Raw genomic sequence first — 70817 nt, forward strand, 5'->3', positions numbered from 1 at the left:
AGAGAGTTAAAGAAGTAGGACGTTTCTCAGTGTTTGATGCTTCAGGAAGCAAGAGTAACTCTATGATTGGGTACCTTAAAATCTTATTAGAAAGGGGAATGACTAAAGAAAAGCCAAAGCCACAGTTGGCAAGGAAGCAGCAGTCACACATATTATCCAGGACAGAAAGACGTTTGGTCATTTTTTTGACTTGGACTATATTCATGGTTTGTCTGTGTTCAGATATGATTACAGAATGGTCTTGTTTTTATCTTGACCCATCATGGTTACAGAGGGTCTTGTCTGATGTTGATGTCCTATGAAATTGTTTATGTGCAACAGAACTCCATGCCCTTGTCTGTGACTGTCAGATCAACTCCTATAACACCAAGGTCTAGCTGATAGTCCCAGGCCAACTTCCAGATGTCAGGGGCTGCTTTCTCTTTCGCAGAAGAGAAGAAGAGGCAAGCAAAGAAGTGAGTGGATGGGATTTCTTTCAGGGAATTTAGGCAGAGAGTTTCTATAGTCTATGCAAGAGAAATAAGGGGGAGGAGAAGAGGATTATCAAGAATGACTGTGGATGCTGTGTCCACTTCATAGTTGTCAAGAAATATACTTTCTTAAAAAATATATAAATTAACAACTTCCCTGATGGCCCAGTGGTTAAGCCTCCATGCTCTCAATCCAGAGGGCCTGGGTTCAATCCCTGCTTAGGGAACTAGAGCTCACATGCTGCAGCTATTAATAAAAAGATCCTGCATGTCACAATGAAGATCAAAGGTCACAACTAAGACTTGGTGCAGCCAAATAAATAAAAATAAATTAAATATATAAATATATATATATACACATATACATGTATTTTAAAATATATAGACTGTAGCCCTCCAGGCTCCTCTGTCCATGGGATTTCTCAGGCAAGAATACTGGAGTGGGTTGCCATTTCCTCCTCCAGAGGATCTTCCTGACCCAGGGATCAAACCCATGTCACCTGCATCTCCTGCATTACAGGCAGATTCTTTACTGTCATATAGAAATTAAAATCTTGAACATTTTTGAACTGACTTTTGGTTGCTGGGTTTTGTTTCCTCTATTGTGATACTGCTCTGAGACCAACCATGTGGATCAGAGTTGGTGTTAAAAGGGCAGGTGTTCAAAACCAAGAAGTTCTGAGCCATTGTCTGAGTCCAGAGCTCCAGGTCCTGCTGATGCCTGGACCAGGATAGCATTTGAAGAAAAATCAGTGCCACGAATGTCCCAATCAGAAGCCAGGCTCAGGTGCCTGCTGCCTCCATCCCCTAGAAGACCCAAGCAGACCAAGTCCCCCAGGCTCTTATTCCCCCTAGAAAGTGGTAGCCTTGACCCCTGGTCTGAGTTCTGGCTTCTGGTTATTATCACCAACAAACCCTGTCAGTCAAGAATGCCAAGATAAGGGGATATGGTCTTTGCCCCCCAGGCATGCTGATTCTGTGGTACAGTGAGGGAAGCCACAACAATAACAGAAAGACCAAGCACTGACTGGGTTCAGCAAAAAGGCCCCCAGCCCCTTCCAGGGATGGAGCCTTTCTTGAGAGCTAGTATTCATAGGATACAGGTTTGAAAAGTGGGGGTTAGGGAAGGCTGAGGACAGAGCAGTGACCAGTGTACAATGGCTGATGAAGTCAGATCATTCTTTGGAGCCTTGAGATCCCCGAAGGTGAAAAGAGCCAGATTCTATGGCTGGAGTAAACCCTATCCAGGCCACAAGGGACATGCATAGTCCAGCACCTTAAAATGCTGAGCACCACTGAGAAGACCCAGAGTGAATACACAAGTCAGCAGCGCCCCAGCTTCCCTTCTCCCTTTTCAGGTGGCCAGCGGAGGGCCCAGACTATGCGAGATATGACAGAAATGAAAAGGGGCAAAGAGGGGAGAAAAAGAGCCCATAGTGGGAATCAGAGAGCTGCAAGAGTTCTGGAAATGGAAGTTCTGGAGGGAGAGTTGGTCAAGGGAGGATGCATTAGCATCCGCACTGTACTCAGAGCTGGACAGGGACAGTGGCGGGTCTGTTTACTTAGCCAAACTGGAATGAAGTTGCCTTCTGGAGCTCTTTGGACCTGGCCTGGGCTTCCCCACTGATGGGGTGGTTTGAATCCGTGGGACTCCGGCCGAGCGTTCTTGGCCTGTAGTGTAGTGAGAACACTACAGGCCGTGAGAACACACCAGGTGGAGGCGGGGGCGAGCGCCCTGGGAGCCCTACCCCTACTTTCTCGCTTGTCCAGCCGGAGCAAGAGGCCTGTGCCCGGCGGGGTAACGAGCGTCCAACCCCGACCCGGGTCTAAGCCTACAAGCGGACACTAGGAAGGGGCGGTCGGCTGCCTGGGCAGCGCGGCCGCTCCGCGCTCCCGCCCCCGGGAGTCGGATTTGGCGCCTCCCCCGCGGCGGCGGGAGCCTGGAGGTGGGGTCGGGAGCCAGAGCCCGGGGCTCTGATGTCACCGCGCGGCCGCAGTCCAGGAGCGCGGCTCGGGTTGGAGCTCAGGTACGCGGCGAGGCCAGGGGCTAGGCGGTGGAATCGCTGTTTCCCGGGGCGGTAGGGCGAGCCCCGCGGCTAGGTGCGGATGGGAGTGGCTGAGCCGCTGCGGAGCAGCCCGCGCGTCGTTGGTCTGGAGGTGTTGGGCTCCACACCACGTCTGGTCTGCGCGAGTCGGGTCGGGCTCCTGCGCCCTTGTCCCGCCTCCGGCAGAGGGGTGGTGGGCGCAGAACCGGTAGCGGCGGGAGCTGCTGGGGGAGCACGCTGGGGGCTGGCGAACACGCAGTGGGGTCTCACCGCACCCCCTAGCCACTCCCCGACCCCCGGCTCATGACCTTCGGCAACGGAGCCGCTAGGGACCCAGCCCCGCCCCCCACCACCCCCCTCTCCCGCGTCCAGGACCGCGTGGTCCCCTGCGCGCGTTTTGAGCCCTCCTTCCCCTACGGTGAATCCAACAGGAAAGGCCGAGAAATGCGCCGGCCGGGGGCCATCCACTCTGCCAGTGTCCGGGAGGCGTCGCTCTCCTGCTGCACCGCGTGACTTTGTCGCCCCCTGTGGCCACCAGGCCTGTGCTTCTTGCCTCCCTGCCGAACCTCAACTCAGCGTGAAGCCTCAGGTATGTAGTCCGACCTCGACCGCCGCCTCCTTTCCCCATGTGCCTCAGCATCCCTCGTTTCCTGCCCTTGGCTCGGAGCTAAAGCCTGTGGAGACTCTACGGGTGGGCGGCAGCAGTGGAGAGCAGATGCTTCGCAGGGTGCGTTGTGGGGCGGACAGGCTTGGAGCATGCGGAGCCATAGGGGGCTGGGAGAGCCATGGAACTTCCCCCTAATGCCTGCTCTTCCAGACTGTGTCTGGAGAGCTGGGATTCAAGACAGGCCCAGGACCCAGAAACTCAGTCTGGGTGACATGGAGGCAACACCCTACAGTGAGCCTACCACTGAGGAAGACCAACCCAGATATGATTTAATTCCTGATCCTTATTGATCATTTGAGGTTGTCTGTCTTTCTGGTCACTTTACCTGGATCTGTTTCTGTTGCCTTTGTGTGACTTTAGTCACTGGAAGCAATCTTCATCGGTTTCCAAAGAACCTCTAACTAAAAACCTGGGTCTGTCTGCTTGCCTGGTCCAACCTCTCTGCTGAGGTCCAGACCCACATCTCAACCTACCCAACTGTTCACCAGACTTGCCACAAACACTGCAAAGTCCACAGGCCCCAGACCAGGCCTGGAACCCTTGGCCAGTCCGCATCTCAGCTTCCTCATTCCTGACACCGGTACCTCCACCTCCTCAGCTCCTGGCTCTGAACATTGAAGTCATCCTTGTCTCCTTTTTCTCTCTTGCTCTTTGATTCAGGTGATGTTTATTGCAAATGATGCCAATACCATATGACCCTAATTAATCTAGCGGTTTTCCAGCAGGGATTCCATGCTGCTCCCCCTGGGCTGATGGGGCTTGAGAAAGCTTTAGTTCTGACTTATATTCAGTGCAGGCATTGGCTCTGCAGCCCAGCCCACAGCTGACCATTAGTGCTGATGCTAGGGCTTCTGGGGTGTGGCCACTCCCAGCCACAGAGGCTGGTTGGAGTGCAAGAGGCTCCCTGCAGCCAGACAAAAACTCTCTTCTCTTTGGGCTGAGGCCCCAAAACACACCAAAGGAGCTGGACTTTCCTACCCTATCTTGCATGGGTATCGGGTGCTCAGGTTACCACTGAAAAAGTATTCTCAACACAAGTTAAGGTCAATAAGAAAATATATAGACATTTTTATTTTCCATTTGAGCTGTTTTTATTGGGTGAACTCAGAACCCTTTGTCATTCAGTAACTCACAAATAAAAATTTTCAAGGCCTTTTTTAAGGAGGCATCTTTGTATTTGAACAGTTACCCATGCCTATAGATGCAGTGAAAGTCAACATGGGTAGGCCTGAGTGGCATGAGCCAGGATAAACAGTGCTCCCAAGTTGGGCTCAGAAGGATAACAGAAGAGGGGGCCAGTGTCTGGGTGGCTGGAGGGGTTCCCTAGAGGAGGTCAGTCTTCCCAGGGGCTGCTACTCAGAGTAGCTTCTTTTCTTTCTGAAATACAGAGTATAAACTACTTTGCAAAAGTGGTCCCCAAGGCTGAGTGTGAGGACCAGCCTTCAGGGCTGGCTTTAGTAAGCACAGTGATGCCTCCAGGTGGGTGATGTCAAGATGTTCTGGTACCAGATCAGCTGAGAGCCCCTCCTGGGAATGTTGAAGTACTGCTTCTCCCTTTAAGGAAACACCATGTCCTCCCACTACTAACCTCTCTACCTGCCCTAGCCAGCAATCTGTAGAACCTGGGCTCTCAGGGAATGGGGTAGAGGATGATCCTGAGCTCCAAAATGTGTCTAGGAGGCTCACCAAAGTCTCTTTTTTCAGTTTCCACCCAGCTATGGGCCACCCTCCTCTGCAGTCCCAACCAAGCAGCTCAGGGAAGGCAAACCTGCTTTCTCCCCACTATTCACACACACACACAAAATTCCCTATAGCCCACACTGAACCCTTAGTTCCCAAGACTCAAAGCTACTTTCACCCCTGATCCAGGTACACTCCCCCAGCTCCTCCCCTTGACCCCCCTCCTGGCACTGGGAAGGTATTGATTTCTGGCCATTCCTGTTCCAAGCTATGCTTGCCTGCTCTTTTGGTTCTTAGTAACCTGAAGGCAATGGCACCCCACTCCAGTATTCTTGCCTGGAAAATCCCATGGATGGAGGATTCTGGTAGGCTGTAGTCCATGGGGTTGCTAAGAGTCGGAGACGACTGAGCGACTTCACTTTCACTTTTCACTTTCCTGCATTGGAGAAGGAAATGGCACCCCGCTCCAGTGTTCTTGCCTGGAGAATCCCAGGGATGGGGGAGTCTGGTGGGCTGCCGTCTATGGGGTCGCACAGAGTCAGACACGATTGAAGTGACTTAGCAGTAGCAGTAACCTGGGTAACCTGGTCAGTGTCCATGAGTGGCAACTGTCTCACCCATTCTGTCCCCTTCTTCAAAGAGACTAATAGGGAGAGAAGAGTAGGTGGAAGCAAAGAAGCCCTCAACCTTCTCCACCAAAGCCACCCACCCCCCATCTAGTTCCTGCAATTCTGCTCCTTTCCTTGTCGTTCAACAAATACTTCACATCAACTACATGCCAGACATTGAGGGTACAGAGATGAGTCAGTGCAGGGCCTGTCCTCAGGAAGTTCATGGGTGGGAATGGGGAGAAGGAATCACAGGCAAACCAACAATCACCATGCAGGGTGTTGAGTGCTGTGATGGGGAAGCTAGGACGCTAGAGGGATCCCAAAGGGCCAGGAAACCTCTAAGCTGAGCCCTATAGGAGGAGCAAGAGTGGCACAAAGACGGGGTGAGCCTGTCACTCCTAGACAAAAGGCAGAGTCTCCCAAGCAGGGAACATATTATCCTGGGATCTGACAGTAATTTGAAGGGGGTAGGGGGCAGATTGTTTCCCACAGAGGAGTCTGAGCTTTGTTGGGGGGACTGGGGGTAAACTGGCTTTCAGCAGAGTTTGCTTCTAGGAAATTGATTCTGGCTTCAGTAAGCTTGGAGGCAAGCCCAGATTCCAGGCAGGGCTCTGCCTGTTACTAGCTGTGTGCCTTTGGGCAAATCATTCCCTGGTTCAGAACCTCACTGTCCTCATCTGTAAAACGCAGGCAACAGTTGTGAGGTTCAAGATAAATATTTATTCAGAGCACCTGGAACATAACTGGCCCAGAGGAAGGCTGTGAAGCTGCCCCTGCCACCTGACCTGGGTCTTTCCTCCCCTCCTTTCTTGGCTCCCCTCTGATCTCAGATCGTTGTTGACATTGTTTATGAGGAAAAGATCACCCGGAGAAGTTAACAAAGCAGCCAGGAAGCGGCCAGGGTGGGACAGGGTTGGGGAGGGAAGGAGCATGGGTACGTTCTCAGCGCTCCAGGAGGTGCCAGGCTAGAGGCTGGGCCAGAAGAGCCCCAGTAGAGAATGGACTAGGCGCCACTTCCTTCCCCTGAGCTAAGGCCCTCAACCTCCAGAGGTGCTCCCCTGGTGTTCCTGCCTTTGCCATCCCAGACGAGGGAGGTGCCGGATGTTAGGGCCATGGGTCCCGTGGCCAGGGAGGCGATGTGTAAGCACGTCGGTGTTGGAGGGACCAGCAGGCTGCCCTAACCCATACCCGGAGCGCCTCACCTCCCACGCCGCCTATGCTTTTCCAGGCCTCACAGAGCTGGCCAGCCTCCGCCCTCGTCCGAGCAGCCATGGAGGCCCTGGGTCCCGGAGGTGGCCGTACCTCCCCGGCCTCGTCCACTCGTAGCCTGGACTCGCGGCGGTTGTCCGCGCCCACCGACTCGGCCTACAGCTCTCTCTCCGCCGCCTCAGGAGGTCCTGAGCCGCCTGAAACTCCTGAGCCGTCGCCTTCGCCGGGGACCCAGCAACTTCCCTACCTGGACTGGGACTACGTGCGCGTGGTGTGGGGCGGCCCGGCCCCCGCCGCCAGGCTTCGCACTTCCCCGCAGCCCCGGCCCGCGGCCGCCGCACGCAGTGGGCCTCGTGCCCCCGAAAAGGGGACCCCGGGACCGCTCAGCCGCCAGACCACCCCGCTGCTGTACGCGCTGGCGGCCGAGGCTGAGGCCGCGGCGCGGGCAGCCGAGCCGCCCAGCCCGCCCGCTTCGCGGGCCGCCTACCGCCAGCGGCTGCAGGGCGCTCAGCGGCGAGTGCTCCGGGAGACGTCCTTCCAGCGCAAGGAGCTCCGCATGAGCCTGCCCTCCCGCCTGCGGCCCGCGGCCCCCGCGCGGCCCTCTGCCGAGCACCCGCGCTCCGCCTCGCTCAGCCACCCGGGCGGGGAACTAGAGCCGGCGCACTCAGGGGCTCCCACCCAGCAGCGGAAGTGGTGCTTCTCAGAGCCAGGGAAACTGGATCGCCTGGGTAGGGGCGCTGGGTTGGCGAGGCAATGCTCCGGAGAGGCCTGCTCCAGCTCTGGCTTCATTGGGCCGGAGCCTCGGGAAAGGCAGCAGAGAACACTGGCTGAGTTTGAAGGTCACCAGATCAGATGGCTGCCTGCGACCCAGCCCCCAAGCATAGAGGACCCAAAACCCCGGTCCTTGAAGCTTGGCAGTGCCTACAGGCCCGCCGCCAGTCGGAGTCGGAGTGCTTCCAGGGAAGTCTTGGCCCCCTGGGGAAGTCCAGAAGGTGTCATGCCCATTGCCCAGGTATGGAAGATAGGGAGGGGCTGCCACCCTGGGGTGGAGGAACCTAGAGGACTGAAAACTTGAGCAACATTTCACCCAACTGCTTGCCTTTCCAGGCTGTTCCCCAAGGAGCAGAAACCCCTAGACCACCGTTGCAGAACAAACTTAACAGGTGAGAGACATGGACCACTATGGGAACTGAAAGTTGGGGGAGGCAGTTTTCATGGCTCTTGCTCAAGAAAGAAGGCCTCCAACCACCCTCTGTTTGAGCCTTATGTCTCAAGGCAGAGTGCAAACCACACCCCCTAATCCCACTCCCAACACCCCACTGTGTCTCTGGTGCAGAACCAGAATCTTCCTTCCTGGTCACTGTGGTCAGTGTGGGGTCCTTGCCTCCAGGTTCCTGAATCAGAAGGAAGATTCAGAAGTGTGTCTTGCAGAGGGACCCCACAGCAGTCCCTCTGACTGTGAGCAGAGGGGCTCAGAGAACTGTGTTGTGTCTGTTCGGCTCCCATCCCTTCCTGATGATGAAGTTTTCCTGGAAGAAGCCCCCCTGGTCAGAGCAAGATCACCTGCAGACTCCCAGACTCCCCTGGGGCTCCCAACCTGGTGAGTTCCCTCAGACTTTCAAGCAGAGTGAGATACACCTTTCCTACACACATCTATAAAATGCTGGGGAAAAAAAAAAAATGCTGGAGAGGCAGGGAACTCTCTCTTGACCGAAGGCTGGGGGGGCGCAGGGGGGGGTGGGTTGGGAGGGGGGAGTCGTTGCAGGGGGAGAGGAGAGGGGGGCCCCTTGGCCAGAGCTTTTTCTGATTTAGTGTCTCTTCCACTTTCAGTGTCCATGTCTCTGACCAGGACTACGGAGCTGGCTTGAGTCAAAGGACTGACCAAGCTATAATCCCCACAGAGCAGCCCCTCCATGAGAACCCAGAAACTGCAGGGGTGGATGAGTGTTGGCAGGGGTTAAACAGCTCTGTGAATGTTTCCAGGCCTACATGCTGTAGACCCACTGAGGCTGCAAATGGTGACCTCCTTACATTTGACCCCACTGGACTGCTGACCACTGTTCCCCCCACAGCTGCAGAGACTGACCTGAAACCTTTCCCAGGTGATACCCTGGGACCTCCAGATAATGATACCCCAGGGCCCCCTGACCACAGTGCCCTGGCTTGGGGCCCTGGGGAGCCTGGTCCTCAGTCAACATGGGCCAGTCCACGCCTCGAGGAGCTGGTTCAGGAGCTGGCCAGATTGGATCCCTCTCAGAGTGACACTTTTACTTCCTATCCCAGCCCAGAGCCATCCCTGGGCCTGCTAGATGGACTGATTCCTTTAGCTGAGGTCTGGGCTGCAATGAGACCAGCCTGTAGGGAGGCTGGAGAGGAGGCTGCTGGTAATTCTGAGCCAGGGTGAGTGAGGGGCATCAGGGACTCAGAGGACTTTAAGCCCCTGATCTCTGGGGCAGGACAACCCAAGGAGCTCTGGTTTTGTCCCCAGGTCCTATCTACTTAACTCCACCCGGCACCTGCCAACTTCTCAGGAGGGGACAAGGCCTGAAAACCTTACCACCCACGTTGTGCCTGACCAACCATGTGACCAGGGTGCATTAAAGCCAAATAACAGCATCCAAGCCAAGAAAGTGAGTGTGGAAGGGGCCATTGGTGGCTGATGGGGCTAGAACCCAGAGTCTGGTCTGAGGAGTCAGGGGCCTGGCTCCAGACTTAAGTGCCTATGCACTCCTGGCAGGCAGAGCTGGCAGACCTCCTCCAAAAGATGCTAAGGGACCTTCAGGCCGAGCAGAAGCAGCTGCAGGGAGCGGCCCAGGCTTGGGCCAGGCGCGGAGCTGCTCTGGAGGCCGCTGTCGGCCAGGCCTGTGCACCCCACGAGCTGGAGCGGTTCAGCCGGTTCATGGCCGACCTAGAGCGCGTGCTTGGCCTCCTGCTGTTGCTGGGCAGTCGCCTGGCCCGCGTGCACCGCGCCCTGGCCCGGGCGGGTGCAGACAGCGACCCTGAAGAGCAGGTACTGGTTCGGGCTGAGGAGGGCGGGGAGACGGGAAGGGCGGTGAGGGGCCTGCATCGGGCCTGGCTCACAGCGCCCTCGCCCTACATCTCCAGGCCTCTCTGCTGCAGCGACTGGGGCTCCTGCAGCGGCAGGAGAAAGATGCTAAGGAGCTGAAGCAGCACGTGGCGCGGCGGGAGCGAGCCCTACGCGAGCTGCTGGCGCGCGCACTGCCCGCAGAGGAGCTGAGCGCCTACCGCACCCTGTTGGCCGGCAAGGCCGCCGTCCTGGCCCAGCAGCGTAGCTTGGACGAGCGGGTCCGCCTTATTCAGGACCAACTGGACGCAGTCAGGAACGACCTCGGCCGTCCCTCGCCTCCCAGGCCGGCTTTCCCCTCAGGGACCCATCCTCCGGATAAACCGCCCTTCCCTCCTCCCCTCATCTAGTTACAGGCGGTGAGGGTGGGGAGCATTGCCCTTGCCTCTCACTCACATGATTCCGGATGACGCTGGTTTATTCGGTGCTTTTCCCTTGGGGTGGGGAAGACCCAGGCCCGGCTTTGCCAGGGTACTTCTTCCAAGTGTTCTCATGTGGCCTTTCCCAAGTCTTGTGGATTGTCTGGTGGTTAACTGAGAAATTTAAAATCTGCAGTATTCTCTCCTGTGATTGAGAAAGAGTTCCGGTAAGGCTTGGTTAGAAGGAGATGAGACAAGTCAGAGAAGCACTTCAATTTAAGATTCAAAATGGCCATTTCTTTTCCCTCTCAATAAAAACATTGATGAGAAGTAATACCCGGAGTCTGGCTTGGAGGCAGGGTCTTGTTTGCAAATTTCAGACACCTCCCTGACTAGAGCAGATTAGCCATTTGTCAGAGGACATCAGTCAGGTCTGGGGATTGCTAGGAAGACTGAAGAAACAGGCTTGAAAACAAGAGGGGCCAGGCAGATGCTGTCACCAGTAGTCCCTAACTCTTCTGGTGACTGCATTTTTACCACAAAACCTGATTGGCTGAGGTTAGGTCCCTTTTGCTGGTTTTTACCCAAGCCCCTAACCTCAGTGGTATAGTGGAAGTGGGTAGGGCTGCCTCCCTTCAAGATTCAAGGCACAGGGAGCTTCCCCAAATGGAAAATGGATTCAGATGCTTTGCCTAAAAACCCTGATGAGTGTCAAATACACTTGGACATTTGGGGAAATTCATTCTGAGGCCCAAAAAGAACTGTCTTCCTCGTCTAGTTGTGTTATCGAAACTGAATTTGTCTACCTCTCCTTTGTAAGAACCTATGGGGTCAACCAGGCTTGAAGAGGGCAGTTGGGAGGATGGGAGCTGAATGGGGATGAGTCATGGGGCATCTGGAGACCTATTATGCTGGGTGGCTTATGTCCTGGAGATGCCCATTTGGGGTTGGGCTGGAGCTGAGAGTTGGGGGTTAAGGGCTAGAGTGAAATGAAACAAATGACACACACACCCTCTGTATCATCCCTGTGTACAGAGAATCAATGTTCTCCAATATACATGTGAAAATCTGCCTTAGTATTTGGAGCTGCAAAGGCTGGGGACCAGAGCATTGTTCATGCAAATACTGAGTGTATTTTTGTAAGCCGGGCACCTTAATAATAATGGTATCTAAAGCCAACTGACCTCTAAGTGAGAAATCTCTGCTTCTGAGCTCATTTTCGGATGCATATTGTCACTAAGTGCAACTGGTTGGGAATTTTAAATGGTCGTATTCATACTAAAAGCATTAGTTATAACAGTCGCGCTATTGAGGACAGAACAATGCTCACATTGTGCCTTTTTATAAAAAACATAAGGGGCTCCTGCTGAGGCGTTTGCGGGTTCTAACATTCTGCTCTACTTCTCCCCTTTGAACGCTGTGGGCGGGGCCTCCGCTCCAAGGTCCTCTGCCCCGTGGGGCACCTTGCTGCCAGATGCCTTCTGGAGGGATCTACTTATTTCTCCCTTTTGCCCTGTACAGTGCTCATTGCTTTCTCCTATTGTGATATTCTTCCCACTCCAGAAATCTTACCTGAAAAATCCTATGGACAGAGGAGCTTGGCGGCTACAGTCCATGGGCTCGCAGAGTGGACGCGACTCAGCGTACATTGTGATATTCTTAGAAATACATTCAACCTCGTCCATTTAGGCCAGTGGAAATTGTGTATTTCAGACAAAACACTCCCAGCCCTGAATGGGCATGGGAAGCAGCGTCTGCCCTTGTCCGGTTAAACTGCACTTTGGTTCTTGGCTGGTTTTGGCCATGGGGAAATATGAGGCTGCTGTACTTGTCTCTACCAGATCGAAAGCGCCCACCAAAGTGGGGCACCAACTGAGTAGGTCCTTCCATTTGTCTCCTTCTCCTTCCTGCCCCAGTTTATCTTTCTTCCACACCCCGTTGTTCTTTCAGAGGACAAGAACGATCTCAGCATAGGTGTTGGATATTGGCACCACAGGCTAAGACTTGGGAGTGGAGGGAGGCAGTGAATACGAGAAGCCGGGTGAATTCCACGCTCCTGGACGCTGCCAGCAGATGGCGCTGTTTTTTCTATAACCCTTCACCACCTCTCCAGCTACCAGGCCTTCCGGGCTCCCCCAGGGACGGCTGCCTTGTCCTGAGCAGTGTACTTGTTGGGCCTGAAGGAGGGGGCTAGAGGGGGCTAAGCCTTTGCTTCTGTTGGAAAGAAATTCTAGCCAGCTGGCTGTGGGAAGGTTGGCTCGCTTTCCTTTGCCACCTCCTTCGACATTTGTTGGTTAATGAGGAGTGGGGAGGGGAAAGCAGGGGGTGGGGGTCGGGGGTTGATCTTGAGGATCAATATCCAAAAGAGCCTTACTTAGTTTCCCACGGTGGAAAAGAGGGTTCCTTGGGTCTCTGCTGGGGTTTCTATCCGCACCTCCCCAAGCTTTTGCGCCCCAACCTGCTGGGCCCACCACCCCCAGCCTGGCGGCCTGAGGCGCCGCGCCCCACACAGCTTAGTGGAGTACCCTTGTTGCTGGGCAACAGGCAGCAGGAGGCCTCCTCTCCCACTTGCCTCATCCCGCCCCCGCGGTTCCTCCTAATATGGATTTAATTAGTATACTTTTTACCTTCTGACTGTAAATTGGAAACTGAGTAGGGAAGCAATGTTCCGCGGTGCCCTAAACCGGCGCTCAATCTGGCTGGAACAGTCTGCTCCACACACCACCTACCTCTGCAAGCGGCTGGAGTGAACCTCAGAAACCCTCAGGGAACAAACTACCTCGCTGTTCAGTCACGAGTAATTCAGAAGTTTTCAGACGACACTTAGGTCAAATGCGGTTGAGGACCACCGCAGAGAGAAGAGATAAAGGGGGATGTGGGGGGCGGGACGCGGGCAAAGGCTGTAAATCAATCCTCCCAACGAACCCATAACGTTACTTTCACTGCCTAGCTGCAGTTTAGAAAATCACCATGGGTGTTTACCTGCTGTCTTTGAAATTGAAGTCAGCGCTAAGTTCTCACTAGGAGAACTTTTTTCCCCCTTCTGGAGGAGAGGTCCAGAGATCTCTCTCTCTCAATCACTCCCTCCCCACCTCTCTTCCTCCCACTTCCTCTCTCACTATCTGGTCCTTCTTTCCACTTCCCTGCAGTAGTATCTGAGGCCACCTCTGCTCCACAGGTTCAAGTCCAGAGGTGGGGCAGTTCTGTGAAGCCAGCCATAGAGGTTCAAGGCAACAAGCTACCTGGAGAGTGACAGTCTACTTATTAAACCATTTTAAAAGGTCAGATAATTTCTTCCAGGATAAGGCAAAGAAAAGGGGAAGAATATAGGTCCTGAGTAGGCCCAGCCTTAAAGCCATGTGTGCAGAGGGGTGCTTTCAATCCAAAAGGCTGAATGACTGCTTGTTTAGGACTGGAAGGTGAGGCTGGGGATTCTAGAGGTATGTGCTATAAGAAAGGCATTGTGGAGACTTCCCTGATGGTCCAGTAATTAAGAATCTTGCCTGCCAACAAAGGGGACATTAGTTCAATCCCTGTGAGGGAAGATTCCACACACCTCAGAGCAATTAAGCCCCTGTGCCACAACTACTGAGCCCACATGAGCCCAGAGCCTGTGCTTTGTAGCAAGAGAAGCCATTGCAATGAGAAGCTCGAGCACTGCAACTAGAGAATAGTCTCCACTCATCCCAACTAGAGAAAGCCCACTTACAGCAATGAAGACCCAGCAAGCCAAAAATAAATTAAAAAAAAAAAAAAAGAATCCACCTGCCAATGCAGGAGACAAGAGCTAGATCCCTGACCAGAAAAGATTCCACATGCCACTGGGCAGCTAAGCCTGTGTGCCACAACTACTGAGCCAGCATGAGCCTAGAGCCTGTGCTTTGCAACAAGAGAAGCCATCACAATGAGAAGCCCGCTCGCCACAACTAGAGAAAGCCGACACACAGCAACAAAAACCCTGTGCAGCCAAAATAAATAAATAAAAGGCATTGTGATATTTGAGATAATGTGATATCACTTACAGAATATAGGATAGTTTCCCTTTTGTGGGAATATATTTTTCCTAGCAGTGTCAATGTTGTTGTTTATATATACAGGTACTAACATGGTAAAAGAATGGTGATCAGGTAGAGTAACACCACAAATCAGAGTTATTTGGTTTTGGAATGCATCCAGATATCCCTTTGGGACCAACTTCGCACTCCTAGTAATATTTCAGGATGGTGTTGCAGTTCACAGACAACTCTACCTACTCATTCCACGTGCTCCTCCCTCCCCACAGCCTGTAGGATAGGTACTGCCAATTCCACAGAGAGAGAGACGGAGCTTGGAGAACTGGGTGACTTGCTTAAGGTCACTAAATGAATAAAGAGCTGAAATGAGACCATCTTGCTTTTCTTTGACAGGATGCTTTACTGGAAAAGAGCACCAGGATGCCATCCTGACCGTGACAGTTACTAGCTTGAGGCCATACAGGTTACTTACAGTTTCTCTAGGCTTCCTAACTTTAAAAATCAAGATACTAACAGTACATACATTGTAAGGTGGTGGTGAATACCTACAAAGTGTTTAGAACCGTGCTTACCACTTAGTAAACACAGGTTATATATGTGTTACCCATAGCCTGGTCTGGGGAAGGCAATGGCACCCCACTCCAGTACTCTTGCCTGGAAAATCCCACGGATGGAGGAGCCTGGTGGGCCGCAGTCCATGGGGTCGCGAAGAGTTGGACACGACTCAGCGACTTCACTTTCACATTTCACTTTCAGGCATTGGAGAAGGCAATGGCAACCCACTCCAGTGTTCTTGCCTGGAGAATCCTGGGGATAGGGGAACCTGGTGGGCTGCCGTCTATGGGGTCGCACAGAGTTGGACACGACTGAAGTGACTTAGCAGCAGCAGCATAGCCTGGTCAAAATTGGGAAAGGAGTACATCAAGGCTGTATACTGTCACCCTGTTTATTTAACTTATATGCAGAGTACATAAGGCAAAATGCCGGGCTGGATGAAGCACAAACTGGAATCAAGATTGTGGGGAGAAATATCAATAACCTCAGATATGCAGATGACACCACCCTTATGGCAGAAAGTGAGGAGGAACCAAAAAGCTTCTTGATGAAGATGAAAAAGGAGAGTGAAAAAGCCATCTTAAAACACAACATTCAGAAAACTAAGATCATGGCATCTGGTCCCATCGCTTCATGCCAAATAGATGGGGAAACAGTGGAAACATGACAGACTTTATTTTCTTGGGCTCCAAAATCACTGTGGACGGTGACTGCAGCCATGAAATTAAAAGATGCTTGCTCCTTGGAAGAAAAACTGTGATAAACCTAGACAGCATATTAAAATGCTGTTAAATATGACAGCATATGAAAAAGCAGAGCCATTACTTTGCCTACAAAATCTGACTAGTCAAAGCTATGGTTTGTCCAGTAGTCATGTATGGATGTGACAGCTGGACCATAAAAAGGTTGAGTGCCAAAGAATTGATGCCTTTGAACTGTAGTGATGGAGAAGATTCTTGACAGTCCCTTTTATCACAAGGAGATCAAGCCAGTCATTCCTAAAGGAAATCAACCCTGAATATTCACTGGAAGGACTGATGCTGAAGCTGAAACTCCAATACTTTGGCCACCTGATGGGGTGAGCTGACTCACTCAAAAAGACCCTGATGCTGGGAAAGATTGAAGGCAGGAGGAGAAGGGGACAACAGAGGATAAGATGGTTGGATGGCATCACCAACTCAATGTACATGAGCTTGAGTAAACTCTGGGAGATTGTGAAGAACAGGGAAGCCTGGCTTGCTGCAGTCCATGGGGTCACAAAGAGTCGGACACAACTGAGTAACTGAACAACAACATAGCCTGGTCTCCATTAGGTATGTAACACATACTCAAGAATAGCCTCCATCCTCCTGAGAGGAAATGTACAATTGTATTAAAAAGCTTGCTGTGGATATGAGTCATACACATCTACATCAGCAATTAACTCTTTCCCCATTAAGAGGAGTGATTCTGTTTCCTGTGATAATTTTAACCAGATAAATTGCCTTAATCGATGAACAACTATTTTCTTGGGGGGTCGTTTGTTGGAAATACCCTTCCACAGGTATACCTCCCGTTAACCAGATATTCTTCTTGAAAACTTCCCATATGCATATCAAACCATAATTTCCTACTAACTTCCCTTATAGTTTCAGACAGTCTTAGCCTGCAAGGGAAAAGCAGTGGTTTCTTACACCTGCATGTTAAGCTTATTGACCCTAAACTCTTGCCAAATGTTTTTACTACTTGGAAGGTTTGCAGCACACCCTTGTGAAACACAAAGATTCTTCCGCTGTTTAAGAATCTTCCTCTGATTTAAATGTGCCATAAACATTAGTTATTGTTATCACTACTATGCTGGTTTACATTTTGTCTTTCTCAAAGCCAGTCATACCTCTGTGTGTGACCTTTGTTACCCTCAGTCAAGTTTCTCTTTCATTATGAAAAATTTCTAATATTTTATTCTTAGACCTTCAGCTACTCAGATTGCTTTAATTATTGCCTCTTGTCATTTATTTTTTCACAGAGGCAGACGATTTGATGTGCATTTTGAAATAATTTATGCAGCTTAGCTAGAGTTCCAGGCAAGGAAAATGGGAGAGGCCAGATCAGGGCCTACCTTTATCTACAGTTTTTGGCTATCATATCCATGTTTGGTTGATTCCTTTACTTTGCAGAGAAATCCAAATTCTTTCAATAGAATGCTTGAAAGAAGCAAAAGGATGGGGATAAAAGTAATGAAAAGAAAGGCAAATATAGTAGCAAGTGCTATAGAATGTTTAAGGGAAGTACAGCATTACACAGCAGGAACAAAATGGGAAAATGTTTATTTCATTGGTTAAATCAAAACATTCCAGGAAGGACTGCCTTAAATAATTTTCAGAGGCCTCACTGGTACATATATGGGAGGGGAGCCCCACTACCCTGGTCACAAAAACTATTTGGTATAACTAATCACATGCAAACCCAATTTGCAAAAGCAGAGCATTATTACAATATGATATTTTAAAAAAAGATTGGTTGAGCAAATAGACTCCATATCTTTAAAATGGGGAAAGAGCCATTTTAATCACGCTGGGTTGAACCTGAGAAATCCTGGCAATACTTAAAACCTTCTCAATTACAAATAGGAGCAAAGATACAGGTGAATTAAGCTACCCCTCTCTAAGGTCGCTGAGCAAGGAGACTTTGCATTTGGTATTTTGAAATAAGTTGTTTGCTTTCAGATGGCTTTTTAAAATGGCTACCACATAAGTTTTGCTTGTATAGAACTTTCTTATAAAATAGTTGCTCCTTAATTGTATCTGTTACTATTTAACCAGTTATTTTTCTGGCGTTAGGCTATGACATTTTTTTTCTTTGAATATTCACCTACTGCAGTGAAAGCCTCAGCCAGATTTGAAAGCCACAGATTCAGAAACATGGCACAATGGTACAATTCACAAATCAAATTTTAAAAAGTTAAATATTCACGCCATATCAAAGTAGCCAGCGACCAGTGACAAAGATACATTTCACCATAAAGACAACCACAAATTAAAAGTATTTGCCAAAAATGTCTCTTTTCTCTCACTGTTAAATCACTTTTACTCCCAAGATGCACTTGTTTTCTAATATTTAGCATTCACAGTATAACTGAAATTAATTACATTCACAATGGTCACTTTCTGTGTTCAAGATTGGCATCTTGATTGCTTAAAATGAGGTAGATAACCATTCAAGGGTTTTGTTGGTTGGGACTAAATTTCTTTATATCTGGATCGTTTTTTTCTTTTTAAATAGAATTGCAAAATATTTAGCAAAAGATTGAACATGTCTGAGCATTTTGGAAAAATATAATTTCAAGAGGTTATTTTATGAAAGTTGTTTTACCTCATTTCAACTTAAAAACAGAATAAAAGCATCAAATTACAAATGCACTGCATATCTTAAAGCTGACAAATAATCTATCATCACACAAAGCTGTAATTCTGCTTTGGAAGTATATAGATGCAGAGGCATTGGGTTAAATCATTCAGGGGCCAGACCAGCTGCTGCCCCTGAACCTTTGATCCTAATTGCAAATCTCCTCCAAGGTTCAAGCCTGATTTCCAGAGTTCTTCATAGGAGGCTCTCACTGAGATCTTGAATCCCATCTCTGGAGAAAGATTAAGCTGGAGGCAAGGGCCCACTTGGGTAAAACAGGCTGCAGTGAACAAAGCTGAAGACACGATGGAGCCGCCAAAAGTGTTGGACCATGGTCTTGGGCAGGCTTTGACTGTGAGAGGGAGGGGCGATTAGAGCCACCAAGCCGTAACCTTGGGAACCGTCAGGTTGCTGGGGGTAGGCTGGGCACTAGACCAGCCAAGGGCCCCTGAGTGGGTCGACGAGAGATTTCTGAAAAGGCTGGCAGACTGCCGCGGATCTTTGTCTTTTTACGAGGAGCCATGGGCGAGGCTCCCAAGAATTTGCTTAAGGAGCTTGACTTCCTCATGCCTCGAGCCAGATCCTGGAGCATCAGGTCATCAGCCAGGACGCCCAGAAACGCGCTGGTGGTGGAACTGAGGATGGTGGCCGCCACCTGCACGGGGCGCCGGGCCGCAAAACTGCCACTACCACCAGCAGCCCCGTCGGGTTCAGTCGAACCTCGCAGGCCAGGGTCGCCAAGTAGGCGACGCAGAGCATACGAGGCGCCCGACTGCAGGTACTGGTAAGCGCGCCGTCCGCTGTGGTCGCGCACGTGCACCTGCGCGCCCAGGCGGACTACCAAGAGTACGGCCGCATCCTCGTGGCCGTGCAGCGCCGCCAAGTGCAGCGGCGTATAGCCGCCGTGCGAGCGCGCGTTGACGTCGACCCGTGCGCCCCCACGCCGCGCGACCTCCACCAGCTGCTGCACCATCTCGAGGTCGCCGCTCTTAGCGGCCCAGTGCAGGGCCGTGAAACCAGACATGAAATCGCGTTTGGCTGCCAGGCCGAGGTCGCGCAGCAGCAGCCCGTGCAGCTGGTGGGTCCAGCGGCCCCCAGCCGTCCGCACTAGCCACTCGTGTTCGGCCGGCTCCAGGGGCACGGCGGACGGCGGCGGGGCAGCCGGAGCCTCCTCGGTGTCGGGGCTCAGCAGGCGCGGGCCGGCGCGCGACAGACGCCTCAGGTGAGGGGAGCGGCCGGAGCCCAGACCGAGGCCCAGGCCGGACTCCTCAACCGAGAGCCGCCGCAGCAGCATCGGGGAGCTCCGCGGGCTGGGCTCCTCCGACAGCTGCCTGCGCAGGCCCTGCTCCTCAGCCCGGATCCGCAGCGCCGAGGGGCCGGGGACGCAGCGCACAGGCCGCATGCAGGGCTTCTGTGGCGGAGGGCGCGGAGTGGGTGGTGGTGGCTCCCGAGGCGCAGCTTCCGGGTCTGGCGGTTCTACATGGGGCGAGGGTGCCTCCGACGGCGCCGTGGACGCTGGGGCCACGTCTTCAGAGAGACCCTCAGGGGGCTGGGCCAGCTCGAAGGCTGGAATCTGGGGGTCCGAGGGCACCCCTGACTGCCAGGCCGGGCCTAACAACAGCCCCTGAGTGGTCTCTGAGGCCGGAGCCCCGGCGGTGTCCTGCTGCTCTGATGGCGGGGCCGGGTCCTCAGCCGGTTCCGCCGCCCTCGGTGCCGAGGACGAGGACGGAGCCCCAGAAGCCGCGGTTTCCTCCTGTGAGACAGAAGTGACCTTCGACGGCGGGGCTGGTGCCTCCGGGGCGCTCTGGAAGCAGCAGGGCGGGGGCTCGGGTCCGTCGCGGGACCGCGACTTCTTCCTCAGCACCACGAATTTGACGCCGTCGAGCTCCTTCACCACGGCCACGTTGTTGACGAACTGCTTGAAGCGGTCCCTGCGGGCGGCGCGGCCGCGTGGGTCGCCGGCCTCCAGCAGCGGTTTGAAGCGGCTCAGCAGCTCCGAGTTGCGCACCTTCCCGCCGTTCTCCTGCAGGAAGCCCAGCACCGCCGCCTGGCTCACTCCGGCGGCCGCAGCAGCCGCGGCCGCGGCCAGCGCCATGGTCACTTACCGCCCCGCAAGGGGGGAGCCAGGCCGGCCGCTCCCACCAACTCTGCGGTTCCCGGTTGCTGGGCAAGGTGGACGTCGCGGCGCCGCCGGAGGAGGGAGCCGGGGTTCCGGGAGTCAGGTCCGCCTCGGCCAGTCTCACCTGATCTTGTTCACCGAGGCGTGACGGGCGTGTCCCCGAAGCTGGACCTCGGTCATGCCAGCGCAGCAGGGCCCGGCAGTCTCCTGGAGAAAGGAGCCGGGGGCCGCGGCGCGCGACCCCCGCCGCCGCCCCGCGGGGTCCCCAGTCTTCGGGGTAGGTGTCTGCCTTTACAGTCTGTCCAATGGGCGCCGGACTCCATCCCCCATGCGCGGTGCTCGCCTTACAGGTGACAGCTGCCGCCAGGGCCGCGGTGGGAGTACGGGAGCGGAAATTCTCCACCGCCCCTCCCAACCCGGGAATTAAAGGCACAGTGCCAGGCTTCAGCTCCGCTCCCGGTTGCTAGGTGGGTGTGTTCCCCAGGGATAACGCGGTCGCCCGCCGAAGCAAGGTTTCTTATTCCTTTAAGAAATGTTTAACCACCACAAAATACCGGGCAATTGCTTAAACCAGTAATTTATTCAAAGACCATCCACGCCTTTTGAATTGTTGATTACAGAAAAATGGCTTCGTGCAACTTGCAGTAGACACAATTCGCTGTGCGTGGCAATGTATGCCACCCGAGACTTAGAAGAGACGTTTTAAAAAGCAGTTTTCTTATGATGCGATAGTACATTTTCACATCGGGTTTGGGGAATAAAACCACAGGAAAACATAAAGAAGGAAAAATATCATTTAAAATCAACATTATCAAATTAACATTTTTGACTGTTTTTCTTCTCCCTCCCCCTACACGTGTATACATGTTTATGCTTTAAAATAAGGTAAAATTGGAATCATGCTATGTTTTTAAAAATTCACTTCCTCCACAAATATTTGCTGCGCACCTAGTTTGGGCCAGTACCTTTTCAGATTGTGATACATGGTTTAGAAAGACAGATAAAAACCCCTGATTTAGTGGAGCTCTTGTGGTAGAATGGGGGAAGGTTTTTCTTGTTCAGTTGCTAAGTCCTGTGGGGCTCTTTGTGACCCTTTGGACTGAAGCATGCCAGGCTTCCCTGTTAGGGAATAGTGGGGAGCAACAAAGAGAAGAACAAAATTGTATAATATATATTAGAGAAATACTATGGATATTTAAAGTAAAATAAAATACTATGAGTATTTAGAGTAAAATAGAGGGGCAGGTTCGGAGAAGGCAATGGCACCCCACTCCAGCACTCTTGCCTGGAAAATCCCATGGACAGAGGAGCCTGGTGGGCTGCAGTCCATGGGGTTGCTAAGAGTCTGACAGGACTCAGCGATTTCACTTTCACTTTTCACTTTGATGCATTGGATAAGGAAATGGCAACCCACTCCAGTGTTCTTGCCTGGAGAATCCCAGAGACAGGGGAGCCTGGTGGGCTGCCGTCTATGGGGTCGCACAGAGTTGAACACGACTAAAGTGACTTAGCAGCAGCAGCGGCAGAGGGGCAGGTTGAAAGTTTGAACCCTTTATTCAGGGTAGGACTCACTATTGAAGGCCCTTTAAGGGATTAGAGATTTATGTAGGTAAGTAGAAGAAACTTTCAGCAGAAGAAACAGGGCAGAGGTGTGACCAGTTTTTTAATTTACAAACACAATACTACAAATACATAAACAAAGACACTCTGGTAGTTAAAGAGAGCAAGACTCTCGAATCAAAATTCCACATTTGAGTCCTGTCTCTTCCTTGAGTACTTGCTTGACCTCTCTGTGCCTCAATTTTCTTATCTGTGAAGGGAGAAATGGACAGTAATTACACTTACCAAATTGTTGTGAGGATTCTGTGAGAAAGTAAACATAAAGCACTTAGAACAGGCTTGGCCCACAGTAAATATTCAAATTCTTATTAGTAGTATGTTGTTGTTCAGTCGCTCAGTCATATACCACTGTTTGCGACCCCGTGGACTGCAGCATGCCAGGCTTCCCTCTCCTTCACCATCTCCCAGAGCTTGTTCATTGAGTCATTGATGCCATCCAACTACCTCATCCTCTTTGGATGAGATTTGGGCTCCATTTCCTCATTTGAGCTCCAAAATCACTGCAGATGGTGACTGCAGTGACACTTAATGACACTCCTTGGAAGAAAAGTTATGACCAACCTAGACAGCATATTAAAAAGCAGAGGATCTTTTTTAAAGATCTTCCAAATTGTTCTTTCTAGTGGATGAACCAATGGAGATTTTTAGTAATCCCATCCAAATTAATTTCTTGATGGGAGTTTCTATTCCTCAACTTTTCCCATTTTTATTTTGAAAAATTTCATTCTTGAGTATTATTTCTTGTGTTTGTAGCCATCCATCCACTCTTTCAGTTGAGGTGCAGTTGATTTACATTACTCTATTTGCTTTGGGATACAACAGAGTGATTCAATATTTTCATGAAATATATACCATTTAAAGATATTGCAAAATCATGGCTATATTTCTCTCTGCTATATGGTATCCTATTATTTTTCTTACATTATACATAATGATTTTTATTTCTTAATTACTACTTCAGTCTGGCAATACCCAAAACCAAATCTCCACAGACATCTGTATTCTGAGTTTGTGAATCTTTTTCTGTTTCATCGATAAGTTCATTTGTGTCTTATTTTAGATGGAAATTAAACTGATTTCCTATGGCAGTTTTCTCTCTGTTTCTGACAACCTTGCCTTAAATGAGAATATGTAAATAAATTATCCTGAAAGGAGTGTAATTTTCAGGAATAGTATAACATCAAACGGACTTTTGCACACCTTTAAGCCTGCAGAGTTTCCAGCCTGAAAATGGAACTTTTCCCTTTTCGGTCTGGGCACTTGGGGCGCAGAATTTGCAGCCTGCAATAGGATTTTCCCTGTATTTCAGCCCAGCTGCAAAAGTCCTGGCCCCAATACAAACTGGGGGACCAAAAACAACAACAACAAAACCACACCAGCTTTTGTGAATGGCAACACTAGCTTTTGCCAAAAGCAGGGAAAGGGCTCAGAATTTTTTTTTTCCCCCGTAGTTAGGAATTCCTTTATTCCTTATCAAAACAATCTTAACAGTAAATGTAGATTAAATGCTTTTAATTTTTGCATATAAGTTATCCTTTTTTGGATATATCTTTCATCAGGACTCTGCCGCATTTACACCGTGTTCTTCCAGTGAGAGGGTAAAATTGCACATGAACCTTATTCAAAGAACATGGTACTGTAACAGACCAAAAAAATATGGAACTTAGGAGAGTGGAAAGTTTTACCACAAACACATTTAAACTTCTTCCCAGTAAAAAAAATCTGTTGTTGCTTCAGAGATAACTTTATGAATTAAAAGGTCTTATGGGACAATCCAGATGAAGAGTCAGCAAGTATTTTAAATAAATTCCAATGACCTGAACTTCAACTCCAAACTAGATATTTAGTGTTTTCTTTATTGCAAATATGATGTCTTTAACCTGAGGTACAGAGTTGTCTTCTAGAATCTTTGCATAAGGCATAGGCACATCGGCACCAGTGACACGAACTGCAGGAGCATCCAGGAAATTGAACGCAGGGCCTTCCATGATCCTGGCACAGATTTCAGCTCCTATTCCGAACTGTGGCCAGCCTCCTTCCACGGTACAAGGTGATTGGTCTTCATGACACTGGCTTCTACTGTTTCAATGTCCATTGGCCTGATGGTTTGCAAATTTGTCTCCTCACATTCAATTCCCTCTTTAGACAGCACTGTTGCAGCTTCTAAGCAGTGGCCCACAGGTCTTGAAAGCAACTATAGTTACGTGTGTTCCTTGCCTTTCTATTTTGGCTTTTCCAATAGGGATCAGAAAATCTTTTGACTGAGCTTCTGAAGGAAGTTCAAAAGGTACTCCGTACATCAATTCATTCTCCAACACCACCACTGGGTTGGTATCCCTAATGGCTGATTTAATAAACCCTTTTGCATCTGAACTCCAAGGGCTGACCACCTTTAAGCCTGGCCAATCCCCATACCAGGCAGCAAAACTGTGAGTGCTGGGCAGCTACACCTGCTGAGGCGCCATTGGGCTCCCTGAAGACTACGGGCACAGACTGAAGGCCCCCTGACATGTAGTACGTCTTGGCAGCTGAGTTTATGACCTGGTCAATGGCTTGCATAGAGAAACTGAAGGTCATGAATTCACAAATGGGCCATAACCCAGCCATAGCTGCGCCTACAGCAATTCCAGCAAAACCCATCTCAGATATGGGAGTATCTATGATCCTCTTATCTCCATATTTCTTCCACAGGCCTCGACTAACCTTATATGCCCCATCGTACTGGACAACTTCTTCCCCAAGGAGAAATACTTTCTCATCTCTTTCCAGCTCCTCATCCATGCCTTGACTTATAGCCTTACGAACTGTCACCTGCAGTGCAGCCGGCGCGGTCCAAAGGAACCGCCTCCTCAGCAGCCCGGAGACCTGCTCAAGGGGTCTCTGCACCAACACAGCAACCACTGCCATCTTGACCGTGTCCTCTAGCCGCTGCCAAATGCCAGAATTTTCTTACGTTCAGTCCTTCATGGCCCTTAGGCGGAATCTGGATTTGAGAGACTCATGCCACATGTGTCTTTCTGTTGCTTCCCTGTCTCCTGTCGCCCTCTATCTTTCTCCATCAGATTTCCTAGATGACTCCTACTTGACCTTTCATATCCACATGACCTCTAGGAAAGAATTCTGGGGTTCCCTTTGGTTCAGGTCTTTCTCCTATTTTCAAAAGCCTGAGGGATCAAAAACTCTCCTAACATTCTAAAGAATTCCCTTCTAAATACTCCAGTTTCTCAGGGTGGGGAAGGACCAAGCTTCCCCCACTCCTTCAGAGTCTTCTGATGGGACCGAGACCTCACTTCCCACCAGAGGGACAAATCAAAATTTTTATCAGATGATCTGCCCCTGATACCAGAGTCAATTTGAGCACTATTTGATCTATATTTTAGCTATAAAACTATGACTACAGAAAGGAAAGATGACTTTTTGACATGGCCATGATATTCTTTAGACTCTGGAGAAAACTGGTTAAAATCAAATTTTTTTTTCTTGGAAACTGCAAAACCAGTTCTTTTGGCATATGTAATTAAAAACAACTAGCTTGTTAAAGGAGAAGGCAATGGCAACCCACTCCAGTACTCTTGCCTGGCAAATCCCATGGACGGAGAAGCCTGGTAGGCTGCAGACTGAAGCGACTTAGCAGCAACAGCAGCAGCAGCTTGTCAAAAGGCCTGCCTAGGGAAAAGCTTGAAGTTAACCCTTTCCATGTTCTTGAAATACACAGCCCGCTTTGCCTGAGACCTCAGCCTTGGGCAAATTAGAACTTCAAGCAAAAAAAGGAGGGGGAGAGGGGTCAAAGAAACATTTTAAATCTCAAGTGGAAAATTATGAGATCTCTGTCTGGATTTATGTATGTCTCCGTGTGTGTCTTTTGACTTTTTTTTTTTAATATTGCTGAAGTTGTAAATGAGTTCTAATTGGCCTAAAGCAAAGTAAGTGCTTACAAATCAGACAATTCTTAATACAAGAGAAATTAACCTAAATGAATTTCAGATTCACATGAACTGGGAAATAATATTAAATATCTAGTATTAATGTTTGTTTGCTAATCTAATATAGACAGGTCTGAGTTGTTAACATTAAGCATAATGTTTTCATTGTGTCTAGGTTTATTATAAATTAAATATTTTAATATTGTTATATATGTTATAAGTTTGTCAGCAAGGAAAGTACTTCAAGTGAAGAAACTTCAAAAAAATACATAAATGAGATATTATGTTTTAGATAAACTATTAAGAATAATAATACTTTAGAAATGTCTGTCTAAAACAGTCTGTCTAGATTTTGGTAACCTGAATTTCTAGAGTTGTGCTAAACTAAGTGATAGAAGTTTATTGAATAGCTATGTCATTTCCAAATAAAATAAGATTTTGAAACATTAATTCAGTTCAGTTTAGTGGGTAAGTCATGTCCAACTCTTTGCAGCACACCAGGCCTCCTTGGTGTCCATCACCAACTTCTGGAGTTTACTCAAACTCATGTCCATTGAGTTGGTGATGCCATCCAACCTCTGTCATCTTTCTCTCCTGCCTTCAATCTTTCCCAGCATCAGGGTCTTTTCAGATGAGTCACTTCTTCACATCAGGTGGCCAAAGTATTGGAGTTTCAGCTTCAGCATCAGCACTTCCAATGAATATTCAGGACTGATCTCCTTTAGAATGGGCTGGTTGGATCTCCTTGCAGTCCAAGGGACTCTCAAGAGTCTTCTCCAACACCACAGTTCAAAAGCATCAATTCTTCAGCGCTCAGCTTTCTTTATAGTTCAACTCTCACATCCATGCATGACTACTGGTAAAACCATAGCTTTGACTAGATGGACCTTTGTCGGCAAAGTAATGTCTCTGCTTTTTAATATGCTGTCTAGGTTGCTCATAACTTATCTTCAAAGGAGCAAGCGTCTTTTAATTTCATGGCTGCAGTCACCATCTGCAGTGATTTTGGAGCCCCAAAAATAAAGTCTGTCACTGTTTTCACTGTTTCCCCATCTATTTGCCATGAAGTGATGGGACTGGATGCCATGATCTCTGTTTTCTGAATGTTGAGCTTTAAGCCAACTTTTTCATTCTCCTCTTTCACTTTCATCAAGAGGTTCTTTAGTTCTTCACTTTCTGCCATAAGGGTGATATCAGCTGCATATCTGAGGTTATTGATATTTCTCCCCTTAGTTTTAATTCCAGCTTGTTCTTCGTTTAGCCCAGCGTTTCTCATAATGTACTCTGCATATAAGTTAAATAAGCAGGGTGACAATATACAGCCTTGATGTACTCCTTTTCCTATTTGGAACCAGTCTGTTGTTCCATGTCCAGTTCTAACTGTTGCTTCCTGACCTGCATACAGATTTCTCAAGAGGCAGATCAGGTGGTCTGGTATTCCCATCTCTTTCAGAATTTTTCACAGTTTATTGTGATCCACACAATCAAAGGCTTTGGCATAGTCAATGAAGCAGAAGTAGATGTTTTTCTGGAACTCTCTTGCTTTTTCTATGATACAGTGGATGTCGGCAATTTGATCTTTGGTTCCTCTGCCTTTTCTAAATCCAGCTTGAACATCTGGAAGTTCACAGTTCACATACTGTTGAAGCCTGGCTTGGATAATTTTGAGCATTACTTTGCTATCATGTGATATGAGTGCAATTGTGCAGTAGTTTGAGCATTCTTTGGCACTGTCTTTCATTGGGATTGGAAAGAAAACTGACTTTTTCCAGTGCTGTGGCCACTGCCAAGGTTTCCAAATTTGCTGGCATATTGAGTGCAGCATTTTCACAGCATCATCTTTCAGGATTTGAAATAGCTCAACTGGAATTCTGTCACCTCCACTAGCTTTGTTTATAGTTATGCTTCCTAAGGCCCACTTGACTTCACATTCCAGGATGTCTGGCTCTAGGTGAGTGATCATACCATCGTGATTATCTGGGTCATGAAGATCTTTTTTGTACAGTTCTTCTGTGTATTCTTGCCATGTCTTCTTAATATCTTCTGCTTCTGTTAGGTCCATACCATTTCTGTCCTTTATCAAGCCCATCTTTGCATGAAATGTTCCCTTGGTATCTCTAATTTTCTTGATGACCATTATATCTATTACTGTGGGCGAGAATCCCTTAGAAGAAATGGAGTAGTCATCATAGTCAACAAAAGAGTCCAAAATGCAGTACTTGGATGCAGTCTTAAAAACGGCAGAATGATCTCTGTTCATTTCCAAGGCAAACCATTCAATATCAAGGTAATCCAAGTTTATGCCCCAACCAGTAATGCTGAAGAAGCTGAAGTTGAATGGTTCTATGAAGACCTACAAGACCTTCTATGATAAACACCAAAAAAAGATGTCCTTTTCATTATAGGGAACTGGAATGCAAAAGTAGGACGTCAAGAAACACCTGGAGTAACAGGCAAATTTGGTCTTGGAGTACGGAATGAAGCAGGCCAAAGGCTAATAGAGTTCTACCAAGAGAATGCACTGGTCATATCAAACACCCTTAGAGATTTTGGACTATTAATGAATAGTGTTTGGTGCCATCCTGAGATATTCTCTATAAGAAAGCAAATTTTTTTTTTTGGAAATTATCACTGGTATTTATGTTTACCAATCCATAGAATGCTAATATAAAGGTCAGTTCTTGGTTGCTAAAGGAAAGTAGGAAGTGTGTTTTCAGTAAAGAATGTATGAGGAATGAAGTTACATTTTATGAAGGGAAATAGAAGTAGGTCTGACTTACAGGTGGCTGTTTCAGGATGGGAGAACAAAGTAATGGGTATAAAAAGTGATAAGAAGGTTTTATAGAAAGTGGACCCCAAGGGAAGAGTTTTGTGCATAAATACAAGTTTTCTTGAGATCTTGAAATGCCTTTGGTAATGGATTTTAAGTTTCTTTACCTCTGAAGTGATCTGTTCTATGTTTACCTTTGAAATCTTCTTTGTCACTTTGGCTAAGTGAATATATTTCACAGTGATCTATATGATTCTATCTGACTGAGTGTTACAAACCCTTTTGATATTTATTGACAAAATTTCCTAAATAACTTGGCTTCTAGCTAACTTCGGGATGCTTCAGAGGGCCCCTGAGACATCCCAAAGAGGTATTAAACTACCTAGGTTCAGTGGACATGTTAAATTTCATGGGAAGCACTGTTGAAGGGGTGAGAAATCTCAGGTTATACCGTTATGGTTGATGCTACTAATATAGATATCCTAGAATTATGTGGAATTCATGAAAATCTGATATGTCCTGGTATAATGTTGTCAGTTATAATTCTAGTTATCATGTCAAAGTGTTACAAGTCACAGCAATGACCAGGTTACTTTGTCAATTGCAGTTTAATCAGATTTTAATCATGCCTTCTATGGTTTCACTCTGATCCCTTTGCAGGACTACTACTACCTTCAAGGTTTATGGAAAAGGCTTTTCTAAGAGTAACCAATAACCAAATTTTGTTTGTTTGTTATCTGGTAAACTGGTAACAGACGAGAATTTAGTCTACTCTCTCTGTTAAGAGAACAAAGTTTTCTTAGAGTGAAGCTTTTGATAACAGATTATGAATTTCTTTGCCTTTAAGTGATTTATATTTGTTTTTAAAATCTTTTGTTACTTTGGTAAAGCAAATAAACATTATTTAAGATTATAGTACATGTAGACAAAGCTTATTCTGCTTCTACAAAAAATAAGCCCTCACGGTTAGACTTTTGATATTGTGATGTTCTTAAAACATGGTAACAGTCTGCTCCTAAATCAGGGAATTAAAAATGGGTGAACAATAGCTGTAAATCAAAGAGTCAGGACTATGGGAAATCCAAGATGGCTACTTGGATTTTCCTGGCTCCCTGACAAACCTCATTTTTATTTGATGGGTTAAAGTCTTCCCTGGCTGCAGGGTTAATGCCCTCATAATGAGAAAATCACGTTTCACTGAATATTAAGTTTTGTTAATTTTTAAACCAAGTTTCTAGTTTTGTTAATTAAGGTCTAGTGTTTACTAAGACTCACTTATGAGATAGTTCCTTGTTATTATGTTATATTGCTAAAAGATTAAGTTATTATAAAAGACACTCTAAGTTTGTTTCTAAAGCTTATCTCAGTAACCAACCTTCAGATAAAGATCAGATACTCCATGATGTACAACCAAGAGATTAACAACTGGCTATAATTATTTAACTAAGTCAGATGACCTGGGGTGTACTGGGTTATATCTAACAAAAGTTCTTGACCTAAATTCTTTTTTTTTTCCTCTTAAATTTAATCAGAGTATGGTTGATTTACAGTGTTGTGTTAGTTTCAGGTATACAACAAAGTGATTCAGTTATACACATATTCATTCTTTTTCAGATTCTTTTCTCAGAGAGGTTATTACACAATATTGAGTAGAGTTCCTTGTGTGGTATGGTAGGTCCTTGTTGGTTATCTATTTTAAATATAGTAATGTGTGCATATTCAGCCTAAGCTCCTGATTTATCCCTCTCACCACATTTCCCATTTTGTAACCAAACTTGTTTTGTAATTGACTTAAATTCTTGCTTGTGACCTTACTAATGACTGCTAGCTATATTATTTTCTATGTCACTTGTTTCAGAAGATTGTTTCTTATGTTACTAAATGTGTGACTGAGCCTGTGATAAAATGCTGATATGCAGTTCCATATGAGATCAATGATTGTAATAATGCAACTCTAGATATGGGAAGAAGCAACAAGAGGGAATATTTCCCTAGACCAAGAGGCTAGTAAGACAGGAATGGTCCAGAGACTTTTGTCTCTTGCCAAGGCCTGATCTAGTAACAGCATATTGAGTGGACTGTCAATGGAATCTTCGATAGACCTGGGAATGAATCTTCCCAGCACCGTAGGACACAAATGGCCACGAAATGCCCCAAAGCATGGTCAGATATGGGGCTATGAAGGGACCCAGCTGACTGGAAGTTGGCACTGGCCAGCTGCCTCTACAAAGATTAAATCATGACCACTGCAAGCTGTTGACCTTCAACACCCCCTGAAAGGAGTTCAGGGTGGAGATTAGAAATAAGGCACTCTGTGCTCTGGGAAAAACCCAGAAGAACCAGCCTTCAGATAGTCAGGTGGTTTTCAGGTAAATATTTTATGAGCTCAAATTCTTGCCTCTTCTTGCACCCAGAGAAACGCTAACGTCATGAACCAAGGTCTGGCCCTGGTTCTCCTGGCTAGCCCCCGAGCAGCTTTTCTATTTCTATTAATCTTTGGGCCATGTACCTTTCACTTTCTTGATAAGTTTGTTTCTTCTAGAATACAACAAATCTAAAGCAGTAGTATGACAGGAATATTCCCTGACCAACACCTAGACAATGCTGAAACAAGTCACCTTATCATTCCATGGACTTTCATCTCCCTCTGTAAATGCACCCTGACAGAGAGCCGGCAAAGGGAACCCAGAGCCCCACAATGCCCCTGTGCAGCCTGAAGTCAGAGCAGTCATTGCCCCTTTTCCTTTGAGACTGGGCTCCCAAATGCCTGAAAAGGGAAATAGGTAGATAGTTAGACATGAGCAGGGTATCAACAGGGGCCAAAGAACTGACCCTAAAAATAAAGAGAGGGAGGAATATGGTGACCCAAGGACAAAAGAGCAGATAAAACCAAGGAGGGTCTTGGAATGCAGAAATGGAAAAACCAGACCCTTATCATCCTTCCCTCCCTCATGTTGTAACTACTAATAGTTACAACCTGTCTCCCCTCCTACCCTATAGGCAGAAGGTATTTGCCCTACTCTTCCCCCACCCAGTATATGTGCCTCATCCAATCAGCAAATGACCCGCAAGACCCCTATCCCACTCCTTGTACCCTGGCTATAAAAGTGAACTAAGGACCCCTGTTCAACTCCAGTTCTCCCTTGAGCTGGCCCATTATTCTAACAGCGTCTCACACTCTAATAAACTTTATTTCCCTCTCATTCTGTCTCATGTCTGGAAATTCTTTTCTAACCTATGCCTGGACCATGACAGGGCACAGAGTTTCTGGCCTGCGGACACCACCCTTATGGCAGAAAGTGAAGAGGAACTAAAGAGCCTCTTGATGAAACTGAAAGAGGAGTGTAAAAAAGCTGGCTTGAAACTCAACATTCAGAAAACTAAAATCATGGCATCCGGTCCCATCACTTCATGGCAAATAGATGGGGAAACAATGGAAGCAGTGACAAAGCGGCTGCAGATGATGACTGCAACCATGAAATTAAAAGACGCTTGCTTCCTGGGAAAAAAGCAATGACAAACCTAGACAGTATATTAAAAAGCAGAAACATTACTTTGCCGACAAAGGTCTGTACAGTCAAAGTTATGGTTTTTCCAGTAGTCATGTATGGATGTGAGAGTTGGACCATAGAAAGAGCTGAGTGCAGAAGAATTGATGCTTTTGAATTGCGATATTGGAGAAGACTCTTGAGAATCCTTTGGACTGCAAGGAGATCAAACCAGTCAATCCTAAAGGAAATCAGTCTTGAATATTCATTGGAAGGACTGGTGCTGAAGCTGAAGCTGCAATACTTTGGCCACCTGATTCAAAAGGCTGAGTCACTAGAAAGACCCAGATGCTGGGAAAGATTGAAGGCAGGAGGAGAAGGGGAAAACAGAGGATGAGATGATTGGATGACATGACTGACTCGATGGACATGAGTTTGAGCAAGCTCTGGAGTTGGTAATGGACAGGGAAGCCTGATATGCTGCAGTCCATGGGGTCCCAAAGAGTGGGACAGGACTGAGCAACTGAACCAAACAGATAAAGCAAAAGTCTAATTAACTTGAGAAGGAGAGATACTGGTTTGTGAAAGAAAGAAAGTGCTAGTCACTCAGTTGTGTCCTACTGTTTGTGACCCCATGTATAGTCCATGGAATTCTCCAGGCCAGAATACTGGAGTGGGTAGCCCTTCCCTTCTCCAGGGGATCTTCCCAACCCAGGGATCAAACCCAGGTCTGCCCGCATTGCAGGCATCTTCTTTACCAGCTGAGCCACAAAGGAAGCCCAAGAATATTGGAGTGGGTAGCCTATCCCTTCTCCAGGGGATCTTCCTGACCCAGGAATCAAACCAGGGTCTCCTGTCAGACTGGGGTCTCCTGCATTGCAGGTGGATTCTTTACCAACAGAGCTATCAGGGAAGCCCAAGAAACTTGTTTAGATAGTGTCATTGTGAAGTTCCCCTCAATGTCTCTTACAGATGCTGATAAGAACAATTAAGAATATCAACAGGAAGAATTTGGAAGGAAAATCTAGCTATTATTTACTTTACAAGGAGGTAAAGTAAAAAAAAAAGAAGGAAAAAGATTCTCCACAAATTAAAAAAAAATTTTTTTTTATGTTTATTTGGTATGGGATAAATACAATGGACATTTATGTAATTAAAACAAAATTTGACATTATTATACTACCTAAAGTTAATGAGCCAAGAGAGGCTCCCTACTGGTCCCCAACAGTAAAATCCAAACAAGTGTGTTCTATTTACACTTATGCCTAGTTTTAAGTTATATATTTAAGAGGCTAGAAAAATTTACACTGAGATATCTGTCCAGCAATAATTTTGGAACAGTTAGGCAAAAAGGGCCTGACTTCTTCAGCTCTACCTGACTCTGGGGATCCAAGAACCTCTTATATAAAAATAGGAATTTTGCTTTGGCTCAATTTATAAATTCAGAAAGGTCTGTGCTGAATACCTTATACAAACTTTGAAGGCATAATAATTTAACTCTGAAGTTATGCAACATAGAACTTCCTAAATCAGTTTGATTAAAAATCTTGTCCCTGATTTTAGTAGCTTTAGGCAACAGAACTGTTCTTTTTTTTTTTTTTTTTTAAACAGAACTGTTCTTTGAAAAAGCAAGTAGTGTCTTTGTCTTGCAAATGTCTAAACCGGAATATAAATACAGGACTCAAGGACCTGCAACCAAGGGAAAAAATGACACTTTTAAATGTAAAAGACTAAAATGTTCCTCAGCCAAACTTACAGATAGCTGACCTCAGTCATCTGAACATGCAACTGTTAGGTAGTTAGAATAGGAAATAGGAGTCCAGAATGGCAGTGGTTAAAAGACAAGGAAGGGAAAAGCCCGAGAAAATAGAACAAAGGAAGGTCAAAGGAAAATCGGAGGACCTGAGTGAGGACCTCAGGTAGAGCAGACAGCACTCCTGGCTAGCCCAATTTGCATAGAGCAGTCTCTTGCATTAGGGCATTCTTCTCTTTGCGTCTTTGGGTCCACATGCCCTCATGCCTCGAGGATGGATTTTCCTGCTATTATCTAAATAAAATAGAGCTGTAACATGGAGCTGTAACACTGATTTGTCTAAGAGCTATCACACGGTCCATTTGAGACCTGAGAGCTATAACACGATCTGTCCAAGACCCGAGAGCTGTGACACGCGGAGGGCTTTAATATCCGTCACTCCAAATCTTTGTTGTGACGAGGCAGAACTGAGGAGCATACTCTCGCCTGACACAACCTTAGTGTATACCAACTGCTTATAAACTAGTAAGTTTATATGATAATCCCTGATTCATAACTTAGCTTTTAAATGAAGCCATGAGATCTCTCAAAGGAGAGAGGGAAGGTGAAATGCCAGACCACCTTACCTGCTTCCTGGGAAACCTTTGTGCAGGTCAAGAAGCAACAGTTAGAACCAGACATGGAACAATGGACTGGTTCAAAACTGGGGAAGGAGTACATCAAGGTGCTGCAGAGAAGAAACCAATTCTGACTCCATGTTGGAAACTGTTTCTTTGACTTGCTTTTAATATTATAGTCATACTCAATGGCTCGCCTAGAGGATCCTGCTCCTCTTCTGGACTGTAAATTAAAGTGCCTTTGTTCAGCTCTTGGAGAGAGAGTTTGTCCCTGCCCACCTGTGAATAGAAGAGATTAACACTTCTTCTGAAGGCTGGACATTCCCTTGGAAATGTTTTACAAGACTGATGATCCTTTCACTGTACTTCCCTACTGCATCTCCCTCTCTCTTCTGCCTTTTGACTTTAGCTCCTCGTTACTTCTTTCTCTCTGACCTATAAAAGAACCTGGCATCCAGGCCCCAATAAGATGGTTATTTTGAGGTGCTAGCCTGCCATCTTCTCAGTCTTCGAGTCCCTGGTTAAAGCATCTTCCTTGCCTCAACAGTTTGTCTCTCGGATTCATTGGCCTATTGTGCAGAAAGTAGAGTGAGATTTGACTCAGTAACAATGGGTGTATATTGTCACCTTACTTATTTAATTTTCATGCAGAGTACATCATGAGAAATGCAGGGCTGGTTGAAGCACAAGCTGGAATTAAGTTTGCTGGGAGAAATATCAATAACCTCAGATATGCAGATGACAATACCCTCATGGCAGAAAGCAAAGAGGAATAAAAAAGAGCCCCTTGATGAAAGTGAAACAGGAGAGTGAAAAAGCTGGCTTAAAACTCAACATTCAAAAAAAGAAGATTATGGCATCTGGTCTCATCACTTCATGGCATATAGATAGAGAAACAATGGAAGCAGAGACAGACTTTATTTTCTTGGGCTCCAAAATCACTCCAGGTGGTGGTGGTGACTGCAGCTATGAAATTAAAAGACTCTTCTCCTTGGACGAAAACCTATGATAAACCTAGACAGCATATTAAAAAAGCAGAGACATTACTTTGCCAACAAAAGTCTGTCTAGTCAAGGCTATGGTGTTTCCAGTGGTCATGTATGGATGTGAGGGTTGGACCATAAAGAAGGCTGAGCACCAAAGAATTGATGCTTTTGAACTGTGGTGTTGGAGGGGACTCTTGAGAGTCCCTTGGACTGCAAGGAGATCCAACCAGTCCATCCTAAAGGAAATCAGCTCTGGGTGTTCTTTGGAGGGACTGATGCTGAAGCTGAAGCTCCCATACTTTGGCCACCTGATGCAAAGAGCAGACTCATTTAAAAAGACCCTGAGGCTGGGAAAGAGTGAAGGCAAGAGGTGAAGGGGACAACAGAGGATGAGATGGTTGGATGACATCACTGACCTAATGGTCGTGAGTTTGAGTAGGCTCCAGGAGATGGTGAAGGACAGGGAAGCCTGTGTGCTGTAGTTCCTGGGGTCACGAAGAGTTGGACATAACTGAGTGACTGAAAACCAACAGTGAGAACTCTAGTCTGCCTCTTTATATCTGTGTACATATTATATATGAAGTACCTCTACTTCTAAAGGGCAATATCAATATTAAGAAGGCTGAAAGAGAAAAGACAGTGTTGAAGAATCCAGAGTCACAAAACACACCTGGGAGGACACTCAAGACAGGGGAACTGGTTCCCAACAAGGACCCTGATGATTTTGGAGGACTTGGTTCTATGCCCTCCACTACATGACTGGTCATGTTAGTAATTATTTTTACAACATGCAGGTGCAGAAGAATTAACAATTACAATATGGTGGTGCAGGCGCTATCGTTTATCTAACTGAGACTACCTGACCTTTACTTCCAATCTTTATTTGCCATCTGGGAGGGGGTTTCCTGGTTTTTCTTTAAGGATGGTTAGCAAGGTTCAGGAGAAGGCAATGGCACCCCACTCTAGTACTCTTGCCTGGAAAATCCCATGGATGGAGGAGTATGGTAGGCTGCAGTCTATGGGGTCGCAAAGAGTCAGACACGACTGAACGACTTCACTTTCACTTTTCACTTTCATGCATTGGAAAAGGAAATGGCAACCCACTCCAGTGTTCTTGCCTGGAGAATCCCAGGGATGGGGAAGTCTCGTGGGCTGCCGTCTCTGAGGTTGCACAGAGTCGGACACGACTGAAGCGACTTAGCAGCAGCAGAAAGGTTCAGGCCCAGTTCACCTCCTGCCTTAAAATGGCTGACAATCTTCAAGACGGAATCCCTCTTGCCCTCCTCCCAGCGGCCCCAACAACAATGTGGCCACAATATTCTTTAGATTCTGGAGAAAACTGGCTAAAAGAAAATTTCTTTTGAAATTATACAAAAGTTATTTTTGCATATGCAAGTAAAACCCTCTAGCATGTTAAAAACTTGCCTTAAAAAAAAAAAAGCTTAAAGTTAACTCATCATATCCTTGAGATACAGTCCTCATTGCCTTAGACTTAAAGCCAAAAAAAAAAAAAATTAATAATAATGGGGGAAGGGAGGGGTGGGGGAAGGAAGTCTGGCTTACAGGCGACTGTTTCTGAATGGAGAAAGATACAGAAAGTAAAAAGAAGTTTCGTGGAAAGTGGAAACTATGAAAAGAATTCCGTCCATGGTACAAGTTTTATTAAGATGTTGTACTACCTTTGAAGTCTTCCATGGTTATGTTGCAGGAAGAGGGACTGACCCTTTCCAGTGCCCAAATGGGGCTCTTGTCTAACATTCAGAAATGAAATGTCCAAGGAGACACATGTGCTGACAAAGCAGGAGACTTTATTGGGAAGGGGCGCCTGGGTGGAGAGCAGCAGGCTAAGGGACCCCAGGAGGACTGCTCTGCCACGTGGCTCACAGTCTCAGATTTTATGGTGATGGGCTTAGTTTCTGGGTTGTCTTTGGCCAATCATTCTGACTCAGAGTCCTTCCTGGTGGCACACACATTGCTCAGCCAAGATGGACGTCAGGGAGAAGGATTCTGGGAGTTGGTTAGACACATGGTGTCACCTTCTGACCTTTCCTGATCTCTTCCAGTTGGTGGTGGCTTATTAGTTCCATGTTCCTTACGGACCTCTTGTCGTAAAACAGCTCATGCAAATGGTTACATGGTTAGACAGTGCCTGGCCAGGGTGGGTGGTTTCCGTCAGTGTACTTCCCCTAACAGTTACTTTGGCTAAGCGAATAATAACTGTTAGGTGGTTAGAATAGGGAAAAGGAGTCCAGAATGATGGTGGCTAAAAGATAAGGAAGGGAAAAGCCTGCGAAAATATAACAAGGGAAGGTCAAAGGAAGGTCGGAGGACCTGAGTGAGGACCTCAGGTAGAACACAGCACTCCTGGCTAGCCCAATTTGCATAGGGCAGGCCCAGGGGGAGGGAAAACATAAAAAGAGGGGCTCTCTCCCGCGCACTCTCTCCCCCGTGCTCTCTCCCGAGCGCTGCGGCGCTCTTCTCTTCGCATCTTTGGGTCGACATGCCCTCACGCCTCGAGGGTGGATTTTCCTATTATCTAAATAAAATGGAGCTGTAACACGGAGCTGTAACACTGATTTGCCTAAGAGCTATAGCACGGTCCATTTGAGACCTGAGAGCTATAACACGGTCTGTCCAAGACCCGAGAGCTGTGACACGCGGAGGGCATTAATGTCCGTCACTCCAAATCTTTGTTGTGACGAGACAGAACTGAGGAGTATACACTCGCCTGACATAACTATTGTTGAAATCAAACAGTCGGGGACACTTGGCTTTTCTTGGCCCCCTGATGAAACTCACTTTTATTTCATGGACTAAAGCCTTCTCAGGCTGAGAGACTAATGTCCTCACAATGAAAAAAAGATTTTTTTGTTTCACTAAATGTTAAATTCCAGTCTTGTTAACTGTTGTGTTATATTGTTTAAAAGTTTTCTTCAGCTATTATAGACCTAAATTTGTTCCTAAAGCTTATCTCACTAATCTATCTTTGGATAGAGATCAGGTGCCTTGTGACCTGCAACCGGAGAATTATACATTGTGAAAAAGACATAATTCAAAGGGCTATCACCAACCTGGACAGACTGTCATGGAGAAGGGTTAATTTGAAATTTACACTGCATCTGCTTCTGTGACTTTAACCCTTTTTTGTTATTATAAACATACATAATGCCCTGCCTGAGGGAGATAACCTGAGCAGCCCACCAGTGAAGGACTGTCAGAAGTGAAACTAACACATCCCCCTGCTTAAAGGCTTGCCCCATTCTAGGGGACATTTGCAAGGACTGAATAATTTTACTTCGTTTCCTCACCTCCCCACCCCCCATCTCAGATCCATAAAAGAACTGGCAACCAGGCCTTGACAAGAAGGTTATTTTGAGACACTAGCCTGCTATCATTTTGGTCAGGTGGCTTTGAATAAAAAAGCTTCTTCCTTACCTCATCCCCTCATCTCTCAGATTCATTGGCCTGTTGTGTGGCAAGCAGAGCGAGCTTGGACTCAGTAACATTTTGGCTTAACCAGCCAGGATCCTTGCTGCTGGTGGCTAGCTGGCCCTGATCAGGGAGTATTGGGACCATTTGTCCTGAGGGTCTTTTCTTTAAGATTCTCTGTAGTGGCACCGGCTGCCCCCAGTGCTTGGCAGTTGAGACCAGGAACCAACAAACTTCCAAGAGTAGACTGTAGGGTAAGGGAGTTAGAGAAGGCCCTTTACAGGAACAGGTCACCTTTAATGAGGCGAGAAGGGGCAGCAGTCAGATTAGTGAGCTGCTGCACTAACCCAAGAAAAGAGTAGGTATATATAGGCGTATATATGGAAAGCTACCGTCTTAAGGGGGCCTGTTCTCCAAGGTTGTTCGGAGTAGTTCTCTCTTAAACGGCTGGGGCAAGAAATTCTGGAGATAGGCCAAAGGCTGGACTGGCTGGGCATAGGCTTGGCGTAGTCAACCTTAATTTCCTTTTTTTTTTTTTCTTCTGGTGAGAGAGTTCTTTGTTTTGCATAAAATGGTGGGGAGGACCTGGAGGGGAGTTTTAACTCCAGGCTATTTTGAGCCATGTAACTTTCCTTCATTGACAGACTCGATTTCATTTGTAGAGTAAGTCTACCCAATCCAATAGCCTATTCAGCCAGTTTGCTTGTTTTGATTGCCTGTTCGTGTTAAGAGCCTGCGGGCTCAATTTTGGAGGGTAAGTCACTCCAGTGTGCACACTCGGAACATTTCCCCCACCCCCCAATTTGTGTTTTTACTTTATGGGACAAAAATGGGAAATATTTCATCTATCCAGAAGGAAAGATCTTTGGGTTGCATATTAGATATGTTAAGATCTCTCAATTGCTCACAATAAAACAGTCTGGCAGTCAGAAGAGCTGTACAAAGGTGAGGAACACTCTGATAGTGAACAGGCCTGCAGGCTTCCTTGAATGTGAGGCATCCAATTCTAACTTCCTCTACAGGAGCCCTGGATAACTTTGACAGTGGGGAACAAGTTGATTGACTCTGTGATAGACACTACTCTCCTATGTGAATTAAAAGCTCAAATAACCTTTCCCCCAGAATAGCTTGACATCAGGGTCCCATTGGGGCCTTTTTTGACCTTGTCCAATCTGGGGAGCTTTGGCTTCCGTCTGGGGGCTTCGACTCCAGTTAGGCGTGTTCTCCCTGTGAAGGGAAACTCCGTTTATAAGGCACTTTGGAGAAAGGTCACTGGTTTAATGGTACTGGAAAGTCATGTTAATGTGACTTTCCGGCTGGCTAGGTTTTGGTTTATTCTGGTTACGTTGGTAATGTGCAGACACCTGGTACCAACTGCTTACTCTAAGGCTTCCTCTATGATTTTCTCATTTCTTCTCAAACCCTCTGCAAACAGGCGAGTGGCTGTGGAAACAAGTGAGGAACTCTGGCCAGAGTTACTCTCTGGTGTGTCCTAAAGGCCCACAGCCCACTGTGCCCCAGTAACTGCCACCCAAATGGAGGATGTCCTGGCATGCTGCAGTCCATGGGGTCGCGAAGAGTCAGAGAGGACTGAGCGACTAAACAGAATTGCAGTAAAAAGTGGTGGTCAAGTTGTAGTTACAGGAAATGTCCACAAGTCGGCAGCAGTTCTTCATACCCAGCTTTGGTTACTGGGGCAACCAGAGCCTTAGGGAAAGCCGGCTTCCTGGCTGCGAAATAGAGTGAAATGTGCCTGGACTTGTGTCTCACTATTTCTGCCCCCTAAAGTTTCACACCTTGTTTGCTGGCCCATTCCAACCGGGGCCGCAGCACCCAATTGAGGGTTCTCAGGTGCCTAGAAGGATGCACTGGCAGGAAGGAGGCTTGAGCTGGGAACCTTCTCCCAAAGGTCCTTGAGGCCAGAGGCCCCAGCACCATCGTTTGGGTACATAGGGTACTCTGGTCCCAGAGAGGTAACCAGACAGTACAGGTTTAAGAGGGAGCTCAACTAAGTGCGCCTGGTATGTCGACACCACCCCAGTGCAGCCATGGGACCCAAGCCTGCCCAGACTCCAGGGATGGGAGAGCAGCCCAAGTCAGGGAGGTCAGAGATAGTGCAACAGGGACTGCTTTTCTGTCCTTAACATTATGCCAACGTTACGCTGGAGTATAGCGGGTCTGCAGTGTTGTGATCAGTGTACAGCCACCCAATTCAGGTATTATTTATCCTTGGAATATCCTTTTTTTTTTTTTTTTTGCCATAGAAGGTTGAACAGCGTGCTGAGCATAAGGTCTTTGTGAATTATTTATCTCAGATACATTTTTCTGTATATACAACAGAGAAAGGAACAAAATAATTGCGGTAGATTATCTCTTAGAGATACAGATGTCTGTGTATAGGTAGTGATACAGATTTTTGTGTATATGTGGAAGGAAGGAAGACAGGAAGAGGATAATCCTTGGGGGTTATCTGTTACAGATACAGGTTTCTATGTTTATGTTAGTCTGGAGATCCTAATTCATTCTAGGCCCTTCACTTTTTTTTCTTTTCCCCTGGAACCCTTTGTTTGACTTTGAATTCTCTGAATCTCTTTTTGGATTGTAAATTTGTTGCCTTTTTGGTCTATTTTTACTTTGCCTGGAAGGTGCCGCACATACTATGGTCTTCATCTGCCTGCCTGACTACCCTTAGCGTGTGATCCTTCAAGGTCCATCTCTGTGGCTACCAGTGTCATAATCCCTAATTTCAGTGGCTGCTTTTTATGGGTGAGAAATAGTCCACCGTATACACGCCACGTCTTGTTGGAGCACTAATCCCTCAGTGGAGATTCTGCCGGTTGTGTGTCTTGGCTGCTGGGTGTGGTGCCGTAGCAGTGTTTCTTGGTGTGTATGTGCCTTTGTCTCAGCGGTTTTCTTGGGATTTAGGCCCTGGTGTGGGAATTCAAATCCTAGGCTTTGTTCCCCTTGATAGTTTTTTTTTTTTTCCAGGCATTCGGAGACTGTCCATTATACTGGCTGCTGCTACAGACAGAGTAAGGAGGTTCTTTTGCCTCTAGGCCCTCTCCCGCCTGTATCGTTAACTTGTGAAGATGTCTATTGTGACTGGTGGGTTTTGATATTTCATTGTCATTTGTTGACATTCCTACAGCAATTAGGAATGCTGAGCATCTTGTCCTGTGGTGGAGGTATGAGGTTTTTTTTCCTTAAAGGGTTTGAGGAAAATTTACCTTTGGCAATTGACTTCCTGAAAGTCAGTTGTATTTGGGATATATTTCTGCAATTCCCATCCCAGGACATTAATTACCTGAGGGTAGCTGTCATTACGGAGAAGGTGATGGCACCCCACTCCAGTACTCTTGCCTGGGAAACCCCATGGATGAAAGAGCCTGGTAGGCTGCAGTCCATGGGGTCGCGAAGATTCGGACACGACTGAGCTACTTGACTTTGACTTTTCACTTTCATACATTGGAGAAGGAAATGGCAACCTGCCGGGGGCCAGCGTGAGGAATTCCGCCCATGGCAAAGGTCATGAGGAAGGAGGCTTGGCGTACGCAAAGGCGTGATCAAGCCTCAGGAAACCCCCTGTTCCCGAGCATCTAACCCCAAAGCCAGAGTCTGTTTTATGCTCTCACCTGCACCTCTGACTTTACGGGGGGCTCTCCCCCATAACCGTTTCTCTTGGAGAAGGAGTAAACGTGCAGCTCCAAGGCAATAAAAATTCTTGGGCGTGACAAGAGTGTTTCAGCTTACGGACTCCTCTGAAGGTTATCTAGCACACCTGTATAGGTTTGTCTGGCCACATGTGATTGTTTACAGCCTCCCAACCTGAGAGGCACGAGATGTTTTAGACTTACTAAAGGCAAAATCTTTTGGGGAGTTGGAAATTATTAGTATAGTGTGTTGGTTAGGAATTATATTGGTGAAGGGTTCTTCATTTGTTGTGTCAATAATTGCTGCTAATTCCCTGCTCTGGGTGGGACAAGGATGTTTCAGGTCAAACCTCTCTGCTGACAGACTAGCTTGTGTGACAGGATTATCCTTACTCCTGCCAATACGCACATGATTGTTTACTACCACTCAACCATAAACAGCACAGAGAGTTTTGGAGTATTTGGAGAGTCTTAATTAGCATAGGGCTTTTTCTTCTTGTTGAGTCAATGATTGCCGCCAGGCCTCCATATCCTTAGGCACCTGGGAATATATTTTTCAATGTATTTGGAATATAGAAAAGGAAATACAGTAGTTTTTGATGTTAGCGATACTAGACTTTTTGAGTTAATGGATTTTCTCTTTTGTAATAGATCACTGTACTTTGTTATAAATCACTGTGTCTTTGCTATGTAAAAATGTAACTTTATCATATCTTAAGACTAAACAGATCTTAAGGGGAGCATTGGTGAAAGAATTTTCATTTGTTAGGCTGATGTTTGCTGCTAAATCTCCATGTTCCCTACCCTTATAATGAATATAACTAGCATATAGGAGAAATAAGTATTAACCTTTAAGCATATAGGAAGAAATAAGTATTAACCTTTAAGATTAATCATGTTAACCTTGGGTTAAATAAATTCCTTTCTTGATTGTAACTCACTACACCCTCACCCTATAGGAATGTAACTTTATTTGGAGGGTGGTGCCTGCTTTAAGAAAAAACACCCTTGGAAGAAATAAGTTTTTTGGTTATCAGAAAGAAAGGATCATAAAATGTCAGCAGGTCTCACTCATGGCCAGAAGATGATGTAATATCCCTAAGACCTTTTTTTATACATTTATGTGAAGCACCTGATTTTGACAAAGGTCAGGACTGCTGACTCCCGCGTGACTCTGTATTCATCCCTATGTGTAACAAAAGGTATATAAGCAAACCCAAAAATAAAGAAATCGGATCAGTTTCCGGAAAGACTGATTCCCCCATGTCGCTTCTTTCTTGCTCCCGTTTTTCTGGCTGAATTCCCATCTGGAGCATGGATGCTATTCCACGTAATCCAAGTTATTCAGCCTCCTTTTCTCCACTAATCTTCCTACTACACTATCCATTTCCAATCTCTCTATATCTGTGATTAAATATGTATTTTTCCAAAGACGCCGACTCCGTCCCCCCACCTTCGAATCACCCTGGATCCACCGGGGCTGGACCCCGGCAGCAACCCACTCCAGTGTTCTTGCCTGAAGAATCTCGGGGACGGGGGAGCCTGGTGGGCTGCCGTCTATGGGGTCGCACGGAGTCGGACACGACTGACGCGACTTAGCAGCAGCAGCTGTCATTAACAGAACCCCAGGCCTTGTGAATTAGAGGCGGCAGTGAGTACTGGTGGTCATATTGTAGTTATAGAGAATGTCCACAAGGTGGCAGCACTTTTTCATGCCCACCTCTGTTCCCTGGTAGCTCAGTTGGTAAAGAATCCATCTGCAATTCAGGAGACCCCGGTTCGATTCCTGGGTCGGGAAGATCCGCTGGAAAAGGGATAGGCTACCCACTCCAGTATCTTGGGGCTTCCCTTATGGCTCAGCTGGTAAAGAATCCACCTGCTATGTGGGAGACCTGGGTCCAATTCCTGGGTTGGGAAGATCCCCTGGAGAAGGGAAAGGCTACCCACTCCAGTATTCTGGCCTAGAGAATTCCATGGACTGCATAACACGACTGAGCAACTTTAAAATCTTAAAAAAGGAATCTGTTTCCTGGGGCAACCAAAGCCTTAGGGAAAGCATACTTCCTACCACTGTGAAATAGAGTGGAGTGTGCCTGAGCAAACACTTAATGGCTTGAGTCTCACTACTTTTTCCCCCTAAAGCATCACACAAACACCCTGTCCAGACTAATCACTTCCAGATCCACTGCGCCCTGCTGAGTGTGCTGAGGTGCTAGGAGGCTGCACTCTCAGGTAAGAGGCTTGAGCTGGGAACCCCAGCACCAGAAGAGGTTGTAGCTAGCTGACTCTTGCCTTCAAATTCCTCCAGGCTTTGACGCCACATGGGACTCTCGTCAAAACCAGAACATAGCAGACAGTGGATGTTTAAAAAGGGTCAGTGAATGGAGAAGGAAATGGCAACCCACTCCAGTATTCTTGCCTGGAAAAGTCCATGGACGGAGGAGCCTGGTGGGCTGCAGTCCACGGGGTTACATGACTGAGCATGCAAGCATGAGGGTGGAGGGAGATGGGTTGGTAGAAAAAAAAGGGTCAATGAAGGGCATCGTGTGGGGTGGGGTTACCACCCCAGCCCAGCAGTAGGACCAAAGCCTGCTCAATTTCCAGCATGGGATAGTATCCAAGTCAGATTTCAGAGATAATAAAATGGGCATTGATTTTCTTTCCTTTTATTTAACATCATGCAGTATAGACAAAATACAATGTAGTGATTGTTGTCTGTATATAGCCGCCTAATAGGGGTATTACGTATCTACGGAGTATCTCGATTCTTTTTTTTATTTTTGCCATAGATTTTCTATCACAGTGTTAAACATCAGCTTTCTGTGTATATGAGGAAGTTCAGTTCAGTTGCTCAGTTGTGTCCGATTCTTTGCAACCCCGTGGACTGCAGCACGCCAGGCTTCCCTGTCCATCACCAACTCCCGGAGCTTGCTCAAACTCATGGCCATCGAGTCATTGATGCCATCCAACCATCCCATTCCCTGTCATCTGCTTCTCCTCCTGCCTTCAATCTTTCCCAGCATCAGAGTCTTTTCCAATGAGTCAGTTTTTCTCATCAGGTGGCCAAAGTATTGGAGCCTCAGTATGAGGAAGGAAGGAGATAAACATACAGATACCTATACGTGCATGACAGGCAGGCAGGCAGGCAGGAAGGAAGGAAGGAAGCAGATAATCCTTTGTTGTTGTTGTTAGTGGCTCAGGGACATCTGACTCTTTGGACCCCATGGACTGCAGCATGCCAGCCTTCCCTGCCCTTCACTATACCAGAAACACTGATTTTTTTTTCAAACAAAAGATTTAAAAAAAAAAAGAGTTTATTACCTTGGAAAAATAGAACAAGTCTCTTTGGCAAACAATAGGCAAAACAAGAACAAGATGGTGGGGTAGGACAGGCGCTCATCTTCTCCTGTGAGAACTCCAAAACTGCAACTCTCTGCTGAACAGCCATCAACAGGAGGATGTTGGATCCCACCAAAAAGAGATACTCCGCGTCCAAGGGCAAAGGAGAAGCCCCAACAAGATGCAGGAGAGGTGAAATTGCGTTTAGAATCAAACCGCATACCCGCCAGAGACGCTCATCAGAGAACTATGAGTTCATGCTCATCAAGTAGTTAACTTCTTCCATTCGGTGGGAGTTTTAGCATCTGTATAACAACTCAGGGAGTGCGCATCAGATACCATTAGCTCAGTACTTCAGAGAGGAGCTACCGTAGAGGATACGGGATGCGGTCTGTCCTGGGAAGGCCCTATAGGCTCCTGCTCTATTACACCAGGTGTCTGGGCTCAGCAGCTGGGGAAGGTGGGGCTCCCTCCTTGGTGCGGGGAGCAGCAGGATCACAGTCCTCTGAGGGGCCTCTTAGCCCCCAAGGTGAAATGGTGAGGCAGTGGATAGACAGATGCATCTGGTCTGGGAGAGGGATCCAGGCTGGAAATGTCACTGGAATCATCATCGGAAGGAAGAGAAAAGGCCAGGGTCGGGGTCGGGGGGCAGGTGGGTCACAGCCAACCCTGTGCAGGTGATGGTGGTCCTCTAGGAAGCAACTCAAGAGTCGGAAGGACTGGCCCCCAGAGGCACAGCTTCATTCTCTTATTCCTTTGTAAAACACTGTGTCAGAGTTTGAGACACCCTCAGGAGACTTCTGAGCCCAGTGCTGCTGTGGCTTCATCAAAGGGCCTCGGGCCACGCCCATATTCCCCCTGGGGATGAAGCTCATCAGGGCACGGGGCCCACAGACGTCAGGGAACCCCTGCCTTCTTCCAGCCAGCTGCTGCTCAGAGGCCCACACCCTCCCATTCTAGTTCCACCCCCAGAGCCTGAGGAGAAGTCCCGTGTATAGACGGACCGCTCAGTCTTCGCGCTCCTTTGCTGGACTTTTCGGTGGACTCTATGCTTCCCTGAAAACAGGGGTGCGCGTGTCATTTCAAATTCTGATGTTCTCCAGATCTGAGCCCAGAAGGGGGGTTGCAGGATCCCATGGCTCCTCTGTGCGTACTTTTTTCAGGAATCTCCATGCTGTTTTCCAATGTGGCTGCACCCTTGTGCATCCCCAGAGTGTACGGAGGATTCCATTTTCTCTACGTCTTCTGCAGCATTTATTCTTTGGAGATCTTTCTGATGATGGCCATTCTGACCGGTGTGTGTTGGGGGGGAGGGGTGATTCCTCAGTGTAGATTTTACTTGCATTGATTTAATAATGAGTGGGTCTTCCCTGGTGTGGCTCAGCAGTAAAGAATCTGCCTGCAATGCAAGAGATGCTAGAGATGTAGATTTGATCCCTGAGACAGGACGATCCCCTGGAGAAGGAAAAGCAACCCACTCCAGAAACCTTCCTGGAAAATTCCAAGGATAGAGGAGACTGGAAGGCTACGGTCCATGGGTTGCAAAGAGTCGGACATGACTGAGCAACTGAGCACAGTAATGAGTGAGGGGGTGTCTTTCCAGGTGTTTGACTCGTGTATAGCTAGACATACACATGTTCTTTTTCAGGTTCTCTTCACATATAAATTATTATGGAGTGTTGAGGAGGGTTCTTTGTGCTATGCAGTGAGTTCTTGCGGGTGATTTTATAAAGAGTAGTGTGTTAATCTTGGAGAAGGAAATGGCAACCCACTCCAGTATTCTTGCCTGGAGAATCTCAGGGGCAGGGGAGCCTGGTGGGCTGCCATCTATGGGGTTGCACAGAGTCAGACATGACTGAAGCGACGTAGCAGCAGCAGCAGCAGCAGTGTGTTAATCTACTCTGGGGAAACAGTGTCAGACTTTATTTTGGGGGGCTCAAAAATACCTGCAGAAGGTGATTGCAGCCCTGAAATTAAAAGATGCTTACTCCTTGGAAGGAAAGTTATGACCAACCTAGATAGCATATTCAAAAGCAGAGACATTACTTTGCCAACAAAGGTCCATATAGTCAAGGCTATGGTTTTTCCAGTGGTCATGTATGGATGTGAGAGTTGGACTGTGAAGAAAGCTGAGCGCCGAAGAATTGATGCTTTTGAACTGTGGTGTTGGAGAAGACTCTTGAGAGGCCCTTGGACTGCAAGGAGATCCAACCAGTCCATTCTAAAGGAAATCAATCCTGGGTGTTCTTTAGAAGGAATGATGCTAAAGCTGAAACTCCAATACTTTGGCCACCTCATGCAAAGAGTTGACTCATTGGAAAAGACTCTGATGCTGGGAGGGATTGGGGGCAGGAGGAGAAGGGGATGACCGAGGATGAAATGGCTGGATGGCATCACCTACTCGATGGATGTGAGTTTGTGTGAACTCTGGGTGTTGGTGATGGACAGGGAGGCCTGGCGTGCTGCATTTCATGGGGTCTCAAAGAGTCGGACACGACTGAGCGACTGAACTGACTGAGTGTGTTAATCTGAACCAGCTCATTTCTCACTGCCCTCCTCTTTTCCTCCTTGGGAACCATAAGTTTCTTCTTGAGAACCGTAAGTCTGTGAGGCCATTTCTCTTTGGTAAAGAAGTTCATCTGTCTCCATTTTTATGGTATCATCTAGAAGTGATACCATATGATTCTTGTCTTTCCCTGTCTCCCCTGCTTCACTTAGAATGATCACCTCTACTTTCCTCCTTGTGGATGGAAATGTCATTATGTGATCCTTTTTAATGACTGAGCAATATTGTGTCGTGTCTAGGTACCCCATCCTCTTCATCCGCTCATCCGTGTTCTGCGCTTGCTTTGCTTCCCTGTCTTGTTTGTGGTACCTAGTGCAGCTGTGATCATAAGGCTGCAGGTGTCTTCAAATTTTGGTTTTCTCCATATGTACACCCAGGTGTGGGATTGTTGGATCCTATGGTACTTCTATGCTTACTTTTTTTTTTTTTAAAGAAACTTCATACTCTTTGGGCTTCCTTTGTGGCTCAGCTGGTAAAGAATCCGCCTGCAATGTGGGAGGCCTGGGTTCGATCCGTTGGTTGGAAAGATCCCCTGGAGAAGGGAAAAGCTACCCACTCTAGTATTCTGGCCTGGAGAATTCCATGGACTGTATAGTCCATGAAGTTGAAAAGAGTCAGACACGACTGGATGACTTTCATACTCTACCTAATGGATGTACCGATTTATATCCCCACCAAGAGTGCAGGGAAGTTCTCTTCTCTTCGCATCCTCTGCAACATGTTTGTTGGAGATTCTCTGAGATGGCCATTCTGACAGGTGTGAGGTGATAGCTCATTGGACTTTTGATTTGCCTTCCTCTAATAATTAGTGATGCTGAGCATCTTTTTAAGTGCTTAATGATCATGCGTATGCCTTCTTCATGAAATGTCCATTGAGATCTTTGGTTCATTTCCTAGTTTTGGTTCATTTTATTTTTGATATTGAGCTGTTTGTATGCTTTGGAGATGAATTCTTTACGGGGATCTTTGTTTTGAAATATTTTTTTTCCCTATTCTGAGTGTGTTTTTCTTTCATCTAGGGTTTCCTTTGCTGTGAAAATGCTGCTAAGGTTAATTAGCTTTTGGCTTATTTTTTTTCTTTTTCAAACTTTCTCGTTATGGTTTATTATAAGGTATTGAGTGTAGTTCCCTGTGTTATACAGCAGGTCCTTGTTTATCCATTTCACATATAGTCATGTGTGTGTGTCAATCCCAAACTCTGTATTCCTCCTCCCACTCTTTCCCTTTTGGTAACCACAAAGTTTGTTCTTCATGCTTATGAGCCTATTTCTGTAATAAGTTCATCTGTATCATCTCTTAAAGACTCCACACATAAGAAATACCATATGATATTTGTATTTCTCTGTCTTGTTTATTTTACTTAGTATGAAAATCTCTAGGCCCATCCATGTTGCTGCAAATGGCAATACTTCATCCTTTTTATGGCTGAGTAATATTCTACTGGGTATATATACCACATTACCCATTCATCTGTTGATGGGCATGTAGGTTGCTTTCAACTGGAGAAGGAAATGGCAACCCACTCCAGTGTTCTTGCCTGGAGAATCCCAGGGACAGGGGAGCCTGGTGGGCTGCCGTCTATGGGGTCACACAGAGTCGGACACGACTGAAGCGACTTAGCAGCAGCAGCAGCAGCAGCAGGTTGCTTTCGTGTCTTGGCTATTGCGAATAGTGCTGCTATGAACACTGGGATCCATGTATCTTCTCAAATGAGTGTTTTCATCTTTTCCAGATATATGCCCAGGAGTGGGACTGCAGGATCCCATGGTGGTTCCACTTTCGGTTTCTTAAGGAGCCTCCGTAACGATTCTCCACCATGGCTGAACCAGTCAGTGTGGGAGGGTTGCCTTTTCTCCACACCTCTCCAGCAGTTATTATCTGTAGACTTTTTAATGATGAAGCTGGGTTCCTTCTGAAGCGCCCTGGCCTCCAGGAAATAAACAGTAGGTGAAAAAGGCTGGTGCACAGATGTATGTAGCGCACGCCACTCCTTGTGTTAAAATGTGTGAAGCTGCTGTGGACTCAAAGTATGTGTCAGTATGTCTCCCTGAAACGTGTGTGTATATTGACACCCCAGCCCCCCAGTGTGGCTGCATCTGCAGACGGGCCCCCAAGAACGCCGTCAAGGTTAAATGAGGTCAAAAGGGACCTGATCCCCTAGAAGAAGCGTGTCCGAAGAGTCCCCAGCGAGCTCCCCTGCTCTCAGATCAAGGAAAGGCCACGTGAGGACGTGGTGAGGAGGCGGCTGAACCAAGCCTCCAGAAGTGAGCTCAGGCTGCAGCCTCCAGAACCAGGAGAGGTTCACTGCAGCCTCGGCAGCTGGGCCTCTGTTCTGTGGTGGCAGCACAGGCAGAGTCATGAGATGGCTGTTTTCACAGAGAGGATGTTTCTAGCCTCCTCCGGGACTTGGCAGGTGTTACACAGTCCATCCTCCTGCACCTGCTCGTGTTTGTATCTGTGCCTATGCAGATAGGTTCTCAGGTGCCTCCCTTCAAGACACAGAGTCTCCTCTGAACGAGAAGTGGAGGGGATGGCCTGAGACTTTTGAGTGGCTTGTAAAAGGCAACTCCCCCAACCTCGCCCACCATGTAGTAAGGAGGCTCAAGTCACACCTGAGAGGCCCACATGGGGAGCAGCCATGTGAGGGGGCCTCACGGAAGCCCCAACACCTGCCCACCCCCACCCCCACCATGAAGCTGATGCCTCTGTTGCAACTTCGTGAGGGCCCCTCAGCCAGCACCCCTCAGACAGATCACTCTCAAACTCTCAACTGTGAGGTAATGTTTGTCCTAAGCCACCAAGTCAGAAGTAATGTTTAGGCAGCAAGAGATAAAAACACCATGCAAGTATCACCCACCACACATCTGAAATGATCAAACCATGTCTGCCAGCCCCTGGGAACCCCAGACCTGTGCAGTTCTGGCACTGAAGGGGTCCCCAGGTCACTGCACCCCAGCATGAGCAGGTGCAGGTGGGCAGGTTTAAGAGCGAGGTTTAATGCCGTGTGCGTCTGAAAGGTTGCTGCTGAGGCATGAAAGAAACTGGGATTCTTGGCCTCCAGAAGAGAAGAATTCAATCTGGGGCTAGAGACGAGACTTGATTGCTCAGAGCTTTTGTGTAATAAAGTTTTATTAAACTATAAAAGAGATAGAGAAAGCTTCTGAGATAGACATCACAAGGGGGCAGAAAGAGTGCCTCGTCACTAGGATTCAGTTCAGTCACTCAGTCATGTCCGACTCTTTGCGACCCCATGAAATGCAGCACGCCAGGCCTCCCTGTCCATCACCAACTCCCAGAGTTCACTCGAACTCACATCCATCAAGTCGGTGATGCCATCCAGCCATCTCATCCTCTGTCGTCCCCTTCTCCTCCTGCCCCCAATCCCTCCCAGCATCAGAGTCTTTTCCAATGAGTCAACTCTTCGCATGAGGTGGCCAAAGTACTGGAGTTTCAGCTTTAGCATCAGGCCTTCCAAAGAACACTCAGGGATGATCTCCTTTAGAATGGACTGGTTGGATCTCCTTGCAGTCCAAGGGCCTCTCAAGAGTCTTCTCCAACACCACAATTCAAAAGCATCAATTTTTCGGCGCTCAGCTTTCTTCACAGTCCAACTCTCACATCCATACATGACCACTGGAAAAACCATAGCCTTGACTAGACGGACCTTAGTCGGCAAAGTAATGTCTCTGCTTTTGAATATGCTGTCTAGGTTGGTCATAACTTTCCTCCCAAGGAGTAAGCGTCTTTTAATTTCATGGCTGCAGTCACCATCTGCAGTGATTATGGAGCCCCCAAAAATAAAGTCTGACACTGTTTCCACTGTTTCCCCGTCTATTTCCCGTGAAGTGATGGGACCAGATGCCATGATCTTCATTTTCTGAATGTTGAGCTTTAAGCCAACTTTTTCATTCTCCTCTTTCACTTTCATCAAGAGGCTTTTTAGTTCCTCTTCACTTCCTGCCATAAGGGTGGTGTCATCTGCATATCTGAGGTTATTGATATTTCTCCTAGCAATCTTGATTCCAGCTTGTGTTTCTTCCAGCCCAGCGTTTCTCATGATGTGCTCTGCATACAAGTTAAATAAGCAAGGTGACAATATACAGCCTTGACGTACTCCTTTTCCTATTTGGAACCAGTCTGTTGTTCCATGTACAGTTCTAACTGTTGCTTCCTGACCTGCATATAGGTTTCTCAAGAGGCAGGTCAGGTGGTCTGGTATTCCCATCTCTTTCAGAATTTCCCACAGTTTATTGTGATCCACACAGTCAAAGGCTTTGGCTTAGTCAATAAAGCAGAAATAGATGTTTTTCTGGAACTCTCTTGCTTTTTCCATGATCCAGCGGATGTTGGCAATTTGATCTCTGGTTCCTCTGTCTTTTCTAACTCCAGCTTGAACATCTGGAAGTTCATGGTTCACGTATTGCTGAAGCCTGGCTTGGAGAATTTTGAGCATTACTTTACTAGCATGTGAGATGAGTGCAATTGTGCGGTAGTCTGAGCATTCTTTGGCATTGCCTTTTTTGGGATTGGAATGAAAACTGACCTTTTCCAGTCCTGTGGCCATTGCTGAGTTTTCCAAATTTGCTGGCATATTGAGTGCAGCACTTTCACAGCATCATTTTTCAGGATTTGAAACAGCTCAACTGGAATTCCATCACCTCCAATAGCTTTGTTCATAGTGATGCTTTCTAAGGCCCACTTGACTTCCCATTCCAGGATGTCTGGCTCTAGGTGAGTGATCATACCATCATGATTATCTTGGTCATGAAGATCTTTTTTGTACAATTCTAACAATGGAGTTATATACTTTTAATTAGTTATTACAGTGAATCGAAAGAATGTCTGGAGGTTGTAAAGACCTTACTAGACCCACTCCCATAATTTACATTTTAAGATAACAGGATTAGCCAGAAGGCTTTTTCTAGAATCTGTCCTCAAGCAGGATACATTATTATTATATGATCCTAAGGAATGGCTTAAAGCTCAACATTCAGAAAACGAAGATCTTGGCATGCGGTCCCATCACTTCATGGGAAATAGATGAGGAAACAGCGGAAACAGTGTCAGACTTTATTTTGGGGGGCTCCAAAATCACTGCAGATGGTGACTGCAGCCATGAAATTAAAAGACGCTTACTCCTTGGAAGAAAAGTTATGACCAACCTAGATAGTATATTCAAAAGCAGAGACATTACTTTGCCGACTAAGGTCCGTCTAGTCAAGGCTATGGTTTTTCCTGTGGTCATGTATGGATGTGAGAGTTGGACTGTGAAGAAGGCTGAGCGCCGAAAAATTGATGCTTTTGAACTGTGGTGTTGGAGAAGACTCTTGAGAGGTCCTTGGACTGCAAGGAGATCCAACCAGTCCATTCTGAAGGAGATCAACCCTGGGATTTCTTTGGAAGGAATGATGCTAAGGCTGAAACTCCAGTACTTTGGCCGTATCATGTGAAGAGTTGACTCATTGGAAAAGACTCTGATGCTGGGAGGGATTGGGGGCAGGAGGAGAAGGGAACGACAGAGGATGAGATGGCTGGATGGCATCACGGACTCAATGGACGTGAGTCTGAGTGAACTCTGGGAGCTGGTGATGGACAGGGAGGCCTGGCGTGCTGTGATTCATGGGGTCACAAAGAGTCGGACACGACTGAGCAACTGAACTGAACTGAAGGAATGTAGAGGGAAAAAAAAACATTTGTCCTTTCCTCCTCCTTGAGAATTCCAGACCCCTCTCTCCTTGGGGACCCCTGGACTTCTTATCAACCTACCTAGGAACTGACTCTCTCATGTCCACACACCAAAGCTATTCCCACCAACAGAGGAAATGAACTCGTGCCAGATCCTTCCTAGAGGCCATCCAGAGAGCCTGGGCTGTTCCAGATGCCGGAGGCAGCACCAGCAGACAGCACAGGGGCCTGAAGGGGTGAATTAATTAGTCATCCCTCTTGAACTTGCCATTAACATAGGGCACGTAGTCCAAAATCAGCCGCCAGTCAGCGGCTCCCACCAGCCCCACGGAGCCCATGGCGCCCCTCGTGCTCGCTGGGGGGACCCGGTCTCTGGTCAGCCAGTGGTAGCGTGGGCCCAAGAACCTGGTCAGCATCGCGGTGCCATCCCAGCTCAGGGTGTCTGTTTGGCTTATTTTTGTTTTATTTTTTGTTACTCCAAGATGTGGATCCAAAATGAACTTGCTGAGGTTTACAACAGCGTTTTCTGCCTATATTTGCCTCAAGGGTTTTAGAGTGTCCGTCCTCATACTAAGATCTGTAAATTATTAGAGTTTATATGGTATTAGAGAGTGAGAAATGGACTATTTCCTGCTGTATCAGTAAACAAGGATGTCAACAGTTCAGTTCAGTCGCTCAGTCGTGTCTAACTCAGCACATCAACAGTTCAGTCGCTCAACATGTGTCCAATGTGCAGCCCAGAGGACTGCAGCACACCTTCCCTGTCCATCACCAGCTCCCAGAGCTTGCTCAAACTCATGTCCGTTGAGTTGGTGATGCCGTCCAACTGTCTCATCCTCTGTTGGCCCCTTGATTGAAAGATGCATTCAATCTTTCCCAGCATTAGGGTCTTTTCAAATGAGTCAGTTCTTCCCATCAGGTGGCCAAAGTATTGGAGCTTCAGCTTCAGCATCAGTCTTTCCAATGAATATTCAGGACTGATTTCCTTTAGGATGGACTGGTTTGATCTCCTTGCAGTCCAAGGGACTCTCAAGAGTCTTCTCCAGCTTCACAGTTCAAAAGCATTAATTCTTCGGTGTTCAGCTTTCTTTATGGTCCAACTCTCACATCCATACATGACTACTGGAAAAACCATAGCTTTGACTAGACAGACCTTTGTTGGCAAAGTCAAGTCTCTGCTTTTTAATATGCTGTCTAGGTCGGTCATAGCTTTTCTTCCAAGGAGCAAGTGTCTTTTGATTTCATGGCTGCAGTCACCATCCACAGTGATTTTGGAGCCAAGAAAATAACGTTTGTCATGTTTCCATTGTTTCCCCATCTATTTCCCATGAAGTGATGGGACCAGATGCCGTGATCTTAGGTTTTTGAATGTTGAGTTTTAAGCCAGCTTTTTCACTCTTCTCTTTTACTTTCACCATGAGGCTCTTTAGTTCTTCTTCTCTTTCTGCCATAAGGGTGATATCATCTGCATAAGTAAGGTTATTGATATTTCTCCCAGCTTCTGCTTCATCCAGCCTGGCATTTTGCATGATGTACTCTGCATAAAGTTAAATAAGCAGGGTGACAATACACAGCCTTGACGTAGTCCTTTCCCAATTTGGAACCAGGCCATTGTTCCATAGTTCCACTGAACTATTCTACCCATTGCTTCTTGACCTGCATACAGATTTCTCAAGAGGCAGACCAGGTGGTCTGGTATTCCCATCCCTTTAAGAATTTTCCACAGCTTGTTGTGATCCACAGTCAAAGGCTTTGGTGTAGTCAATGAAGGAGAAGTAGACGTTTTTCTGGAACTCTTTTGCTTTTTCCTGTGATACATTGGATGTTGGCAATTTGATCTCTGGTTCCTCTGTCTTTTCTAAATCCAGTTTGAACATCTGAAAGTTTTCGGTTCACACACTATTGAAGCCTTGCTTGGAGAATTTTGAGCATTACTTTGCTAGCGTGAGAGATGAGTGTAATTGTGTAGTAGTTTGAACATTCTTTGGCATTGCCTTTCACTGGGATTGAAGTGAAGATTGACCTTTTCCAGTCCTGTGGCCACCACTGAGTTTTCCAAATTTGCTGGCACACTGAGTGCAGCACTTTCACAGCATCATCTTTTAGGCAAATGCCAACCAATATCATAGTCATCAGCAATTGCAGCCCTCCAGTGTGAGCTGGTGAGCCCTCAGGGAACTCAGGAAGGAGAAGAATATCTGCTTTCTAGCAGCCATCAGACTGCAGACACTCCCTAAGGTGAGCCCTGAAGAAAGGAAGCTCAGGATGTGAAAAAAGGATGCTGGCCCCAGATAGGTGAGGTGCATATAAAAGGAATGATTTCAGTGAGCCTAACTAACTCTTGCATCTTCCCATACACAGGAAAACACTAAATTCCTTGACTCAGGATATCTGGTTTTCTTTAACAATAATCTCTTGCTATTCAGACTACCTGCCCTTTGTCACAAAGTTCTGGGTAACCTGGCTCCTTCCCTCACCTCCTGAGAGCAGTTCTCTCAGGGTTAGCTGAGATGGTGTCTCCTGGGCTTGAAGACCTAAAAATTCCCACCGAGTAAAACATAACTCTCAAATTTTAGGCTGTGAATATTTTTCAAGTTGATAGGAATACTGTAATTTCATTCCCATTTTCATTGTTTAAGGAACCTCCACACTGTCTCCATGGGCTTCCCAGGCGGCACTACTGGTAAAGAACCCACCTGCCAAAGCAGGAAACATGAGATGCAGGTTTGGCCCAGGGTGGCCAAGATTACCTGCAGGAGGGCATGGCAACCCACTCCACCATTCTTGCCTGGAGAATCCCATGGACAGAGGAGCCTGGCAAGCTACTCTCCACAGGGTCAAAAAGAGTCGAATGTAACTGAAGTGACTTAGCACACAGACATACTGTCTCCATAGTGACTGTTCCCAACTGACATTCCAGCATTGATGGAGGAGGGTTCTCATTTCTCCACAACCGCTCCAGCCTTGATTCTTTGTAGAGTGCTTGACAATGGCCATTCTGACCGGTGGGAGGTGATACCTCATTGTAGTTTTGATTTGGATTTCTCTAATATTTAGCAAAGTTGACAGCATTTCCTGTGATTTTTTTTTAAGAGTATGAGTGAAACATCCTGCAATTGACTCTTGAACGTCTGCCCTATGTTTTGATGAACACTGCTAGAACATTCTTTGAAGGCTGGTGGTGTTTACTCACAACCCCATGGGCCTTCTGAATATTAAGTGTCCATCAGGACAGCTTTCAACGCTGTTGTTATGGAAAACGGCCACAAGGAGGCAGCATTTCTTCACGCCCCTTTTTTTCTTTTTCTTTCTGTGCAATTTCATTTTGATCTTATATTGGAACAGAGTTGCTTTCCAATGTTGTGTGCAGGAGCTTAATTAAGTTATGCATAAATGCATACATTTTTTTTTCAGGTTCTTTTCCCCACATACAGAAGATCCTAAAAAGTACCGAGAAACTAGAATCAGAGAAGAGAATAAAAATGCGGCAAGAGGTGGTGGAAAAGCAAAAGTGAAGTCACTCAGTTGTGTCCAACTCTTCGGGGCCCCATGGACTGCAGCCTACCAGGGTCCTCCGTCCATGGGATTTTCCAGGCAGGAATACTGGAGTGGGTTGCCATTTCCTTCTCCACGGGATCTTCCTGACCCAGGGATCGAACCTGAGTCTCCCTCATTGTAGGCAGATGCTTTGAGGGCAGAAGCTTTTACCATCTGAGCCACCAGTGAAGTCACCCTGAACCACCAGGGAAACCAATGTAAAATCCAAGAAATATAATCCTGTCGAAGCAGCGCTCTACAAATTTAAAGCACGAAAACTGAATTCCTTACAGTGGGCACATTTTCCCTAATAAGCTGCCGGAGAAGCCACCTACTGTGCCTATTGGCTTTGATTTTGAAATGGAGAACAGAACCAAACAGAGAAAAGCAAAGAGGGTATTAGAAGATAAACACTTTAAATTTATGCGAAGCCTTGCCCTTATCTATCTTGCTAGGTGTTGTGGGCGTTCCTAAAAAGAAAGAAATTCCACTCACTGTCCCAGGACTCCTGCTTTTGTTCAGAGAAAGAGAACCCAAAACCCACCCAAGACGAGGATGAGGAGAAGCCAGGAGTGATAAGAGCTCAACAATTACCCCATAACAGAGTACCTTTTAAGCCCAAAACCCCGGTGAGAACTGTGGAAACATGCCCTTTCTCTTTTGATTCAAAAAAGTCACTTACAAAAGGAGAAGAAAATAAAACAACTGCAGAAAGAGGAGTTGCCTAAATTCTAGGTGCTTCCTTCACCTCATTCTCCTACCATTAACCTGCAGGAGAAGATAAAGGAAACAACTCAGATGAAGCCTTCTGCTTGGAGCCTGGCAGAAGAGGTGCCTGAAGGCACAGACCTGGGTTCTCTCCTTGCCCCAGTGACAAGAAGCCTCCTCCTGATGTGATGGAAAGAGTGACTCTGGTTCCTGGATGGTGTCTGTAGCCAAATCTAGCAGTGGAGTCACCTGGAGAACTTGGGTAGTATCCACATAGTCAAGGGCCACTCACTTACAGTAATTTGTGTTGCTTCCATCCTCCTCCTCTTTTTTACATATGTCAGAATATATAGTTGATTTAGTTTGTAATTTAGTCACTTAAAGTATAATTTTTGCTGCTTTTATCCTTCACTTTTTATATTTAAATTTAAAAATAAAAATACTTGCTTTAGTTTATAGTTTATGTCTGATTCTTTCCTCTTCTCTGTGCAAAATGGATTTAGAGTTAAGGAGCCCTTTGCTCTGAGGAGGGAGTCTCATTATCCGCCTGATGAGGAAGAGACTTGACTGATGTGTCCCTCACCGAGGCTGTCTGCCAACTTCAAGCGGAACTGCTGTTCAGGCGCCTTCTTCCCTTGTTGGGAACGTTGAGCAGGATACGCTTTAAGTCCTCCTGTGACCTGGGCTGGAATCAATATGCTTGTCTTACTGAAAATTAAAAAAGGCAGTTCCATACTCCTCTCAACAGTGATTCTTAGCGTTTACATCTCATCAGCTCTGTACGTGTTCACAAGGAGACGTGATTTCTACATGACCTACTCCTGTTGGCTAGAATAACCAGAGCCTTAGGGTTACTGCTAGTACATGGTTTCTTCTGGCACATGCCAGAAGCCTATCTCATCAGTCCCTGTTTTTTTTTTTTTTTAAGAAACTTAATGTTTACTTCTTTTGGAGGATAGCTGACTTACACTGTTGTGTTTGTAGGTGTAGAGATTCTGCATCTGAAGGAGTCTTTTGGGCCTAGAAAAGAAAACAACGGTTTCAAAGGCCCTTGCTGAATCATCTAACTTCGGAGAAAACAAAACAGAACTTTAGGTCACACTCTGATGCTCCAGGCCAGTTACATCTATCTGGGACTTATCACCCCCTGTCCAGAAACCTTCCACCCCCTACACCTGCCCAGAAGACTTATCACCCCCTCTCCAACTACAAATGCCATCTCAACTAAAGAATACCCAAAACATCCCGCCTGATTAATGTTTCCCTTATCGCTTCCATAAACCTCCCTATAAATATGGAGCCTCCCTGATCCCTCTCGGCGCTCAGCCTGGCCGTTAGGCCAACTGTCACCCCTCCTTGCCTGAAAAAGGTAACCTACTTCTGTTGAGGTCGTCTTTCCTCTTTCTGCCTCGCCCGAACTATACCTTACAGCATCAGTTATCCCCATAAACGTATTGATTCCCTTTTGTTTTCTTCCACATACACGTTATTATAGTGTGTAGTACACTACCCTTTCTAAAGGAGGTCCGTGTTGATTCTATATTCTATATGTATTTGTGACTGTAAATTAATCCCAACCTCCTAATTTATCCCTTCCACCCACTACTCCCCTTCAGTAACCATGTTTGTTTCCTAAGACTGTGCCTGTTTTTTGCTTTTATAAAATAGCTCATTGATATCAGTTTCATCTTCTGAAGTACTTCACTTACTACGATTGTTCTAGATTAATATATGGTTGTTTTAGATTATTCCTGTAAATGGCATTATTTTTTTCCTGGCTGAATCATATTCCATTCTATGCATACATGACTTTTTGATTCATTCATCTGTCCATTTTGGTTACTTTCATGTCTCAGCTGTTGTAAACGCTGCTGCAGTGCATTCTTGTTACATCTATCTTGAAAAACCGAGACAGTCCCCATGAGACACTCAGTCCCCATTCCCCCCCCTCAGCCTGGCACCTACCATCCTGTTTTCCGTGTCTGGGGAGCCGGCTGCTCTAGGGACCTTCTATGAGTGGGCTCAAACGCCACTTGTTCTCCTGTATCTGGCTTATGTCACCGAGCATAACGGCCTCAGGCTTCATCCAGGCTGTAGCCTGTGTTGGAATTGCCTTCCTTTTATGCTGGATGTTCATGGTCTGCTTGTGCATTTTTCTGTGGGGGGAACATGGAATATCTACATTCATCTCTCATGTCTTATAATGTTTGTGGAACAACTTCAGAAAGTCCCATGACCCAAAAGTCATTCATCATTAACTACTTTATAGGCTCTTTTATTTTGAAATCCACCAAAGCTCAGAAGAAGGGAAGAATGTATATGAGCTTCACCTGTGTTTCAGTTCAGTCGCTCAGTTGTGTCTGACTCTTTGCCACCCCATGAATCGCAGCACGCCAGGCCTCCCTGTCCATCATCACCTGTGTTTAGGGTATTCATTCTATTCCTGGTGTGTGCTTTGCGTGTGCGCGCGCCTGTTTGCGGACATGTGCTGTACGTGTGCACGGTGCTGTGTAGGTGCGCAGTGGCATATGTGTGCGGGGCCGGCGGGGAGCTGGGAGTGGGTCAGGGGCTGTGGGCTGGGGGCCCGATGTGGGCAGGCGGGCGCAGCTGGGAGCTCCCCGTGGGTTCTCTGCTCTGATGGCGTCTCTGCCCCACCTCTTTCCGCGTTCCTGCTTGGATGCAGCGCGGTGCCCTGTGGGCGTCAGCCCCAGCACGAAGTCACCTGACTGGGAGCCTAGGAGGTGTCAGCCCCCCTTGCCCCCACCCTGCGGGGAAGCAGGACCTGAGCGCGCTGCATCCCTAATTGACCATCAGGATAGTCGGACCCGCTCTCCCTCCCTGCCCGACCCTGCAGGACTGTCCTTCCTGGGCGCACGGGGCAGCGCCTCCTGCCGGAAGCCTGGGACGCTGCAGCCGGGCCACTTCCGGTCCGTCCTTGCAGGACTCTGGGCTGCGCTCCACGAAGTTCCTGGCTGTCCCCTGGGCCCTGACCACCGCGTGACTGCAGAACCTGGTCACAATTTTGTTTTGCCCGTTGAAATGTTTAGTGACAAAGCTTTTGTTCCGTTTCCTGATGTGGGTGAAGTGTGGAGCCCAGTGATGATTTCTTCAAGAAAGGCACATCCTAGTTCCCACACGCGGGTGAGCCCCCTGTCCAAAGATGAGAGACCCCAGGTGTGCCTCCTGGGAGCGCAGCCCTAAGCTGCTTTGAACCTGACCAAGTTCTGTCTACGTGGTAGACTCTCCAAGTCCTGTCTACACTGATTACGTTTAGATGAGACCGTGTTCTTCTACGATGAGAACATTTACACCTGACTGGGTTCTCTGTGCAGTAGGAGGTGGAGACCTGGGGAGAGACCCGGCCTGGCCTCTGTCCTGGAAAACTTCGTGCCTGCGTCTGAATGTCAGTGCTCAGATGTCTGGGGTGTGGAGCTGAGGTGGGTTTCTCTGGGTAACTGTGGGGTTCCATGGGCGCTCCCAGGGGTCAGTGCTGAGGCAGGGCTCTTAGTCTTTCCCTCTGATGAGTTCACCTTCCCTGGGGCTCGTTGAGACACCTCAGGCAGGCCACCTGGTTGTTGCTGTTCAGTCTCTGAGTCGTGTCCAACTCTTTGTGACCCGATGGACTGCAGCACGCCAGGCTTCCCTGTCCTCCTCTATCTCCTGGTGTTTTCTCAAACTCAGGTCTGTTGAGTCGGTGATGCCATCCAACCATCTCTTCCTCAGTTGTCCCCTTCTCCTCCTTCCTTCAATCTTTCCCAGCATCCAGGTCTTTTCCAGTGAGTCAGCTTTTCCCATCAGGTGGCCAAAATATTGGAGCTTCAGCTTCAGCATCATTCCTTCCAATGAACACCCAAGACTGATTTCCTTTAGGATGGACTGGTTTGATCTCCTTGCAGTCCAAGGGACTCTCAAGAGTCTTTTCCAACACCACAGTTCAAAAGCATCAATTCTTCGGCGCTCAGCTTTCTTTATGGTCCAACTCTCACATCCATACATGACTACTGGAAAAACCATAGCTTTGACTAGATGGACCTGGCTTGTTTACACATTGGGTGCCCGCCAACCACAGCCATGGTGTCCTGACTAAGGGGGCGTGTGACCCCAGGTGGGGGTGTCTGGGGACTGTGTGAGTCTCACCCCATCTCTGTGGGTCAGAATCATGTGCAGAGGGAGACCATACATACAAAACTAAAAAAAGGGAAGAATACATGTGAGCTTCACTAATGTTAGGAATTAATGCTTCACAATATCATTTTATACAGACCTGTGCCTATTCCCTCTTTACCCCTGCAAGATTTCCCATCCCTGGGGCTCCTGGAGACTCCTCAGGTGAGCTACCTGGTAATTATTCCAGTTCACCAGCATGAGCATGACAAGAAGAGAGCAGGTTTACCTGGGCAGTTGGTTGCAGGGCACATGGATCAGGTAAAAAGCCAGTGGGCAGCAGGTGAGGTGCTGCTGTTATCTCCTTCCAGTAGACTGTCCATACTCAGCAGAGACCGGACCTGTCCCTTGTCTTCCAGCCCAGCATCTGGTGTGTTTTCGCAGCACCTCAGCCAGACAAGAAAAGACTGAGACTGCCAGAACCAAGGTAGTGTGTTCAACATTATCATGACAGCTGTAAAAACAGCTAATATCACACAGAACCAGAGAGAAGAGAGGAGGACTTCTCTGGGGGAAGGAGACTGACCCGACACTCCTATCTACCAAGCCACGAGGTTATAGGAGCTCACTTGTTTCCACCATAGGGGCCCAACCAGCAGAGACCTGGTGTCCTAACCAAGGGTCTTGCCACCCCAGGTGCAGGGTCTGGGAGGGGTATCACCCTAGAGACTGTGGACATGTGACCCCAGGTTCAGGGTCTGGGGAGGTGGGGTCACCCTGGAGACTGTGGATGTGTGACCCCAGGTGGGAGACCTGAAAAGGTGGGGTCACCCTAGAGACTGTGGACATGTGACCCCAGGTACAGGGTCTGGGGAGGGGGGTCACCCTGGAGACTGTGGACGTGTGACCCCAGGTGCAGGGTCTGGGGATTGTGTGGGTCTCCCCCCAGCCACGTGGGTCCGGATCCTGCACCTGGAGACCTCATATGTGCTCTTTACCTCAGTGTGTCTTGTCCCCTCTGAGATTTCCAGCATCTGAATTGAGGAGTTGCCCTGACTAACCTTGGTCCTTTTTCTTCTCTCCATGTGGTTTCATTCACATGAGGCAGGCACCTTTGAGTGAGTTGCTGTTTGTGTTCTGCTGAGTGACAACCTTTGGTGGTGCCATATTAATATCGTAGCATGTTGTATAGCTAATCCATAGGGTCACCACTGTCTGGTGTCCTCTAGACCGAGTTCATATAATTTAATTTGTAATTTATTGTTGTTTTATATTGGGGTAGAGTTGATCCCCACTGATTTGTTTGTTTTAGGTGTACATGAACTTGATTCAGTTATGCATAGATGTGTATCTATTCTTTCTCTGTTTTTCTCCTCATATAGGTTATTACAGTTTGTTCAGCAGAGTCCTCAGTTCTATTCAGTAGGCCCTTTTTCCTTATCAACTTGATATATGCTAGTGTGTTTATTTTCACCCCAAACTCTTATCTGTCCCTTCTTTCCTTTGATAATCATAATTTGGTTTTCTCAGTCTGTGAGTCTGTTTCTATTTTGTAATTAGTTCATCGGTATGAACGTATAGATCCCACCTGTATGTGATATCTTAGGATGTTTGTCCTTTCCTCTCTGGAAAGTATTTGTAGTGTGATGGTTTCTCGGACGATCCACGCCCCTGCCAGCATCCTTATTTCGTTCTGTTTTATGGCCGAGTAGCATTCCAGGGTACAGATGCACCGCATAGTCTTCATTTTTCTGTCAATGGACATTTTGGTGGATTCTGTGTCTTGGCTATTGCAATAGTGCTGCCCTGAAAATCAAGGTGCACGTGTTGTTTTGAATGGTGATTTTCTCCAGACCTAAGTGAGGAATGGGATTGCAGGATCATATGATACCCCTGTGTTTAGTGTTTCAAGGAATCTCCGTGCTGTTTTCCTGGCTTTACCATTTACATTCCCACCGAGACTGAGGAAGGATTTTATTTTCTGTACATTCTCTGCAGTAATTATTCTTTGTAGATCTTTTCGATGGTGACCATTGTGGCCAGTGTATGCGAGGTAACACCTTGTAGTTTTGTTTGGCATTGGTTTAATAATTACTGATGTGGACTCTCTTTCCATGTGCTTTTATAATCTGGTTTCTTGAAAGTTGACCCTGTTTGGAATTTTTTTTCCAGTGATTTACCCCAGGACATTTCTTGAGGGCAGGTGTCATTTACCTGCCCTCTCAGACTGTTATTTACAAGCCTTCTCGGACTTGTGACTATTATGAGCCCTTTAGCATCTGTTTTAAGGTGTATATATTGATCTGAACCAGTTAATTATTCCCTGTGCCTCTGCCTTTATTTTTTGGTAACCATGAGTTTCTTTTCTAAGTCTACGAGGCTGTTTCTCTTTTGTAAAGAAGTTTATTTGTATCCATGTTTAGATTCCACAGAAAGTAACATCCTATGCTTGTCCTTCTCTATCTCACTTACTTCACTTAGTATCATCTCTAGGTTCTTCCCGGCATTTTTTCATCCTTTACGTCTGAGTAATATTGCGTTGTGTACACATACCCCATTTTCTGCCTTCATTCATCTGTCCTGGACACTTCAGTTGCTTCCGTGTCTTGGTTGTTGTACCCAGTGTTGCCATGATCTTTTGGTGCAGGCGTTTTTTTTTTATTTTGTTTTCTCTGCATCTGTGCCTAGGTAAGGGACTGCTGGGTCACTGGGTACTTCTGTGTTTAGTTTTTCAAAAACTTCCATAATGTTCTGCCTAGTGGGTGTACTGACTTACATTCCCCCCAACGGTGTAGGAGGGTTCCCTTTTCTCCACACCCTCTGCAGGCTTGATTGTTGTAGAGTTTTCGATGTGGCCATTCTGATCAGTGTGAGGTGATACCTCGTTGTACATTTGATTTGCCTTCCTCTCAGAACTAGTGATGCTGAGCATCGTTTCGTGTGCTTTATGACCACCTCTATGACTTCTTTGGAGAAATGTGCATTTATTCTTTGGCTGATTTTTTATTGTGTTGTTTGTTTTTTTGATATTGAGCTGTACTAGTGGTTTGTATGTGTTGAGAAATTTCCTATAGGTTTCTTTGTTTGCAAGAATTTTTTTCCATCGGAGGGTTGTTTTTTTCTTTCACTAATAGTTTCCTTTGCTGTGCAGATGGTTTTAATGTTTATTAGGTCCCATTTGTTTATTTTTGTTTTCTTTTCATGATTCTATGAAGTGGATCAGAAAAAAACTTGCTGCATTTTATGTCAAGGTATGTGCTCTTTTCCTCAAGAGTTTCATAGTGTTTGTCCTTTTGTTTAGTCTTTAACCTATTCTGAGTTTATTTTTGTGTATGGTGTTAGGGAGCATTCTAATTTCATTCTCATTCTCATTGCTAAGGAACTGCCCTGTGTCCTCCACCGTGGCTGCTCCCGATTTCCATTCCCAGCATCAGTGTAGGAGGTTCCCTTTGCTCCACACCCTCCAGCATTTATTGTTTGCAGTCTCCTCCTGTGGCCATTGTGACTGGTGTGAGGTGATACCTCCTTGAAGTTTTGATTTGCATTTCTCTCATGTTTAGTGATGTTGACGTCTTTACGTGTGATTTTTTAAAACAGTGTGAGTTAAACTTACTTATTCAAATTGGCTTCTTGAAGCCTGCTCTGTTTTTAGTTTTATTCTGTTGACCTCCCCTAGGACACTTCTTGAGGGCAGGTGTTTTTCACTTACAGCCCACAGGCCTAGTGACTATTAAGGGCCCGTGAGCAAAGATTGCAGTTATTGTTGTGGGAAATGGCCACAGGCGGCAGCATGCCCTTGGGCCCCTGCCTGGTTACTGGGGGAACCAAAGCCTTAGGGAAAGTCCTGTTCCTGGATTGTCAGAGTGGCACGTGCCAGAAGAAACATCCAAGGCTTGTGTCACATTCCTTCTTCCTCCCTTACCCCTTTCCCCTGGACATGTCCCAGTGCCTGCAACACCACTCTGTGGTGGGTGCTTTCATCATAGGTGGGGTGACCCTAAGGAAGGAGGCTGGGGGTGGGAACCTCACCATCAGGAGACATGGAGCCCAGGGGGCTTTTCTTCTAGCCCGGAGGCTCCACATCCTTTGGGTGCAGTAGGTGTAGTTTCACTGCAGGAGGACCCACCTGGATCTGGAGATTGTGGGCCGGTGCAGAGGGGAACAGGCACACCAGGTCCATGGGGAAGGGCTCATTGACAGGCATATCCTCCCCACCTTCCTCTCTACCAAGACGGTCCATCCAAGGGACCCAAGCCTGCTCAGCTTCAGGGATGTGACAGCATCCCAGGTCACTAAGGCCTGAAGGGAAGAGAGTCAGCATTCTCTTTTTGTAACTTGTATTTTGTATTGGTGTAGAGTGACTTACAATGTTGTAGGGTGTGTTTATTTGTTTCAGGTGGACAGCAACGTGATTCACTTAAGCATAGCTGTGTACATGTCCTTTTTTTGGTTCTCTTCCCATATAGTTTATTATGCAGTGTTGATTAGGAGTCCTCATCCCATAGTGGGTTTTTGTTGATTATTTTACAAAGAGTCATGTGTGCGTGTTCATGTCCACCTCCTCATTTCCTTTGCCCACCACCTTTCCCTTTTGGTAACCATAGGCACTTTGCTGTGTTGTGAGGCCGCTTCTGTTTGGTGAAGAAGTTCATTTGTACCCGTGTTTAGCATCTTCCTCCAGGAGATGTCATGTAATAGTTGCCTTCCTTTGTCTTACTTACTTCACTTAGTGTGATGTCTCCACTTCCTTCCTTGTTGCTGGACGTGGTGTAATGTCCCCCTTTTTGTGGCTGAGCGACATTGCTCTGTGTGTGTGTACCCCATCTTGGGTACCCATTCATCTGTCCGTACCCACTTAGGCTTCATCCATGTCTTGGCTATTGTACATAATACTGCCATGAACACTGGGGTGCACCTGTCTTTTACAATTACGGTTTTCTCTGGGTCTGCGCCAGGAGTGGGATTGCTGTGTCCTGTGGTACTTCTCTGCTCAGTTTTTCACGACCCTTTGTGCTGTTCTCCGTTGTGGATTCTTTTCCTCCATTTGCTCTCCAGCACTGATTGTTGTAGCTTTTCTATGATGACTTTTCTGACCTGTGTAAGATGATGCCCCATTGCGCTTCTGATTCTCAGCTCTAATACAGATGCTAAACGTCTTTTCAGGTGCTTCATGGCCATCTCTATGTCTTCTGTGGGGGAAGGTCCACTTAAATCTTGTGCCCATGTTTGGTTGTTTCTTGGATATCGAGGTGCATAAGCTGTTCGTGTTTTGGAGATAAATTCCTCGTGGGTGCCTTTGTTTGCACATGTTGGTTCCATTATGAGGTTTGTCTTTTTGTTGTATGTATGGTTTCCTCTGTGATGCCAATGCTTTTAAGGGGAGGTAGGTACCATTTATTTATTTTTGTTTTATTTTTCATGATTCTAAGAGGTGGGTCAAGAAGAACTTGCCACATTTTATGTCAAAGTGTGTTCTGCTTTTTCCCTTAAGAGTTTCATATTATCTGTCCTTTTATTTGGGTCTTTAGTCTATTTGGAGTTTGTTTTTGTGTATGCTGTTAGGCAGTGTTCTAATTTCATTCTCACGACCATTTCTTAAAAACCTGCACCCTGTTCTTCATAGTGGCTGTTATCTTTTCACTAGCAGTGTGGGAGGGTTCCCTTTTTCCACACTTTCTCCAGCATTTATTGTCAACTTTTGGACAATGGTCCTTGTGAAGCATGTGAGGAAATGCCTCACTGTAGTTTTGATTTGCCTGTCTCTACTATTTAGTAAGGTTGACATCTTTTCATGTGTTTCTTTTAAAGGGTGTGAGTTAAACTTATATCTTGAAATTGGCCACCTGAATGCCTGCCCTGTTTTGGATTTTTTTTCAGTGACACCTAGGACATTTCTTGAAAGCAGGTATTTTTTACTTACAGCCCCTTGATCCTTGTGCATATTAAATACCCAGCAACACTGCCTTTCGTGGTGGTGTTAAATTAAAAGGAGCATGCTCCACCAAGGAGCAGCACTTCTTCATGTTCCGCTGTTCTTTTTTCCCCCCTGTAATTTCCTTGTTACTTTATGTTGGAATATTGTTGATTTCTGATGTGTTTGTTTCAGTTGTACAGACACATGATTCGGTTATGCATAGATGTTTGTTTATTCTTTTTGGGTTCATTTTCATGCATGGGTGATTACGGTGTGTTCTTCAACTTTCCTATGCTATTCAGTAGTTACTTTTTGATCATCTATTTTATATATATTACTGTGTACATGTTAATTGCAAACTCTTAACTTCTCCCACTTGTTTCTGAAGTTTGGGGGCTCTGCAGAGGGCAAGAAGTACTCCAGGCCCATTGTGGAGGCACCCTGCCTGCCACACGCTCCCAGCTCCCTCAGCCCCAGGACACTCCAGCCTTGGTACCCGAGGCAGTCAGGCTCCAGGGATGTGACCACCAGCCCAGGTCACTACGGCCTGAGGGGAATAGAGCCAGCATTTCTTTTTCTATGTTTTTCTGGTTTTGCCCTACGATTTGAACTGGAGTATATAGGTGAATTACAATCTTGTGGGTGTTTTTTTTCCTTTTCCATCTCATGCAATGATTTTCTTGGTGACCAGAAGTTTCTTTTCTAAATCCAATAGGCTGTATTTCTTTCGGAAAGAACTTCATTTGTATCCAGTTTTAGATTTCACCTAGAGGGGGTATCATGTAATACTTCTCTCTCTGTCTCCCTTACTTCACTCGGAATGATCATCTCTACTTTATTTCCTGTGGCCAGATGGCATTACTTTCTGCTTCCTTATCATTGAGAAATATTGCATTGTGTACCTGTGCTCCACCTTCCATTTCCATTCTTCTGCAATTTCTACATTTAGCTTGCTTCCCAGACTTGACTACTGTACATTGTTGGGCCGAGATTTTAGGGGTTCCCATGCCTTAAAATTTTTTCATCTTCTCTGGGTTTATGCCCAAGTCTGGGACTGCTGGGTCCTAAAGTACTTGTGTTGCAGTGAAAAGGGAAAAAAGAGGAATTTGTTGCAGTGAAAAGAAAACAAAAGAGAAATGAGTTTTTCTGTTTCCCCTTCCTGAGAACAAAGAAGATAGAACAGTGAGCAGACCTGAACATTCCTTGTTTGTTTGTTTAACTTTAGTCGCTCCTAGCTCTGCATGTGGAGAAGGCGATGGCACCCCACTCCAGTGCTCTTGCCTGGAAAATCCCGTGGATGGAGGAGCCTGGTAGGCTGCAGTCCATGGGGTTGCTAAGAGTCGGACACGACTGAGCGACTTCACTTTCACTTTTCACTTTCATGCATTGGAGAAGGAAATGGCAACCCACTCCAGTGTTCTTGCCTGGAGAATCCTAGGGACAGAGGAGCCTGGTGGGCTGCCGTCTCTGGGGTCGCACAGAGTTGGACATGACTGAAGCAACTTAGCAGCAGCAGCAGCAGCCATTCTGAAAACCAAGCCTGCTAGCAGCAGGTGACTGCAACCTCACTTTTTAAAGGTCTCTCCTTGTAACTGTTATATGTTTAGACAAGGAAATTGCTCTGGATCATATGTTGACAAGAAAAAAAAATGTGTAATGACCAATAGCCACATTGAAGTTTGAAGAAAAGAAAGTGAAGTCACTCAGTCGTGTCCAACTCTTTGCAACCCCATAGACTGTAGCCCACCAGGCTCCTCCATCCATGGAATTTTCTAGGCAAGAGTACTGGAGTGGGTTACCATTTCCTTCTCCAGGGGATCTTTCCAACCCAGGGATCAAACCCGGGTCTCCCACATTGCGGGCAGACGCTTTACCGTCTGAGCCACCAGGGAATCCCTTGAAGGTTAAGACCTATGCAGACAAACCTAGACAACTGGCTACCTGGCTACAAGTCCCCTCAAAGTGTTAAGTTTAAATTAGGATTCAGATTTTTCTAATTTGTCTATTAATGTTCAGCTTGTCATTTCTCCGACTATTTCTGAGTCCAAATGGCTCCATCCGTTTGGACAGGATGACCCAAGCACTGACCCTATCTGGACCACAATCAAAATCATCATCAAACGTAAGTTGGTTCTTACTCCTTCTTTGACCCCCAGTTGCAATAACTCTTTTACTGATCTATGATCTGTTTTCTTAAACTACCTGTTAAGACTTGTCTCCTCCAGATGACAACAGTTACATTAAGATAATAATGATGTAGAGAGAAAACCCACACCCCCAAAGAGATTACAGCCACTTCTCCAAACAGATCCTGTGGGAATAACCACAAAAGTCACTCTGAGGCCCCTTAATAAAACAGGGCAAGAGCTCCGTGACCCTGATTAGATAGGGTCTATGAGTCCCATGTCAGCATTGAAGAAGTTACAAAAGATTACCATCTGTCCCTCATCACCCCAATAAAGATTTCTTGGGGTTCATATCTCTCAACAATTTGAAGTAGGAGATAGATGGGCCCCTGGGCTTAACAGCTG

At 46.8% G+C, this 70817-nt stretch overlaps 2 protein-coding genes and 2 pseudogenes across 5 annotated transcripts; 1 reads left to right on the plus strand and 3 right to left on the minus strand.

Moving 5' to 3' along the window:
- On the plus strand, window positions 2403-11305 carry SHROOM1 (shroom family member 1). 3 transcript variants are annotated; one of them, XM_018050401.1, is made up of 9 exons: window positions 2403-2497; window positions 2947-3104; window positions 6702-7694; window positions 7790-7845; window positions 8073-8282; window positions 8513-9082; window positions 9171-9312; window positions 9420-9692; window positions 9788-11305. In XM_018050401.1, the coding sequence occupies exons 3-9, from the start codon at window positions 6744-6746 to the stop codon at window positions 10115-10117; spliced, it is 2532 nt and encodes an 843-aa protein (XP_017905890.1). In that variant the 5' UTR covers window positions 2403-2497; window positions 2947-3104; window positions 6702-6743; the 3' UTR covers window positions 10118-11305. The 3 variants fall into 3 exon arrangements, with proteins under 3 accessions (XP_017905890.1, XP_017905891.1, XP_017905889.1); XM_018050402.1 differs by lacking the exon at window positions 2403-2497 and adding an exon at window positions 2528-2570; XM_018050400.1 differs by lacking the exons at window positions 2403-2497; window positions 2947-3104 and having other exon boundaries at window positions 5966-7694.
- On the minus strand, window positions 16982-20595 carry SOWAHA (sosondowah ankyrin repeat domain family member A). Its single transcript, XM_018050403.1, has one exon. It carries the CDS (start codon window positions 20171-20173, stop codon window positions 18482-18484), a length of 1692 nt encoding a protein of 563 aa, XP_017905892.1. The 5' UTR covers window positions 20174-20595; the 3' UTR covers window positions 16982-18481.
- On the minus strand, window positions 23266-24762 carry LOC102170872 (annotated as a pseudogene). Its single transcript, XR_001295907.2, has one exon. The product of XR_001295907.2 is annotated as a pyruvate dehydrogenase E1 component subunit beta, mitochondrial pseudogene (transcript).
- LOC102170602 lies at window positions 54269-54439 on the minus strand (annotated as a pseudogene).

The sequence above is a fragment of the Capra hircus genome, chromosome 7, assembly GCF_001704415.2.
Source record: "Capra hircus breed San Clemente chromosome 7, ASM170441v1, whole genome shotgun sequence".
Lineage (NCBI taxonomy): Eukaryota > Metazoa > Chordata > Mammalia > Artiodactyla > Bovidae > Capra > Capra hircus.

What these genes read in the sequence shown, in the direction of transcription:
- SHROOM1 (XM_018050400.1), top strand. Translation starts at nt 6,690, where the DNA reads ATGCTTTTCCAGGCCTCACAGAGCTGGCCAGCCTCCGCCCTCGTCCGA. An exon ending in CCCCTGGGGCTCCCAACCTG is followed by an intron (nt 8,283 to 8,512) that starts GTGAGTTCCCTC and finishes TTCCACTTTCAG; the next exon opens with TGTCCATGTCTCTGACCAGG. An exon ending in GCTGGTAATTCTGAGCCAGG is followed by an intron (nt 9,083 to 9,170) that starts GTGAGTGAGGGG and finishes TTTTGTCCCCAG; the next exon opens with GTCCTATCTACTTAACTCCA.
- SOWAHA (XM_018050403.1), bottom strand. Translation starts at nt 20,173, where the DNA reads ATGGCGCTGGCCGCGGCCGCGGCTGCTGCGGCCGCCGGAGTGAGCCAG.